Below are 72,089 nucleotides of genomic sequence, written 5' to 3'. Positions count from 1 at the left end.
GACTGTTGGAAAATGACCTTTATGCCAAGGCAGAGAAGTGTATGTTTTTCCAGCAGTCCGTCTCCTTCCTTGGATACCGCATTTCCACCTCAGGTGTGGAGATGGAGGAAGATCGTATTTCAGCCGTGCGTAATTGGCCGACTCCAACCACGGTTAAGGAGGTGCAGCGCTTCCTTGGCTTTGCCAACTACTATCGGAGGTTTATCCGGGGCTTTGGCAAGGTCGCAGCTCCCATTACCTCCCTGTTGAAGGGTGGGCCGTCCCGGCTCCGCTGGTCTGCTGAGGCTGACCTGGCCTTCAGCAAACTGCGGGGTCTGTTCACCTCAGCCCCAGTACTGGCCCACCCCGATTCATCACTACCGTTCATAGTGGAGGTGGATGCGTCCGAGGTTGGGATAGGAGCTGTCCTGTCCCAACGCTCGGGTACGCCACCCAAGCTCCGCCCCTGTGCCCCTGTGTCTTCTTCTCTAAGAAGAAGTGTTCCCTCTGCCCCCTTGTCCTTGTGGGTGATTGTTTATTGTGAAGGTTAGTGAAGCTCGGTGGAGCTCGTGTATTTTGTTCGACGGGAGTATTTTCCGGTGTGCCTTGTATTTTCCAGTGCACCGGTTTTGTGCCCTGGAGTGTGTTTGACGCAGTTCTGTATTTTGTGGATTAAAGCCTGTTATTCTGTGATTTACCCTCCTGCGCCTGACTCCTTCAACACCACCTCATCACACTTATTCTATTTCTTATTTTCTTTCTTACCTATTTTGTAACAGTTTAATTAGAATACATAATCTCTTTACTTGCTATGACTGTGGTACATTTAAGCAATAATGCATGAGGAGGTGTGGTATATGGCCAATATATTCCACGGCTAAGGGCTGTCCTTAAGCACGACGCAACGCGGAGTGTCTGGATACAGCCCTTAGCCAGGGTATATTGGCCATATACGACAAACCTCTGAGGTGCCTTATTGCTATTATAAACAGTTATCAATGTAATTAGAGCAGTAAAAATAAATGTTTTGTCATACCTGTGGTATACGGTCTGATATACCACGGCTGTCACCCAATCAGCATTCAGGGCTCGAACCACCCAGTTTATTATCTTGTTTACCTTTGTTTTAATACACTGACTGTAAGTTGCTCTGGTAAGAGCATCTGCTGAATGAAAAATGTAAATGTAAAATTTCCACTTGCAAAGCACACTGCTTGGTATTATTTTAATTACCTCCGCCCCCAAACAAGGCCACATTTGATCAAAATACAAATAGTTTGAGGGCGGAGCTCATTACTGGGAATGTTGTTGTAGTTAAGGATACATTGATCTTCAAAATATCCTCAATTTGTAACAACATAACTTTTGGATGAATCTTTGCCCATCTCTGGATAGTGCAAAGCGCGTAACTGTAATTTTCACAGTAACTTGCCACTAGCTTCCTGTAATTTACAAGAAAATGCAGAGCAATGACACAGTACAATACTGTAAAATTAGCGTACTATACTGTAAGAAAGGAAATGCTACTGTAATCATGTTGGTATTTTACTGTAATTGCATGGGATTAGTGCAAGCATATTGGCTGCTAGGTTTTTGTATATTACAGCATATTTATTAATATTTTATGTTTTATATCACTTGCACTTCTAGAGGCCTAAACAAAGGCTTCCAAACTGGCTGAGATTACAGGATGCTGCAGTAAATATACAGCAAAACAGTACTTTATTGTTAGATTGTATGGTAGTAATAATACAGCAATTGCTAACAGTGAATATGTAATTTTATATTACATCATACCAATGAATATTTGGTGTTTTATATCACTTGCACTTGTAGAGGCCTTAACAAAGGCTTCTAAACTGGCAGTGACTACAGGGTGAAACAGATCAAAAGGACATGGCTAAACACTCAACCATTAAAGGTTTGAGATTTCATACTGTCGTACAGGTCGATCCAGAGCATCCCAAACATGCTGAATGGGTGACATGTCTGGTGAGTATGCAGGCCATGGAAGAACTGGGACATTTTCAGCTTCCAGGAATTGTGTACAGATTATTGCGACATGGGGCTGTGCATTATCATGCTGACACTAGGTGATGGCGGCGGATGAATGGCCCAACAATGGGCCTCAGTATCTCGTCATGGTATCTCTGTGCATTCAAATTGCCATTGATAAAATGCAATTGTGTTGGTTGTCAGTAGCTTATGCCTGCCCATACCATAACCCCACCGCCACCATGTGGCACTCTGTTCACAATGTTGACATCAGCAAACCGCTCGCCCACACGACGCCATCTGCCTGGTAAAGTTGAAACCGTGATTGATCTGTGAAGTGCACACTTCTCCAGCACGCCGGTGGCCATCGAAGGTCAGCATTTGTCGGTTAAGACGCTGAACTGCAGTCAGGTCAAGACCATGGTGAGGACGACGAACACGCAGATGAACTTCCTTGAGATGGTACTTCCAAAACGACGTTGGAGGTGGCTTATGGTAGAGAAGTGAACATTCAATTCTCTGGCAACAGCTCTGGTGGACATTACTGCAGTCAGCATGCCAATTGCACACCCCTTCAAAACATGAGACATCTGTGGCATTGTGTTGTGTGACAAAACTGCACATTTTAGTGTGGTGCACCTGTGTAAAGATCATGCTGTTTAATCAGCTTCTTGATATGCCACACCTGTCAGGTGGATGGATTATTTTGGCAAAAGAGGAATGCTAACTAACAGGGATGTAAGCAAATTTGTACACAGCATTTCAGAGAACCGGGGGGTCTGTAGTGACGCCTCAGGCACAGAGATGCAGTGCCTTAGACCGCTGCACCACTCGGGAGCACATATCCAGACAGTGTGGATTCCTACAATATGCATTCAGAATTACTGCCAAAGTTTGAAAGATGAATAAATGAGACTATCTAATCTGGAACAACCATTTCAGTAACGGGTGCAAAACGTTCAACTAACAGATTGGATTAGTTTCGATTTTTAAAATTCAATATACATGCAAAAACACAGATGTTGAAACAAACAATTCTAAAAATCAAACTGCAGTAGATCAAGCTGGTAAATATGATAATGATGGGAGTGGTTTTGCAGACCAGCAAAATTCTAATTACTTGGGATTTGAACTCACAACCTCTCAGTTGCCAGCAACCTGAATTTCCTGCTACACCACTGGATTTGGGGTGTGATAAAGATTTTTGAAAGAAAGTTTTGGGTACCATGTAAACCCCTTTGATTTGTTGCTGTATGTACCGGAACCCTTTTGAGTTCCATTTAGAAACCTATCATGAAGAACCCTCTGGTTCCAGGCAGAACCAATGACAGGTTCTACAGTTATACTTATCGGATACTTCAGATGTGCTTATGGCACACACTGTTAAAAATTACCTATAATTTCACATTAAGTTATCGGCTACTGAGTTACAGCAAAATGTAGGTGTTATTGTTGTAAAATGACTTGTTGTTTACCTTACTATCACTGCACTTTGAAATGTAGGTCAAGGCAATGTGCTGGCGGGGCTCATTAGTATATATGGAGGCATGGTTTAATGTTTTAGACCATGTGCCAACCATAAGTGAAAGTGTTGTACCAGTTGAAGTGGTTGGTGGTTATGTCGTCAAAGGTTCAGCACATATTTTAATACAGTCAGTGTTACAATCGTTGTAGAAGTGTGTGACGTAAATGAGCTGCACTGGTAAGGGCTTACTGTGTATTTCACTGTAACTTAATGGAAGTTAGTTGCATGGAATTTGCTGTGACTTCTGCGTTACTGAATCGGCAACCAGCTGTCGTTAGTGATGTTGTGTTTGATACCGGAATTCCAAGGCATGCGTCGAAATCGCTAAGCAGCTAACTTCGAAGCAGTGTGCTTATGCATGTATCATTTTATCAGAAGTATGTCATCAATGATGGCCAAAGCTTTGTTTGATCACATGCTTTTTCAAACCGTGTATTGCAAAATGCGAGATCCCACTGATTTTGATGTGGTTCCGGTGCTTTCTTCAATTCAAAGCTGCTTTCAAACACTGACCTCTACCGGACACCGTCCTTACAAATATATTTAGGTTTTTGTACAAAATTTTTCTTCTGAATAGTATCTTAGCAGGTAGAGTAGAGAACTGTGGAGCGTTCAGGGGTATGAGGTCAAATCCTGTTGAAAACACACTATTTAAAAAATGGTTTAATGTGAAACCACAATTTCTGCTCTGTTGTTCAAATAATTTGTTTTATTTATAGATAATATACACATGTACCCTAAAAGGAACCAACCACTACCATGTGAGTTCCTATGTGTACCTCTGAAGGTTCCTTATGTGTACCTTTCACCCTTTTGTACCCCAGGGAACAACCATGTACCCTAACCTTACCCTAATTTTGAGTGTGGCTAAACAGTGCCTTCAGAAAGTATTCAGACTCCTTGACGTTTTCCACATTTTGTTACGTAACAGCCTTATTCTAACATTGATTACATTGTTTTTCCCCCTCATCAATCTACACACAATACCCCATAATGACAAATAAATTGTTGCAAAACTGAAATATCACATTTACATAATTATTCAGACCCTTTACTCAGTACTTTCTTGAAGCACCTTTGGCAGCGATTACAGCATCGAGTCTTCTTGGGTATGACGCTACAAGCTTGGCACACCTGTATTTGGGGAGTTTCTCCCATTCTTCTCTGCAGATCCTCTCAAGCTCTGTCAGGTTGGATGGGGAGCGTCGCTGCACAGCTGTTTTCAAGTATCTCCAGAGATGTTCGATCGGGTTCAAGTCCGGGCTCTGGCTGGGCCACTCAAGGACATTCAGACACCTGTTCCGAAGCCACTCATGAATTTACCACAGGTGGAATCCAATCAAGTTGTAGAAACATCTCAAGGATGATCAATGGAAACATGATTCATCTGAGCTCAATTTCGAATCTCGTAGCAAAGGGTCTGAATACTTATGTAATTAAGGTATTTCATTTTTTTATTTTTATACATTTACCAAAATTTCTAAAAACCTGTTTTCGCTTTGTCATTATGGGGTATTGTGTGTAGATTGCTGAGGATCAACAAATATTTAACAATTTTAGAATAAGGCTGTAACGTATCAAAATGTGGAAAAAGTCAAGGGGTCTAAATACTTTCCGAAGGCACTGTGTGTATTCTTGCTATTAAATCTATGGCCAGTCTCTATCATACCCACAGACCTGGTGGCATAGCAGGACATTCAGGTCATTAGTGACCAGAAGGTTGTGAGTTCAAATCCCAAGTGAGGTATAGTTTCAAGTCATCAGCAGCCTACCATCCTTTTACAGCAATAACACCTTCATTCAGTTGTAAAGCGTAAGTAACTTGTTGTTGTTTACCTTTCTTTTACTGCAACCAGTAGCCTGTAGTGTCCCATACAATAAATTATATTTTTAACAGTGTAGCATTTCATGCCATTAAAGGAAACATGGTGGAGAGGGAAAGAACAGGATGGTTATTCATAACATTCACAGCAGTACAGAACCCTTCCTGATATGCAAAAAAAGAAATGGTTACACATATCACCCTCACCCCTGACAAAGAACCCCTCAATAAACTTTTTAAAAGAGTGTATGCTGATAAATGCATTTTTTAAGAATACTGGTAAATATCTTAAATGAGACAAATGAGACCATTATACATGGGCCTTGAATTATTAAATCATATTTTAATAAAAGAAAGTGCATGTTTTCTCAAGAACAAAGGAGAGTTAAAAAATAAATAACGGAAGGCACAGAAAGTCACTGTGGGCCATGCAATATTCATGTGTCATTTACTCTGGGCCTTGCCTTGCGTCAATGAGAGAAATTACACTTTTTGTCTCCTGCCAATACTTTGAAATTTGGCACAAATGGTGTGCAAGCAACTCTGAGACACTGGTGAGCCTGGTGCGGTATTTTTTAAAAATAAAGTTAATTGTGGAGAAGCCTGATTCACAGCTGTATGTGGAGCTGTGGTAACTAAATAATGATGCTAATTATGCTGTGAGAACAAGGAATCCGCTGACGCTGTACTTTGATTATAAAGGTTTATTATATCAAAAGATTTCAGCGTCAATTTACAGACTTCTGCAGGCATCTGGAGGACAACGGCCCAAATCTAATATGTTGTTCCTCCCCTCCTTTGTCCCAACCAAGGTATTTATAATCTGTGACATGATATGGGTGGTTTCCCCTACAGACCAATCCCAGGACGCCATAAAACAGACTTCCTCTGTTTTAGGGTGCCCCTATAGAAATGCTCTCCAGATGCCTCCCTAAGCTGAGTCAACATCCTCTAAAACACCATCTGCAAACATTAGCAAAGTCATAAATTGCTTAGACACCACATATTTCCCCCCTTCGAGACTAATTAAGTCTCGAAAACAAAAAGAATAGGATTATGACAAATAACAATTTATCTTATTGAGTAACTTTAACAAGAAACCAAAAACAAATTTTTCTATGGCGTGTAAATAAATTTCTATGAAATATGAACAAATCTTTATGGAGTGTGAGAGCGAAAAACCTGTCTGGCAGCTTTCTTTCCAAATATCCATCAATCAATCAAGACAGTAAAATTCTCTCACGGCCCCTCTGCCCCAGGCAACCACCTAAGCACTCCAGATCAATTCATACATCTTTATCAATGCATTTTAAACTATGATGCAATTTGAATACACATGAAAGCCTCAGCAAAAAAAATACAATCAAAAATGTCCACATTCAGGCTGGTCGACCCATCGGACCCTCCTGTGGATTCTCTCTGTCCCTGCCTAGTCCCAATATCCCTAAGCATCCACGAAATAAACAAAAACATCTGAGATCCCCACATGTACCCAATAACAGCAAATATCATTCTTCAAAAATTAATACAGAAAAATATGACACAAATTATGTATTACACATGCAAATATGTCTATATATCATTGCAGACACTGGAATGTAGTCCACCACACTTCATCTCCTCAGCAGTGTCGACTTCCAATGAAACGTTGATGATGGAATCTGAACATTTCCACACCTTCCTTGTTCCACTTCCTCCAGTCCATTCATATTGTCCATTCATATTGTCCATGTTTGAGTATTTGAATCCCTTCTACATATTCCCCCATATGCTTCTGGAAGAAAAGAAAAGACCAAACAGTATATTTTGAAAAACAACCCATGCAAATTAACACATCAATAAAAATGATATATAAAATGAATCACATTCCATTTCCCCTCTTTGATTCATAACAAAATACTAAAATCACACAAATTTTTCAAAACGTGTAAAATGATCGGATATTCAAAATTGATATCTATCCATTAACACTCCTTTGAGTATTTACAGAAGGTTAAACCCTCTTATCGTTTCATTTGCAAAACCCTGCAAAGTATAGGTAATATTATCAATGTGATCTGCCAAAAATGTTACACCATACCATGGAAAAAGTCCAAGTCCCCACTTCTCTCCTAGACTTATCCTCCAATGGTAGGCTTCCAGACTATGAAATTTCGCCATGTCCCTTTTCACCCTATTTCCAAACCTAGAATCAGATTTATCTGTGTCCGGTGCTTCCCCTCTTTTAATGGTAAAAACCTCATATGGAAGATTCAACGTTGACATGTAACAACATCCTGTCCATCCATAGGGTAAGAATATATATGCTTTATCACCACAAACCCACCAAATATCTCTAAAATTCCCAATAGTCACATTACCAGGCAAAAGCTGATCTTTCACCATCGAAGTCCTGCTCTTCTTACTAACTGAAACATAAAAAGTTACATTATATTTCTCATTACTAACCTTATGTTCATGCTTACCCAAAGTCATCATATAATCATCACAATCTGATATTCCCATAAACATACCCTTTCCATCATATGTTTTATTTGAACAAAAACAGCTTTTAGCCCTCACTGGTTTCACCTCCAATGCTTCAGGAAGCACTGTTAACTGATTTTCCTTCCGATCTAACAAATTCACATAGGGTAATTCATTTAACCAAGAACACTTAAACCTAGGCCTAAACAAATGCTTCGACAATGACATTATTGTATCTGTTAATGATTGTTGCTGATAAAACAGCCATGATAAAGCATAAGATTGACACATACTTGATAGAGGTTGAGCCACCGTCTCTAAGATTGAACCCCATGTGCCTGGTGCTGGAATTCTCAACAGACATGGACCCTCAAGATTCCTCACTGATCTTACAGAATGAGTTAACTGCTGGAACCAAAGATTCCTACCTGCCCATCCATCTTTAATTTGCAAAACAGAAGAATCAAATCCATATGCCTTCCATTTAGTTCCTCTCTTCCCTAACGAGCGGTATTGATCAGATATATCTTATTGTCTTCCATCAAAATCAAAGAACTCATCCTGTACCTCCATGATAGTATTCTGCACTATCTCAGATGAATCTACATCATTCTCTACTACCATCTGCTCTCCTATTTCAACACTATCCTTACTACCATTGACAGCACTCTCCATCCGTATCATAAACTCATGAGTCACTCTTACTACATCCTTTAGTTTCAGAAAAGTTGTTGTTGGTGTCTGTGTCATATTTCCTAAATTTGTTATTGCCGTCGTAACATTAATCTCTTTCAAAGTTACTATTAAAATAGTTGCTTTAGTTGATGTATTAACACTCTTAATTATTTCCAGTGGGAAAGTGACAGATATCCTCTGTGGATTATTTACTGTTGGAGTGGCTACTGTAATATACTGCTCCTGAACTCCTTTGGTGACTGTGGAAGCTTCAACAGACTTTAAATCTTCCATCATAAGCGTCACCTTACGAGTTACATAGCCTTTTAACCAATAATTCTTAACCGGAACAAATTTTAATGCTTGCACTAAATAAGTACACATATATTCTCCCTGATCTTTCCATGTAACATTACGCAAAATAAGTGAGCAATCACTCATAACCCTCTTCCACTTCATATCGTTGTACAAAATGTACTTCCTTTGACTAGGGGGCACAGCTTCTACTTCTGGTCCTGATAACAACACTTCTTCTCCATAATTATCTCTCCACTTAACTCTAAATTTCCCTTCACCACTGTTCCCTCTCTTGTACACTGACATAGAAGCTGAGCTGACTTTCCTAGAGTTACTTCAACCCTAGTTTTCATAACGTTTTGGTCTGACTTTTCTCCTAACTGGTCTGGGCCTACTTTGTCTAACCGAATCACCAGCTTCTCCTGTAACAGAGTTGCCCTTGGTGATCTCCGCTGCTTCACATTCCACTGAAATATTCCCTGTTGTTTCTGGGACGTATTGAAAATCAATTTCCCCAAATCTCCTTTCCTTTCCATCCATTGCAGAGTCATCTCTGGCATCATCAGAAGTGTAAACATTATCATCAACGTTATCCACAACATTGACAATCTCTCTTTCTGGGTTTTCACTCTGAATATTGTCATGCATCTCTCCTTCTTCCTGTTCTCCCCTATCTCCATCCTGCTCTCTTGAGCCTTCAACATCCTGTCTCTCTGCGCGTGGCACCTCTTCTCCAGGCACTTTAACACAATGTGACAAATGATACCACGTTGGAGACCCTTTAACCTGGACAGCTGTTCCAGTACTACGAACAACTTCAAATGGTCCCTCACGGCGTTCGTTATACCACTTCCTTCTAAATACCTTCACGAACACCTTGTCCCCAGGTTGCACTGTACTCCTTTTTTGCTCATCAAGCTCCTCCTGCACCTCTTCTTTTCTTTGCCTGTCAGAAACATATGTGGACAACTTTTTATGAAAATTGGCCATATATGTAACGTACGCTCTCATTTCATCTTCCAAAAGAGCCAAGCTTGGACCCTTTCCGCTTGTTCGCAAACAAGGCGTAGGCATCCTTCTTCCTGTTACCAATTCATGGGGTGTCATACGTAGATCACGCAACTCACTTGAGCGACACACCATTAATGCTAAAGGAAGCGCCGCTATCCAGTTTAGACCCGTATGCTGACAAATTTTGACAATGCGATTTTTCAAGACACCGTTCATTTTTTTCACAAATCCCTTGACTTTGTGGGTGTTGAACTGCTCCAAGACGTTGCTTAATTCCCAATTTTTGCAACATCAATTTCACTGATTTATCCACAAATTCCTTCCCATTATCTGAGGCTATTCGATCGGGTAATCCCCACCTGTTTATGAATTCTTTACACAAAAACTTGGCAAACGACTGAGCATATTTTAGCTTGGTTGGACATATTATGCACCTCTTGGTGTAGGAATGTAACCAGGAAGAACAGTCACACCCCTGCGAACATTATTTTTCAGACAGATTGTGCACCTGCCTATGACATAGTCAACCTGTTCAAGCAAATATGGTGCCCAAAAACCATACTCCTTTATGATCTTTCTCCTAACCTCCCCCCTTGCAACATTAGCTAACCCATAGCTTCCTAAATCATCAGACCTAATAGGTCTAGAGGCGCTACTATCAACCCCTCATGGTTTCTCCAAAGACAACAAACATTCTTACTCTGAGGATTTTTTCTATTGTCTTCAAAACACCTGCTTTCGAAAGTCCTTCAATTTATGGTTCAATCCCTTGGATGCTTCATCTTTCAATGGATACTGATTCTTCCAAGGAGGTCTGCCTCCTCGTTGAAGTTCAACTTTCACCTCAATTGGGCTGATTTCACAAGTCCAATATCGGTACTGTGTTGAGACCACAAACATTCTGGAACTTGTTGCAACATCTTCTCTTTCATAGGGTCTGAATTCATCTTCACACTGCAAATAGATTCATGTCTCATCCGTAGAGCTTGTGGCTCTCCTTGTCCTTGAGCCGAAATCATTATTTTGAGAAATCGCTGATCTTCACTCATTCTTATTGGCAGACTAAATAGCCTTGGTTTCTCAAATGACTGCCTCGCCTAGTTCACCAACTACTTCTCAGATAGAGTTCAATGTGTCAAATCGGAGGGCCTGTTGTCTGGACCTATGGCAGTGTCTATGGGGGTGCCACAGGGTTAAATTCTTGGGCCGACTCTTTTCTCCGTGTATATCAATGATGTCGCTCTTGCTGCTGGTGACTCTCAGATCCACCTCTACGCAGACGACACCATTTTGGATACATCTGGCCCTTCATTGGACACTGTGTTAACAAACCTCCAAACGAGCTTCAATGCCATACAACACTCCTTCAGTAGCCTCCAACTGCTCTTAAACACTAGTAAAACTAAATGCATGCTCTTCAATCGAACGCTGCTGGCACCCGCCCACCCGACTAGAATCACTACTCTCGACGGGTCTGACCTAGAGTATGTGGACAACTACAAATACCTAGGTGTCTGGTTAGACTGTAAACTCTCCTTCCAGACTCACATTAAGAATCTCCAATCCAAAGTTAAATCTAGAATCGGCTTCCTATTCCGCAACAAAAAAAGCCTCCTTCACTCATGCTGCCAAACATGCCCTCGTAAAACTGACTATCCTACCAATCCTTGACTTCGGCGATGTCATTTACAAAATAGCCTCCAACACTCTACTCAGCAAATTGGATGTAGTCTATCACAGTGCCATCCGTTTTGTCTCCAAAGCCCCATACACTACCCACCACTGTGACCTGTACGCTCTTGTTGGCTGGTCCTCACTACATGTTCGTCGTCAAACCCACTGGCTCCAGGCCATCTATAAATCACTGCTAGGCAAATCCCCGCCTTATCTTAGCTCATTGGTCACCATAGCAGCACCCACCCGTAGTCTGCGCTCCAGCAGGTATATCTCACTGGTCATCCCCAAAGCCAACACCTCCTTTGGCCGCCATTCCTTCCAGTTCTCTGCTGCCAATGACTGGAACGAATTGCAAAAATCTCTGAAGCTGGAGACTCTTATCTCCCTCACTAACTTTAAGCATCAGTTGTCAGAGCACCTTACCGATCACTGCACCTGTACACAGCCCATCTGAAATTAGCCTACCCAACTACCTCATCCCTATATTGTTATTTATTTTGCTCTTTTGCACCCCAGTATCTCTATTTGCACATCATCTCTTGCACATCTAGCATTCCAGTGTTATTACTAATTGTAATTATTTTTGCACTATAGCCTATTTATTGCCTTACCTCCATAACTTGCTACATTTGCACACACTGTATATATATTTTCTGTTGTATTTTTTTTTGACTTTATGTTTTTTTTTTACCCCATATGTAACTCTGTGTTGTTGTTTTTATCGCACTACTTTGCTTTATCTTGGCCAGGTCGCAGTTGTAAATGAGAACTTGTTCTCAACTGGCTTACCTGGTTAAATAAAGGTGAAAAAAATAAAATAAAAAATAAATAAATAAACTCCTCCAAAACAGCTTTCTCTGCTTCTGTCATCATTTCTCCTATTTGCTTCTGCTCATAGCCTTCAGAAACCAACAAGGTCACATGTGGCACACTCGTCTGTGTTAATCTTCATAGCTGCTCCTTGTGGTCCTAAAATTATGCAACATGAGCTGAGTTGAACTTTCTTTGGTTGATGACTCAACCATTCCCCTGAGTTCGATTGGGCAGCATTCTTGAAATACTTGAGCGTACAATGAAATGGATATTCCGGAAGCCTCGTAATCTGGCATATTTGCCACAATACATTTCTCCCATATCTTAGCCTGCTTCAAAAAATCTTCACTGAGATTTCCAATCCAGAATACTGAAGACGAATCCATCTCTGTCATCATCAACAATTGGTAAACCTTTTCCTTTGGCACTTCTACCAGACAGCCGTCTAGTGTACATCTTAATGTACAGTTCAACTTACACAATGCATCTCTTCCCAACAATGCAATAGGTGTATGTTCTGATACCAGTATGGGTATTGTAATTTTCTGATTTTTATAGCAGAGCTCAATTGGTTCCGTAAGAGGAATCAGCTGTTTCACTCCCTCAAATTAGTTGATTGGACATAGGGAGATGTGTAGCATCTTCAGGCCGAACGCAGGTAAAAGCAGCTCCGCTATCCCCCATCACTTCCAATGGTCGGTTGTTTATTTTCACCTCAATTGTTGGATCTTTTTCCGGTCCTGATGCTACCAGCTGACACACCCCCTTTCGGATCTTCTGGGCACCCCTAGAATCCTTGCTCCGGGCCCCTATAGGGGTTCACCGGTCCTCCAGATGATCTTGACTGGCCCCTGTATCTTCCTCTGAAATTCCCTCTGATGTTTCCTCCTGGCCCATTACACTCACGGGCAAAGTGACCAACCTGTCCACAATTATAACACACTTCTGAAGATTGCTGGAAGTATGGCTTAAATCTTCCTCCTCTTCCTCTTTCTAAGCCTTTTTGTCCTCTTCCTCTCCAATTCTGTGTCTGTCCAGAGACTGGCTGTGGATATGAAACAACTGGTACCGCTATTGGTGGCTGGTAAAATTGCGGTTGGAACTGGTCCGGTTGAAGCTGTGGCAGTGATTGTTGATTTGGTGCACACTGATTCTGCATAACCAAAGCTTGTTTCTTCTCCTTCTTATTCTCCACCAGTTGTATTTGATTGAGTTTTCTGAGAGTTTCTTGGTCCTGTTCTTTCTGGTTGTGTTCCTTTTTCCTGTACAGATCCACTTGATGGGCTATATGATCTGTATAGACGCCTTTTGTCATGCTTCCAAGTCCAACCACCTCTGCCAGTTTGCTCCTTACCGGTGAGGGCAGTCCCATCTGCAGTTTAGCTCTCAAATTTGACTGCTCAATTTGACTCACATCTGGATCATTTCCGGTAATATTTCTCCACACTTGATGAACTCTTGACACATAGGCTCTCGGATTTTCTTGTTGTCCTAGTGGGTCAATCAGAATGTTGTCAGGATGCACATTTGTTGTAAACGTATCTTTCAGTGCTCTCCACAGCCGATTTCTACTTGCAGCCAACAATTCAGAGTCATTCACTGCAGTCCCCACATATCTATTAAGTCCAGCTCCCTGAAAAATGTCTTCCATATCTGGAATCCCAAGGAGATTAGCCAAAAGTCTCTTAATGTCTCCTATGGCAGACTGTGTTCCCACCGTAATTTCTTCCAATTTTGAAATTCAAGGATATGCTCCATCTTGAAGAGTAGGCAGCTTCTCAAGTATATCTGACATATCGGTATTTTGCAAAGGCTTATATTCTAGGTTTTGTCCTCGAATTATCACTGGCATCATCTTCTTACTTGTGCCCGCTTTCCTTGGCCTCAATGTATACTTCTTCTCCAATTCTTGGGATCCTTTTCTCAGCAGTTTTTTCTTCTGTATCTTCAGCTTCTTGAGTTGTTGTTCCAGTTCTCTTACTTCTTCTAAATTAGTCGCCTTATCCAGGTATGATACGCATCGGCCTATATCTCTTTCTATTTCTTCTGTGCTAGTCATTGTAGGATAAAATCCTCTTGAATATGAAACACCTCTAATCTCCAAATCTTTATCGCTGTCTTCATCTTCACTTTCATCAGAACTAGAATATCTTGTATTCTTCTTCTTCAAACATCCATCACCCCTTCTTTCCGCTCTGGCCAACCTCCATCTGATCACAGGGTCATATCCACCCATGATCTCTTCTGAATCACTCTGATCATCATCATCATCATCATCATCATCATCATCTTCAAGTTCCATCCCCCTGAACCTCACTCCACCCTTAGTTTCCAGACATCTCGTTTTCTTCTTACTTTTGGAGTTTGGATTCATCTTTATGGTCGTTTCTGCTTGTCCTCTCTCTATTATTCGTTCATCTTCATCTCTGATGCAATAATCACCCTCCTGAATGATCACTGGAAGCTGAGGATAGACATCCTTAAACTCTACTTCTTTCTCATAAGGTGGGGGTCTTTTTGCTGAATCCGTATGTGAGAAAGGTGTATTGACTTCTGCCATTAGTTTTTCTATCACCTTCACCTCTTTTACCATTTTCTCTATACCTCTGTTTCTTTTATCGTTGGTATCTTTCATCAGTTTTTGTCCTTCATTTTCAAACAGCTTAAGAACACCCAGCTCTCTTTGTCTCTTTTCTTTACGTTGTCCCCTTTTTTCCCCCTTCTTTTGATCTGCCTTATAAATTGATACAAGGACTTTTATTATGTTGATGACGTCAGGGTTAAGAGTCCCTTCCACTGGCCATGGTTGTTCAATGTCAGGCCAACGTTTATTCCATTTTCCAGATAACCTTGCAATACCATTAACTAGAGGATTACTATTTTGTACTACATCAACAGGAGTAATTACTTTCATAGTTTGGATGTCATTTTTCCCCATTGTAACAACTCTTCTATATTCCTTTATTGTGAATTATTTTATTATTTTAGACTATGTAGCTTTTTTTAATTAAACAATTAATTAATTAATTAATTAATTAATTAATTAATCTATATATATATAATGTTTTCTTTTTTTATCTATTTATTTTACCAATTTATTAATTAGTGGCAATCTTACCACATCTGATCAGGAAAAGTAAAGGAAAGTAGTAAACTTCAGAGCAATCCAAAAAAGAAAGACCTGTAATCCAGCAACACTACAGCACTCACAAACCAATTGCTTAATAAGCACCCAATGACCTTAATTTTACAGAATAATGTCAGTGCTCGATTTCCAACACAACTCTAATCAAACCCACTCATGCACAAAAACTCCAATATGCAATTACATCAATTGATCAGTCTGTTGCCAAGTCCCTGTCAAATTGTCACAACATGAAATATGCTAGGCACACAAAATATCCTGTATGGGAAGGTAAGTTTTGTAAACAGAACAGTACTGGCCTTAATTTGACTGGATCCGTTGCAGCACACCCTGTCGCATGATGTACTTGTCAGCACCTCCTCTCTCTCTCTGTCTCCTCCTTCTCGTCTCTCATATGACAGAAGAACAAAGGAACAGACAAGAATGTAGTATTTTATGCACTCACTGGGTTATTTCAACCATGCAATACTCCTCTGTTCACATTCGCGCTAAGAAATAAGCAAACAACTTAACTCAGGTATATTATAGATAGCTCAATAACATTTTATTTTATTTATTTTTAATCCGTCAACATATCTCTCATTTATCAATTCAATAGATCTCAATCAAATAGTTTCATTGTTAAGCAACAGCCGATTTAACAAACAGAATATTCCATTCGTGTGTAAGTCTCCCCCTCCCTCTCTGTCTGCTCTGAGTCTGCGTCTCCCAGCAGCTCAGTGCAGGCAGGGGAGTGGCATATTTGCTCTACGTAACTCTAAACTCATAAAATCCCACGCATGCGTAGTCCATTCACCAGTGCGGTTTCAGAGTGAGAAGAGCTCCCAAGCAGCTCTCTCCAAGCTAACCAACAGAAAGTAGACAGACCAGCTGTCCCTCCGTTATTTCCCCCAACAGACAAACTGTAACACTTAACAGAACTCACAAACCAACACAAAACATAGAACACAAATCCTACTCTGAAGGTTCTTAACTTCACTTATCCTAATCTGCAGATTTATAGTTATTTTCTTATCCATTACAAAACATCTCTATACACTCTTAAAAACTCCTCCCTGTAGGCTCATGATTTTCGAATAGTTAGTAAACGTTCTCTTTTTATAGAGACTCCTAAGATTTTTAACCTTAACGTCCTTACAGGTGGCTCATATATAGTTAACAATTATTAACGTTCTCACCAACGGAGACTCATAAGATTTTTAACCTTAACTTACATATTTCCTTATAAAAAACAAAAACCCCTGTTCTCAACCAAAACATATATATGTATATATCTCTAACATAAATCTTATCCTAACATGAGTCGACACACAGTTTAAACACAACAGAGACGTCTTTATTTTATTATTTTTTTCTCCCCCACATACACACACATACACAGTTTAAGAGGCTTATTTCCGTTCCTACGGACCTCTAAGGCAGCATTTTACCTCCATCGCGCCGTTTTTTCAATGTTCCTAAATTTCTGCTACCTCGAGTTTGCAGATATCCAATGAGCGGTTACATCAAACATATACCTCGTCAACTATAAGTCGAGCGGTAACTTGCAACCGAATGTATCTACCACAAACTCCAGTCCCCGGGACTGACCTAAAACCAACCTAATGAGCTTTCAGGATTTTCGGCCCATCCTAATGATCGCCTCGTTTGAGGGCTTGCCATAGATTCGCGATGTCCTAATTTGTATACATTTTCCTTGGCCTTATTCCTTCATTCTATTCTTTTTCAATTTTCCTCAAGCAAAATATCCCTGTGTCCAGTATTATCAATACTTATAGACACTCCCCCCTGTTTGCGTTGCTTTCAACGCAAACAAATTTAGAAATTTAGAATGGACTCTTATCCCACAGCAAATAACAGCAAAATGCACACGTCTTTCAAACGGTACATCTCCCCAGCGCACACACCCACATAAGCAAACGAACCGACCAGCGCACAAAATTGTGAGAAATCTCACCTTATGTGCCGGCATCTTGAGCGGGAGTCACTTCGTAGCTCATGAATGGAAAGCTGGAGAGACGCAACACGTCCCAAAGGTCCTCGTCGCCATTCTGTGGTAACTAAATAATGATGCTAATTATGCTGTGAGAACAAGGAATCCGCTGACGCTGTACTTTGATTATAAAGGTTTATTATATCAAAAGATTTCAGCGTCAATTTACAGACTTCTGAAGGCATCTGGATGACAAAGGCCCAAATCTAATATGTTGTTCCTCCCCTCCTTTGTCCCAACCAAGGTATTTGGAATCTGTGACATGATATGGGTGGTTTCCCCTACAGACCAATCCCAGGACGCCATAAAACAGACTTCCTCTGTTTTAGGGTGCCCCTATAGAAATGCTCTCCAGATGCCTCCCTAAGCTGAGTCAACATCCTCTAAAACACCATCTGCAAACATTAGCAAAGTCATAAATTGCTTAGACACCACAGAGCCAAACATGGTCAGGATGTGTAGTGCCAGTTTCTTGAGGACAGGGACATCAGCTGCTGGCACCATCTTTCCCCAGAAAGTGACAGGGTCTCAATCATCAGCCTGCTCCTTCAAAGCCACATTTTCTTGCAGCTCAATCAACTCCATTTGCAGTGATGCGACATCTATCCATCTGAAGATCTGTTTTTCTTCCTCTGACAACTTTGTCACATTTATGACCAAGAAGGTTCTGGATGAGCAGCAGCAGTTCTCTTCCAACAGTGAAGTCATCAAGATGGGCAGTATCAGTGTTATCTTTTGAATCATCCACAGCAAATGAAATGCATGGTGCATTTTGAGTGGCCTCATCAAGTTGTAAAGTAAAAAAATCAGCTAATATTTCAGTTCTCATTGTTGTGGAATCTAACAGCGGGATCAGTTTTATATTTTCCCTTCAAGCAAGGTGTCAGGAACTCCACACATGCATTCATTTACCATCTCAGCGTCAGAAAAAGTTGAGCGTTTTCCCAAAACCCAAGCTATCCGCAGTGAACACTCCATTGCACGTTATTTGGCTGTCAGGGAATTGACAAGGACTTTGGTGGATCTGGGATTTGACTTGGTTAATCTTGTTTTGCCTCCCCTCAAGGGGATACGTCTGATCCAAATTACTATGATTGGTGTCATAATGGCACTTAATATTGCCACTTTTCACAAGGACTACGGACTTGCTGCATATCAGGCACATTGGTTTTGAATGCATACTTTTCCGTCCACTCGTCTTTGAATCTATGGTTTTCAGCGTCAACTTGTCTTTTTTTTAACACGCCATATTAACAAAGACACTGGTAACTGAGCTCTTTCTTCTATCTATGATATTAACACTTGAACCGCGGTCAAATCTTTGTTTCTTTCTGCCTGCTTGTCCCGAGGTTCCGCAGAGGATATTTGCATTTATGTGATTGGGTAAAACGCGGCCTCGTGTATTTGCATATAACCACACGATTGGATTAGACGGTGAACTAGTAGAGGTGGGGTTTGCTTCGAGAGAGAGAGAGAGAGAGAAAGAGAGGTTGCTGAGTTAGAGAGGCTGCGGCGCCCAGTTGATTTTTGAAAGCTGTCTTTGATATAACTAAATGCGATGTTGTTCGGTCCGTATTGACCCTTCTCTATGTCCGGACCCGGACCGCGGTCCGCCAGTTGAATTTTGTTTATCTAGCTGGTCAAGCAGGTTGACAAAACCACACCCATCATTATCATATTTTCCAGCATGCTCTATTGCAGTTTGATATCAAATAAAATAAAATTTTATTTGCCACATGCATCGAATACAACAGGTGTAGACATTACCGTGAAATGCTTACTTACAGCCCTTAACCAAAAATCAATTTATTTCTTAATAAAAAAGTAAAATAAAACAACAACAACAAAGTGTTGAGAAAAAAAGAGCAGAAGTAAAATAAAATAACAGTAGGGAGGCTATATATACAGGGGGGTAACGGTGCAGAGTCAATGTGCGGGGGGCACCGGCTAGTTGAGGTAGTTGATGTAATATGTACATGTGGGTAGAGTTAAAGTGACTATGCATAAATAATTAACAGAGTAGCAGCAGCGTAAAAAGATGGGGTGGGGGTGCAAATAGTCCGGGTAGCCATGATTAGCTGTTCAGGAGTCTTATGGCTTGGGGGTAGAAGCTGTTGAGAAGCTTTTGGGACCTAGACTTGGCGCTCCGGTACCGCTTGCCGTGCGGTAGCAGAGAGAACTGTCTATGACTAGGGTGGCTGGAGTCTTTGACAATTTTGAGGGCCTTCCTCTGACCGCCTGATATCATAAAACATTTTGTTTCAATATCTGTGTTTTTGCATGTACATTGATTGATTAATTAATTAATTAATTTTATGCTACACAAAGATAAATAACATACTTTTTTCTAAACTAAACCAATCTGTTAGTTGGATTTATTGCACCGTTACTGAAATGGTTGTTCCCATTTAGTTGGTTTAGGTAGTCCCATTTAGTCATCCTTCTGATCCTGACAGGCATTCTGAATGTAGATTGTGGGTGAATAAAAGTCCCAATTGTTGGCTAGCCCCACTCAGGCTGGATTCTAATAGGAAGTAGACATCACTTTGCAAGCCAGCATAATGTAAAATGATGCAGGTTGTGCGGGTGACCAGTGTCCAAAACACAACAAAGGCTGGTCACCAGCAAAACGACAACAAAGGCTGACCACCAGAGAAAACACAACGAAGGCTGGTCACTAGCCTATGCTGGTCTATGCTGTTTTTTTCAGCAGGTTACAGTATAGTATATCTGTTTGTCAAAGTAAGTGGCTAATGTGGTGGTCGAAAACAAGCCTTTGCTGATAATGCCGTGATGATAAGAAGTCCGCCGACACTGTACTTTGTTTATAAAGGTTTATTATAACAAAGAGTTTCAGTGTCAGATTTACAGATACCTGCAGATATCTGAAGAACAGCAAGAGCCAATTCTGTAATTCGCTATTCTCCCTTCTTTCTTCAAGACATGGTATTTATATCATATATGACATAGTATGGCGTGATTTTAATACCCAATCCCTGGCCTTTTCCACACATCTTCCCATATCCTTTTTTCCAGGAACTTAGTGATGATTTCCAGATGTTTCAGCAAGCAGAGCCAAGTTTCCTCTATTCCAAGAAACCTCTGTAGCAATGCTTTTCCAAATACTTTAGCAAAGTAGAGTAAAGTTCATCTGTTACACCATTTGCAACATCAGCAAAATCCTAGACTCTAAGACACTACATATTTCCCCCCTTCGAGACTAATTAAGTCTCGAAAACAAAAAGAATAGGATTATGACAAATAACAATTTTTGTTCTTGAGTAACTTTAACAATAAACCAAAATTTATGGAGAGTAAACACATGTTTATATAGACACATTTTTGTATGTAGTGTAAATACATTGTTATGGAGTGTAAATAAATTGTTATGGAGTGTAAGAGCGAAAAACCTGTCTGGTAGCTTTCCTTCCAAATATCCATCAGTCAGTCAAGACAGGAAAATTCTCTCACGGCCCCTCTGCCCTAGGCGACCACCTAAGTACTCCAGATCAATTCATACATCTTTATCAATACATTTTAAGCTATGATGCAATTGAATACATATGAAAACCCCAGCAAACAAAATACAATCAAAATGTCCACATTCAGGCTGGTCGACCCATCGGACCCTCCTGTGGATTCTCTCTGTCCTTGCCTAGACCCCATATCCCTAAACTTCAACGAAATAAACAAAAACATCTGAGGTCCCCACATGTACCCAACAACAGAAAACATAATTCTTCAAAAATTAATACAGAAAGAATATAACACTGGAATGTAGTCCACTACACTTCATCTCCTCCACAGTGTCGACTTTCAATGCGACGTCGATGATGGAATCTGAACATTTCCACACCTTCCTTGTTCCACTTCCTCCAGTCCATTCATATTGTCCATGTTTGAGTATTTGAGTCCCTCTACATATTCCCCCATATGCTTCTGGAAGAAAAGAAAATACCAAACAGTATCTTTTGCAAAACAACACATGCAAATTAAAACATCAATATCAGCAATAATATAAGAATGTATATATAAGATTATATATAAAATGAATCACATTCCATTTCCCCCTTTTGATTCATAACAAAACACTAAATATCACAATAATATGTAAAGACATGAAAAATGATCGGATAATCAAAATGGATATCTATCCATCAATACTCCATCTAGCCCTACTTGTTTATCTCCATCCAGTTCAGTAACAGTTAACAACGGCATCTGAGTGTTGTCCCCAGGCATCACAACTCCAACCCATCTCAATATCATAGCCTTCGCAAAAGTCAATAACAGAGTACAAAAACAAAACATTACACACAGCGCTAAAAGAGCTGCTACTAAAATCTGAACTATCACTGCTCCCACTGGGCCTAACTGATCTTGCAACCAAGCCTTCGCTGACCATCCAGCTCCTTCAGATTGACCAAACGCATCCCTTATACTCTTCAATGCATCTATAACACTAGTGATATTATCGGAACTATCGGGGATCAAAGTATAACAATCATCTCCCGTCAGATTCATAGCCACACATAAGCCACCTTGTTTGGCTAAAATATAGTCAAGAGCCATGTCATGTTTCAACAACGTCAGTCTGTGACTTCTTTGAGTATTTGACAGAAGATCAAACCCTCGTATCGTTTCATTTGCAAAACCCTGCAAAGTATAGGTAATATTATCAATGTGATCTGCCAAAAATGTTACACCATACCATGGAAAAAGTCCAAGTCCCCACTTCTCTCCTAGACTTATCCTCCAATGGTAGGACTCCAAACTATTAAATTGTGCCATTTCCCTTTTCACCCTATTTCCAGACCTAGAATCAGATTTAGCAGTGTCCGATGCCTTTCCCTTTTGGATAGTATAAACCTCATATGGAAGTTTCAACGTCGACATGTAACAACATCCTGTCCATCCATAGGGTAAGAATAGATATGCTTTGTCACCACAAACCCACCAAATATCTCGAAAATTCCCAATAGTCACATTTCCAGGCAAAAGCTGATCTTTTACCATCAAAGTCCTTCTGTTCTTACTAAATGGAACATAAAAAGTTACTTTATATGTCTCACCACTAACCTTACGTTCATGCTTACCCAAAGTCATCATATAATCATCACAATCAGATATTCCCATAAACATACCTGGTCCATCATATGTTTTATTTGAACAAAAACAGCTTCTAGCCCTTATTGGTTTCACCTCCAATGCTTCAGGAATCGCTGTTAACTGATTCTCATTCTGATCTAACAAATTGACATAGGGTAATTCATTTAACCAAGAGCAATTAAACCTAGGCCTAAACAAATGCCTCGACAATGACATCATCATATCTGTAACTGATTGTTGCTGATACAACAACCATGATAAAGCATAAGATTGACACGCGGTTGATAGAGGTTGAGCCACTGTCTCTAAGATTGAACCCCATGTGCCTGGTGATGGAATTCTCAGCAGACATGGACCCTCAAGATTCCTCACTGATCTTACAGAATGAGTTAACTGCTGGAACCATAGATTACTACCTGCCCATCCATCATAATATTTGCAAAACAGAAGAATCAAATCCATATGCCTTCCATTTAGTTTCTCTCTTCCCTAACGAGCGGTATTGATCAGATATATGTTCTTGTCTTCCATCAAAATCAAAGAACTCATCCTGTACGTCCGGGATAGTATTCTCCACTATTTCAGATGAATGTACATGATTCACTGCTACCATCTGTTCTCCTATTTCAACACTATCCTTACTACCATTTACAACACTCTCCATCTGTATCACAGACTTCTGAGTCATGTTTACTACATCCTTTAGTTTCAGGAAAGTTGTTATTGGTGTCTGTGTCACATTTCCGGGGCGTGTTATCGCTGTTGTAACATTCCTTTCTTCCAAAGTTATTGTTAAAATAGTGGCTTTAGTTGATGTATTAACACTTTTAATTAGGTCCAGTGGCAAAGTTACAGATGTCCTCTGTGTATTATTCATTGTTGGAGTAGCTACTGTAGTATACTGCTCCTGAACTCCTTTGGTAACTGTGGAAACTTCAACAGACTTTAAAGTTTCTATCATAAGCGTCACCTTACGGGTTACATAGCCTTCTAACCAGTAATTCTTAACCGGAACAAATTTGAATGCTGGCTCTAAATAAGTACAAGTATATTCTCCCTGATCTTCCCATGTAATATTACGCAAAATAAGTGAGCAATCACTCATAACCCTCTTCCATTTCATATCGTTGTACAAAATATACTTCCTTTGGTTAGGTGGCACAGCTTCTACTTCTAGTCCTGATAACAACAATTCTTCTCCATAATTATCTCTCCACGTGGGAGGAATGTCACCACCCCCACTCCGTCTCTCACATCTACAAGGAAGATGAGCTGTACCACCCATCCTAGCCCTAATGACAATCTTTTTGTCTAAAATCGGTGTTGGAGCGAGTTTCTGAGGCGCCATTGTAATGAAATGTGATACATTTATAGCTTTAATAGCTGTCAATGTTGAAAGAGTTGAATTGCTTCTTACTGTTGTTGCATTAGGTTGAAGTGTTGATGTAATAGTTGTGGATTCATCTATTTTCCCTATACCTTGGAGCTCTTTACTTGTATTTCCATCTATCACCACTAGTGTCACTACATTAACTCTCAGTCCCGACTCTAATCCCTCACTTTCAAACTGTGGATTATAAAAAATACATTTATAATCACCTTGATCCTCCTGCTGGGAATTGTACACATAGAGAGTACAATCACCCTCAATCTTCATTCTTCTCTTATCATTCAGCAACGCATACTTTCTCAATGCAACTGCTCCTAACAGATCTAAACTCCTGCCATGGTTGTCTTCACACTGAACTCTAAATTTCCCTTCACCACTGTTCTCTCTCGTGCACTGGCATGGAAGCTGAGCTGACTTTCCTAGGGTTACTTCAACCCTAGTTTTCGTAACGTTTTGGTCTGACTTTTCTCCTAGCTGGTCTGGGCCTACTTTGTCTAACTGAATCATCAGCTTCTCCTGTAACAGAGTTGCCCTTGGTGATCTCCGTGGTTTCACATTCCACTGAAATATTCCCTGTTGTGTCTGGGACGTATTGAAAATCAATGTCCCCAAATCTCTTTTCCTTTCCATCCATTGCAGAGTCATCTCTGGCATCATCAGAAGTGTACACATTATCATCAATGTTGTCCACAACATGAACAATCTCTCCTTCTGGGTTTTGACTCTGGATATTGTCAGGCATCTCTCCTTCCACCTGTTCTTCCCTATCTTCATCCTGCTCTCTTGAGCCATCAACATCCTGTCTCTCTGTGCGTGGCACCACTTCTCCAGGCGCTTTAACACAATGTGACAAATGATACCACGTTGGAGATCCTTTAACCTGGACAGCTGTTCCAGTACTACGAACAACTTCAAATGGTCCCTCACGACGTTCGTTATACCACTTCCTTCTAAATACCTTCACGAACACCTTGTCCCCCGGTTGCACTGTACTCCTTTTTTGCTCATCAAGCTTCTCCTGCACCTCTTCTTTTCTTTGCCTGTCAGAAACCTATGTGGACAGCTTTTTATGAAAATTGGCCATATACGTTACGTACGCTCTCATTTCATCTTCCAAGAGAGCCAAGCTTGGACCCTTTCCGCTTGTTCGCAAACAAGGCGTAGGCATCCTTCTTCCTGTGACCAGTTCATGGGGTGTCATACGTAGATCACGCAACTCACTTGAGCGACACACCATTAATGCTAAAGGAAGCGCCGCTATCCAGTTTAGACCCGTATGCTGGCAAATTTTGACAATGTGATTTTTCAAGACACCGTTCATTTTTTCACAAATCCCTTGACTTTGTGGGTGATAAACTGCTCCAAGACGTTGCTTAATTCCCAATTTTTGCAACGTCAATTTCACTGATTTATCCACAAATTCTTTCCCATTGTCTGAGGATATTCGGTCGGGAAATCCCCACCTGCTTATGACTTCTTTGCACAAGAACTTAGCAACCGACTGAGCATCTTTTCGCTTGGTTGGACAGGCCTCCGGCCATCGTGAAAATCTATCTACAACCACCAACATGTATCTTTTCCCATCAACTGGTTTTATCATATCAACAAAGTCGATAACCAACTCACGCATAGGACCTCTCGGTGTAGGAATGTGGCCAGGAAGAACAGTCACACCCCTGCGAACATTGTTTTTCAGACAAATTGTGCACCTGCCTATGACATAGTCAACTTGTTCAAGCAAATATGGTGCCCAAAAACCATACTCCTTTGTGATCTTTCTCTTAACCTCCCCCCTTGCAACATGAGCTAACCCATGTGCTTCCTGAATCATCAGACCTAATAGGTCTGGAGGCGCTACTATCAACCCCTCATGGTTTCTCCACAGACCAGTAGCATCTTTGACGGCACCTCGGTCAAACCATAATTGTTTGTTGATCGTAGAAGCAGCTTCCTGCATCAAAATCACATCCTTAAGCGTAATTTTGTCTTCCAAGTCCACTGCATGAGTGACCAGAAAAACTTTGCCCAATTTGTCCGCTCCTGTGACGGCTTTTGCAGCTTCATCAGCAGCTTTGTTCCCTTGTGTAACTTTTGACACATCTGTCTTATGAGCTGCACACTTAGCTATCGCTATCTCTGTAGGCTTCATCATAGCGTGTAACAGTTTCATTATTTGCGCATGATGTTGTATCGGAGAACCATCCGTTTTCTTAAACCCTCGACCTTTCCACACTGCTCCGAACAGATGACATACACTATGTGCATATGCTGAATCAGTGTATATCGTCACTCGCTTTCCTTCTGCTAACAAACATGCTTCTGTTAGCCACACAAGTTCAGCAAGTTGTGCAGACACAGGCTGTGGTATTACTTCAGCCTTTTCGACGACAAATCCAGTTCCTTGGGCTTTGACTACTGCATAGCCAGCGCACAATTTGTCTCCCACACGATAACAAGACCCATCAGTCCAATACTCCAGGTCTGCTTCACGTAATGGAAAGGCTTGCAAATCTGATCGAAGCCTTGAGTATTTCTCTGCTTCCTGGACACAATCATGTGGCTCACCATCCTCTGAAGTTGGCAAATTCTCGGCTGGATTCACCGTATCACACCTTACTAGGGTGACATCTTCCTGCTCTAAGAGCCTGTGATAGTCTCTGAGCCTAGGCATAGTCAATGTATATTTCCCAAAGTTCAGAAGATTTCTGAGACTATGATGGGTAAGAATTGTTACTGGGTAACCCATTGTAACAGATGATGCTTTGTTATACATTGAATATACTCCCACCATTGCTCTGTAGCACAGTGGTAGTCCTAGTTCTACTTCTGAATAGGCAGTAGAGTAGTAGGAAATAGGCTGAGGATTCATCCCTGTGCCTGTCGGCTGACAAAGAACTGCACATGCATATTAACCTCCAGTAGAAGTAGACACATATAGCAAAAAATTCTTAGAGTAGTCTGGTAATGTGATTGCAGGTGCCTCCTGCAACCTCTGTTTGATCGTTTCAAATGCCACAAGGCCTTCCTGTGTCCAGGAAAGATTGCTATGGAGTTGACCATTTCCAGTATCCTTAACCATAGCTCTCAAAGGTCCTGTCAAACTAGCATAGCTCTCAACCCAAGCTGAAGAATATCCAGCAATACCAAGAAATGTCATCATCTCTCTGACAGTTCTAGGCTTCGGAGCCTTACGAATAGCTTCCAATTGACTATCCGAAATGCTTCGGTTTCCGTGCGTTATTTTCTGGCCCAAATAGACAACCTTCTCCTGGCAATATTGCAACTTTTTCTGTGAAACCTTATGTCCCTTTTCTGCCAATACCTGTAGCAATTTAATTGAGTCTCTATGACATGTTTCCTTATCCTGTGAGCAGATAATTATATCATCTACATACTGAATGACAGTGCTTTGCAATATCTGATCTATCTCTACCAAATCTTCCTTCAATACTTTATTGAAAATGTGAGGGCTGTGCCGAAAACCCTGTGGCAAACGATGTACTCATAGAACTGTCCCTTATATGTGAACCCAAATAAACCCTGACTCTCTACACTAAGTGGAACACTAAAAAATGAACCACATAAGTCTAACACCGTAAAATGTGTCGCATCAGGAGGAATTTGGGCTAACAAAGTATGCGGGTCTGGCACTTCCGCTGGAAAGTCAGTTACTACCTCATTCACTGCTCTCAAATCATGAACCACACGATAAGTTCCATCTGGTTTTTTCACAGGTAACAAAGGTGTGTTACTCTGAGGATTTTTTGTTGTCCTTAAAACACCTGCTTTCGAAAGTCCTTCAATTTGTGGTTCGATCCCTTGGATTGCTTCATCTTTCAATGGATACTGATTCTTCCAAGGAGGTCTGGCTCCTGGTCGAAGTTCAACTTTCACCGGTTGGGCTGATTTCACAAGTCCAATATCGGTACTGTGTTGAGACCACAAAAATTCTGGAACTTGTTGCAACATCTCCTCTTTCATAGGGTCTGAATCCATCTTCACACTGCAAATAGATTCGTGTGTTATCCGTAAAGCTTGTGGCTCTCCTTGTCCTTGAGCCGAAATCATGATTTTGAGAAATCGATGATCTTCAGTCCTCCAAATCGCCAAACTCTCTTTCATCGGTATGAAAACAGCTTTCTCTGCTTCTGTCATCATTTCTCCTATTTGCTTCTGCTCATAGCCTTCAGAAACCAACAAGGTCACATGTGGCACACTCTTCTCAATCTCAAATTCTTTATCCAGATAATCGTCTGTGTTTATCTTCATAGCTGCTCCTTGTGGTCCTAAAATTATGCAACATGAGCTAAGTTGAACTTTCTTTGGTTGATGACTCAGCCATTCCTCTGAGTCCGATTGGGCAGCATTCTTGAAATACTTGAGCGTACAATGAAGTGGATATTCCGGAAGCCTCGCATCTGGCATGTTTGTCACAATGAATTTCTCCCATATCTTAGCCTGCTTCAAAAAATCTTCACTGAGATTTCCAATCCAGAATACTGAAGAAGAATCCATCTCTGTCGTCATCGACAATTGGTAAACATTTTCCTTTGGCACCTCTACCAGACAGCCGTCTGGTGTACATTTTATTGTACAGTTCAATTTACACAATGCATCTCTTCCCAACAATGCAATAGGTGTATGTTCTGATACTAGTATGGGTATTGTAATTTTCTGATTTTCATAGCAGAGCTCAATTGGTTCCGTAAGAGGAATCAGCTGTTTCACTCCCTCAAATCCGATTGTCCTAATTAGTTGATTGGACATAGGGAGATGTGTAGCATCTTCAGGCCGAACACAGGTAAAAGCAGCTCCGCTATCCGCCATCACTTCCAATGGTCGTTTGTTTACTTTCACCTTAATTGTTGGATCTTTTTCCGGTCCTGATGCTACCAGCTGACACCCCCCTTTCGGATCTTCTGGGCACCTCTAGAATCCTTGCTCCGGGCCCCTATAAGGGTTCACCGGTCCTCCAGATGATCTTGACTGGCCCCTGTATCTTCCTCTGAAATTCCCTCTGATGTTTCCTTCTGGCCCATTACACTCACGGGCAAAATGACCAACCTGTCCACAATTATAACACACTTCTGAAGATTGCTGGAAGTGTGGCTTAAATCTTCCTCCTCTTCCTCTTCCTAAACCTTCTCGTCCTCTTCCTCTCCAATTCTGTCTCTGTCCAGAAACTGGCTGTGGATATGAAACAACTGGTACCGCTATTGGTGTCTGGTACAATTGTGGTTGGAACTGGTTCGGTTGAAACTGTGGCAGTGATTGTTGATTTGATTTACCCTGATTCTGCATAACCAGAGCTTGTTTCTTCTCCTTCTTATTCTCCACCAGTTGTATTTGATTTAGTTTTCTGAGAGTTTCTTGGTCCTGTTCTTTCTGGTTGTGTTCCTTTTTCCGGTACAGATCCACTTGATGGGCTATATGATCTGTATAGACACCTTTTGTCATGCTCCCAAGTCCAACCACTTCTGCCAGTTTGCTCCTTACCGGTAAGGGCAGTCCCATCTGTAGTTTAGCTCTCAAGATTGACTGCTCAATTTGACTCACATCTGGATCATTTCCGGTAATATTTCTCCACACTTGATGAACTCTTGACACGTAGGCTCTCGGATTTTCTTGTTGTCCTAGTGGGTCAATCAGAATGTTGTCAGGATGCACATTTGTTGGAAACGTATCTCTCAGTGCTCTCCACAGCCGATTTCTACTTGCAGCCAACAATTCAGGGTCGTTCACTGCAGTCCCCACATATCTATGAAGACCAGCTCTCTGAAAAATGTCTTCCATGCCTGGAATCCCAAGGAGATTAGCCAAAAGTATCTTAATGTCTCCTATGGCAGACTGTGTTCCCACCGTAATTTCTTCCAACTTTGAAATCCAAGGATATGCTCCATCTTGAAGAGTAGGCAGCTTCTCAAGTATATCTGACATATCGGTATTCTGCAAAGGCTTATATTCTAGGTTTTGTCCTCGAATGATCACCGGCATAATTTTCTTACTAGTGCCATCTTTCCTTGGCCTCAATGTATATTTCTTCTCAGATTCTTGGGATTCTTTTATCAGCAGCTTCTTTTCCTTTGTCTTCAGCTTCTTGAGTTGTTCTTCCAGTTCTTTTACTTCTTCTAAATTATTGGCCTTATACAGGTATGATACGCATCGGTCTATATCTCTTTCTATTTCTTCTGTGCTAGTCATTGTAGGATAAAATCCTCTTGAATATGAAGCACCTTTAATCTCCAAATCTTCATCGTTGTCTCCATCTTCATTTTCATCAGCACTCGAATCACTTGTATTCTTCTTCTTCCAACTTCCATCACCCCTTCTTTCCGCTCTGGCCAACCTCTGTCTGATGACAGGGTCATATCCACCCATGATCTCTTCTGAATCACTCTGATCATCATCATCATCATCATCGTCATCATCAAGTTCCATCCTCCTTGACCTCACTCTACCTTTAGTCTCCAGACATCTCGTTTTCTTCCTGCTTTTGGAGTTTGGATTCATCTTTATGGTCGTTTCTGCTTGTCCTCTCTCTATTATTCGTTCATCTTCATCTCTGATGCAATAATCACCCTCCTGAATGATCACTGGAAGCTGAGGATAAACGTCCTTAAGCTTGGCTTCTTTCTCATAAGGTGGGGGTGTTTTTGCTGAATCCATATATGAGAAAGGTGTATTGACTTCTGCCATTAGTTTTTCTGTCACCTTCACCTCTTTTGCCATTTTCTCTGTACCTCTGTCTCTCTTATCTTTTGTATCTTTTATCAGTTTTTGTCCTTCATTTTCAAACAGCTTAAGAACACCCAGCTCTCTTTGTCTTTTTTCTTTGCGTAGTTTTCCTTTCTTCCCCTTCTTTTGATCTGCCTTATACGTGGATACAAGCACTTGCATTATCTTGATGACGTCTGGGTTAAGAGTCCCTTCCACTGGCCATGGTTGTTCAATGTTAGGCCAACGTTTATTCCATTTTTCAGATAATTTTGCTATACCATTAACTAGAGGATTACTATTCTGTACTACATCAAGAGGAGTAATTGCTTTTGTAGTTTTTATGTCCTTTTTCCCCATTGTAATGACTATGTTATGTGTTCCCCTCAATTATTATATATATATATATATATTTTTTAATTAAAAAATAATTAATCAATTAATCCAATCAATCAATTAACCAATTAAATCAATCAATCAATCAACTAATTATTTCAATCAATCAATCAACCAACTAATCCAATCAATCAATCAAGTAACTAAATCAATCAAACAATCAATTAAATCAACCAATCAATCAACTAATTACTTCAATCAATCAATCAATCAAATCAATCAATCAATCAATCAACTAATTATTTCAATCAATCAATCAACTAATCCAATCAATCAACTAACCAATCAAATCAATCAATCAATCAATCAATTAAATCAATCAATCAATCAACTAACTACTTCAATCAATCAATAAATCAATCCAACCAACCAACTAATTCAATCAATCAACCAACTAATCAAATCAATCAACTAATCAATTAAATCAATCAATCAACTAATTAATCAATATATCAATTTATTTTGTGAATTTTATTTTACCAAATTATTGATTAGTGGCAGTCTTACCACATCCGATGAGGAAGAGTAAAGGAAAGTAGTCAACTTCAGAGCAATTCAAAAATAAAAGACCTGTACCAGCAACACTAGGGCACTCACAACCCAATTGCTTAATAAGCACCTAATTACCTTAATTTTACAGAATAATGTCAATGCTGGATTTCCAACACAACTCTAATCAAAGCAAGTCATTCACAAAAACTCTAATGTGCAATTATCAATTACATCAATTCATCAGTATGTTGCCAAGTTCCTGCGAAATGGTCACAACATGAAATATTCTATGTAGACACAATGTATCAATTATATCCTGTAAGGGAAAGTAGGTTTTGTGGATAAGAACAGCACTGGCCTTGATTGGACTGGGTTGTTGTCAGCTGATGTCAGCACCTCCTCTCTCTCTCTCTCTGTCTCCTCCTTCTCGTCTCTCATATGACAGAAAGACAAAAGAACAAACAAGAATTTAGTTTTTTTTTTTTTCCACATTCACGCTAAGAAATAAGCAAACAGCTTAACTCAGGAATATTATAAATAGCTCAATAACATTTTATTTTATTTATTTATTTTATTATTATTATTTTTAATCCGTCAATATATCTCTCATTCACCAACTCAACCGATTATCAACCAAACAGTTTTACAGTCAAGCAACAGTTAATTCAACAGAACATTTCACTTGTGTGCAAGATTCCCCCTCCCTTTTCTTTTTGTCTGCTCTGAGACTGCCTCTCCCAGCAGTTCAGTGCAGGGGAGTGGCACATCTGTTGTACGTAACTCTAAACTCATAAAATCCTACGCGTGCGCAGTTCAGTCACCCATGCGATTTCAGAGTGAAAGGAACTACAGAGTAGACAGACCCGCTGTCGCTCCGTTCTCTCCTCCCATAGACAAACAATAATACTTTACAGAACTCACAAACGAACACGGAACACAAAGAACATAGAACACAAATCCCACTTCCAAGTTTGTTATCTTCACTTATCCTAATCTGCAGATTTATAGTTATGTTGTTATCAATTACAAAACATCTCTATACACTCTTAAAAAGTCCTCCCTGTAGGCTCATGATTAGTAAGTAAACGTTCTCTTTTTCTAGAGACTCATAAGATTTTTAAACTTATTGTCCTTCCAGGGGGCTCATAGTTTATATAGTTTAAGAATTATAAACGTTCTCACAAACAGAGACTCATAAGATGTTTAACCTTAACTTCGTTGTAGGGGCTTAACTTTTTTTCTAGGGGCTTAACTTCTTATGAAAACATCCCTGTTCTCAACCAAAACATATATATATATATGTATAAATCTCTAACATAGATCTTATTTTAACATGAGTCGACACACAGCTGGAACTCATCAGGCACGCAGCCACTCTCTCTCTGTTTCACACAAACACACCCACACCCACACCCGCAGGCTCCGTTTTCTCAAACACACAGGATCCGTTTATACAAAGCATGCTTATCGCCGTTCCTATTTTCTTTTATATTCCTTTTGCTAAATTTCTGCTACCTTCAGGTTGTAGACATTCAAAAGAGAGGATTACTTCAGACAAATACTTCGTCAAATAGATTCTGATCGGTAAACATACAATTGAACATATTTCCTTCCAACCTGCAGTTCCCAGAACTGACTTGAGAGTTAATCTAATAACTATCAAGATTTATGGCCCATCATATTGATCGCCTTGTGTTTCAAGGGCTTCCTTAAATTAACGGCGTCCTAAAAGTATACTGTCTTTTATTCCTTCATGCCTTATTTCTTCATAATTTTCCTGGACACTCCTTTTCCTTTTATTAAAGCTAAATATATGTGTGCCCTATTGGTGTGCCCTATAGACACTCCCCACTTTTTGCGTTGTTCTCAACGCAAACTAATTTTGAAAATTTAGAACGGAATTCCTATCACACAGCAAAAAAAACAAAAAAACGCACACACAGATTCTTTGACGGTACATCCCCCCTGCGCACACACTCTGGACTCACAAAACGGCCAGCGCCCAATATTAGTGAATAAGCTCACCTTATCTGCCGGCTTCTTGAGCGGGAGTCGCTTTGTAGCCCAGGAATGGAATGCAGAGAAAAGATGTATCACGACCCAAAAAAATAAAACAACCTCGTCGCCATTATGTGGTGGTCGAAAACAAGCCTTTGCTGATAATGCCGTGATGATAAGAAGTCCGCCGACACTGTACTTTGTTTATAAAGGTTTATTATAACAAAGAGTTTCAGCGTCAGATTTACAGATACCTGCAGATATCTGAAGAACAGCAAGAGCCAATTCTGTAATTCGCTATTCTCCCTTCTTTCTTCAAGACATGGTATTTATATCATATATGACATAGTATGGCGTGATTTTAATACCCAATCCCTGGCCTTTTCCACACATCTTCCCATATCCTTTTTTCCAGGAACTTAGTGATGATTTCCAGATGTTTCAGCAAGCAGAGCCAAGTTTCCTCTATTCCAAGAAACCTCTGTAGCAATGCTTTTCCAAATACTTTAGCAAAGTAGAGTAAAGTTCATATGTTACACCATTTGCAACATCAGCAAAATCCTAGACTCTAAGACACTACACTAACTCCTTCATGTGCGTGGTGTGTCCAAGCAGCAGACTAATGAAGATCAGTAGTCTATATGAAAATCATTCCTACATGTCTCGTCCTGGCCCTAAAGCTGATCTTGGTACAGGTCATCTGAGTAGAGATATGTATTCATTACATTACATATTTACAGTTCCTCTTGTTGTCCTGCTGCTGATGCACTCTTGTTTGTATTTGATTAAATTGATATGAGGTGACTGAAAGACAGGATGTGTCTCTTTTTCATGTGAATTCCTGTGCTTATGTTTCCATGTAGAGATTCAGCTGGGGGTGTTCAGCTCATCAGTTCTCCCCATTGATCAATCTCTCTATTAAAACAAGCTTAGCTTTATCCATTTTCACTATCAGAGAAAATATGAAAAGTTATCGAATAGAGATGAAGCAAGGTTTATTCAAACAACAATCACAATTACAAAAGATGATAATGGTCAACCCTTAAGTGAAAAGCACATTGAAGATGAGCAGTTCCATTCTAGCCTTACGTGTAATATAGAACAAATTTGACCTCTAGACAAGTTCAGCAAGCTCATATATTTTACCCTACATCCAAGAACAAAAGAAAGCACACATCTTAACTCTCCAATTCTAAGACTGATCTATAATAACATGTAATAATATTTAAAGGTTATCAGAATGAGAAATTAATGGTTATAAACTGAGGAACTGACTTCTGTGAACTGACAGCTGGTTTGGCCCCATTGTACTGTTGTTGCACAGCAGTCTTTCTGTTGCACTATTTCCTAGTAGTTTACTGGGCTCTTCTGGTTAATGATGAGACTGGAGAAAGGTGTGGCTGCTGATCTGGACCATTGACCATTCTCTGGCGCATCCTTTAGAACTCTGAGCCAGGGCTTTTGCCAGTTGTACCTGTGTTGACTTTGGGCAGAGTTTTATTGTCTTTAGAGTTGCTAACTGCTCCCATTTTGAGTTTGGGCGTGGTCGTCTTGTCTTGCTTGAGTGTCATGCGCTCCATATCAGGGATACTGCCAACCCTACCTGATTTGAGTTTGGGAGTGGATCTGACCCGCTCCTTGAACACAATCGCTTTGCGTTCCTCACAGGCTTTCCTATAGTTAAAGTAGTGACCTAAGCCATTGCTGACACTCTCTATGACACCCTGTGCTATGGCTCTGAAGTTACAAGACTGCCCTTCCTTCTCCTCGCGCTTGGCCTCCTCCTTCTCTCTCAGGCTCTGTATCTCCTCCTTCTTGGCTGCCTCTTTCTCTGTGAAGCCCTTAGCCATCAGCTTTTCCTGCTCATGGAGCTTGCTATCTATCGCTCTCTGGTGGGTTGGAGGGAGAGGTTTTTTTGGGGCGGGGGGGGGGGGGGGGGGGCGTCTTGGATGGTTGAGGGGCAGCTGTCGGGGGATCTTGGAGGGTTGTTGGCCTGGCGGTTGGGAGCTTGGGCCGGTGGCCGATAGGTCGCTGGTTCGGGTCCCCATTTTGACTTGGTGGGAGATCTGTCGACGTGCCCTTGGGCAGGGCGTTGACCCTGGTTGATTTCGTGGGTCACTGTGGATGGGAGTCTGTTAGATGACTGAATGTAATGTAAATGTTGAGTGGCTTCACTGCAGGTAGATTGTATGTTTTAATATTCAATAAAATAAATAACAAAAATAACAAAAAGAGGAGCGTCAGGCCACGAAGGCATAAATGGGGTTTTCCAGATGCGAGTCAGTAACAGACTACTACTACTTACATAAACACTAACAGATTCAAAGTGGATTCAAAACAATGTATTTATTTATAAACTCATATGCATTTTATATACAACTTCAGAGATTGGTTATGTTTTCAAATGAAATAATATCCATATGAATTATATTTTGCTTCAATAGACAACGTTCTCAAAGAATATAAGACATAAATAGTATACTGATCAAAAATATATACGCAACATGTAAAGTGTTGGTCCCATATTTCATGAGCTGAATTAAAAGATCCCAGAAATTTTCCACACGCACAAAAAGCTTATTTCTCTCAAATTGTGTGCACAAATTTGTTTACTTCCCTGTTAGTGAGCATTTCTTCTTTGCCAAGATAGTCCATCCACCTGACAGGTGTGGCATATCAAGAAGCTGATTAAACAGCCTGATCATTACAGAGATGCACCTTGTGCAGGGGACAATAAAAGGCCACTCTAAAATGTGCAGTTTTGTCACACAACACAATGCCACAGATGTCTCAAGTTTTGAGGGAGCGTGCAATTGGCATGCTGACTGCAGGAATGTCCACCAGAGCTGTTGCCAGATACAGTGGGGAGAACAAGTATTTGATACACTGCCGATTTTGCAGGTTTTCCTACTTACAAAGTATGTAGAGGTCTGTAATTTTTATCATAGGTAAACTTCAACTGTGAGAGACGGAATCTAAAACAAAAATCCAGAAAATCACATTGTATGATTTTTAAGTAATTAATTTGCATTTTATTGCATGACATAAGTATTTGATACATCAGAAAAGCAGAACTTAATATTTGGTACATAAACCTTTGTTTGCAATTACAGAGATCATACGTTTCCTGTAGGTCTTGACCAGGTTTGCACACACTGCAGCAGGGATTTTGGCCCACTCCTCCATACAGACCTTCTCCAGATCCTTCAGGTTTCGGGGCTGTCAATGGGCAATACGGACTTTCAGCTCCCTCCAAAGATTTTCTATTGGGTTCAGATCTGGAGACTGGCTAGGCCACTCCAGGACCTTGAGATGCTTCTTACGGAGCCACTCCTTAATTGCCCTGGCTGTGTGTTTCAGGTCGTTGTCATGCTGGAAGACCAGCCACGACCCATCTTCAATGCTCTTACTGAGGGAAGGAGGTTGTTGGCCAAGATCTCGCGATACATGGCCCCATCCATCCTCCCCTCAATACGGTTCAGTCGTCCTGTCCCCTTTACAGAAAAGCATCCCCAAAGAATGATGTTTCTAACTCCATGCTTCAAGGTTGGGATTGTGTTCTTGGGGTTGTACTCATCCTTCTTCTTCCTTCAAACACGGCGAGTGGAGTTTACACCAAAAAGCTATATTTTTGTCTCATCAGATCACATGACCTTCTCCCATTCCTCCTCTGGATCATCCAGGTGGTCATTGGCAAACTTCAGAAGGCCTGGACATGCGCTGGCTTGAGCAGGGGGACCTTGCGTGCGCTGCAGGATTTTAATCCATGACGGCGTAATGTGTTACTAATGGTTTTCTTTGAGACTGTGGTCCCAGCTCTCTTCAGGTCATTGACCAGGTCCTGCCGTGTAGTTCTGGGCTGATCCCTCACCTTCCTCATGATCATTGATGCCCCACGAGGTGAGATCTTGCATGGAGCCCCAGACCGAGGGTGATTGACCGTCATCTTGAACTTCTTCCATTTTCTAATAATTGCGCCAACAGTTGTTGCCTTCTCACCAAGCTGCTTGCCTATTGTCCTGTAGCACATCCCAGCCTTGTGCAGGTCTACAATTTTATCCCGGGTGTCCTTACACAGCTCTCTGGTCTTGGCCATTGTGGAGAGGTTGGAGTCTGTTTGATTGAGTGTGTGGACAGGTGTCTTTTATACAGGTAATGAGTTCAAACAGGTGCAGTTAATACAGGTAATGAGTGGAGAACAGGAGGGCTTCTTAAAGAAAAACTAACAGGTCTGTGAGAGCTGGAATTCTTACTGGTTGGTAGGTGATCAAATACTTATGTCATGCAATAAAATGCAAATTAATTACTTAAAAATCATACAATGTGATTTTCTGGATTTTTGTTTTAAATTCTGTCTCTCACAGTTGAAGTTTACCTATGATAAAAATTACAGACCTCTACATGCTTTGTAAGTAGGAAAACCTGTAAAATCGGCAGTGTATCAAATACTTGTTCTCCCCAATGTAACTAAATGTTAATTTCTCTACCATAAGCCGCCTCAAACGTCGTTTTAGAGAATTTGGCAGTACGTCTAATTGGCCTCAACACTGCAGACCATGTGTAACCACACCAGCCCAGGACCTCCACATCTGGCTTCTTCACCTGTGGGATCGTCTAAGACCAGCCACCCGGACAGCTGATGAAACTGTGGGTTTGCACAACAGAATAATTTCTTCACAAACTGTCTCAGGGAAGCTCATCTGCGTGCTCGTCGTCCTCAACAGGGTCTTGACCTGACTCCAGTTTGGCGTCGTAACCTACTTCAGTGAGCAAATGTTCACCTTCGATGGCCACTGGCACGCTGGAGAAGTGTGCTCTTCATGGATGAATCCCAGTTTCAACTGTACAGGGAGACAGCATGTATGGTGTCGTGTCGGCGAGCAGTTTGCTGATGTCAACGTTGTGAACAGAGTGCCCCATGGTGGCGGTGGGGTTATGGTATGGGCCGGCATAAGCTACTGACAATTTGAATGCACAGAGATACTGTTACGAGATCCTGAGGACCATTTTCGTGCCATTAATCCGCCGCCATCACCTCATGTTTCAGCATGATAATGCACAACCCCATGTCGCAAGGATCTGTACACATTTCTTGGAAGCTGAAAATGTCCCTGTTCTTCCATGGCCTGCGTACTCACCAGACATGTCACCCATTGAGCATGTTTGGGATGCTCTGGATCAACGTGTACGACAGCTTGTTCCAGTTCCCGCCAATATACAGCAACTTCGCACAGCCATTGAAGAGGAGTGGGACAACATTCCACAGGCCACACTCAACGGCCTGATCAACTCTATGCAAAGGAGATGTGTAAGGCTGCATCAGGCAAATGGTGGTCCCACTCACCAGACATGTCACCCATTGAGCATGTTTGGGATGCTCTGGATCGACGTGTACGACAGCTTGTTCCAGTTCCCGCCAATATACAGCAACTTCGCACAGCCATTGAAGAGGAGTGGGACAACATTCCACAGGCCACACTCAACGGCCTGATCAACTCTATGCAAAGGAGATGTGTAAGGCTGCATCAGGCAAATGGTGGTCACACAAGATACTGACTGGTTTTCTGATCCATGCCCCTACCTTTTTTTTAAGGTATCTGTGACCAACAGATGCATATCTGTATTCCCAGTCATGGTAAATCCATCTCCGCCTGTTTCTCTTCAGCAGCCTTCTTCTCCTGCTCCAGCACAGCTGATCTCTCCTTCTCCTCTGCAAGGTCCAAAGGAAGAGTTGAGGTAGGAAAATACTCTAGCTTCTAGACTACTCATGTTCTCTCTCATATGGAGGCAACAGACAGCCCCTGATCTTTTCCAAGTTCTGGAGTAGGCCATAAGTTTTAGGTTAAACTTTAGCCCGCATACGTACTCTTTCAAACATCCCAGATCTATGTTGACTTAGTGCATGTGCAAGATTATCACCAATTTATTGTGAGAAGTCACTCCAACCAAAAACCTGAATTCAACCAGAAAATAACATCCCATGCTATATTTTGGACTTACTGTGGATCTTTTTCTCATTTTCGGTCAGTTTGTTGTCAGCTTGCAGAATGGAACTCTTCTCTAGACTCTTCTCCCTCAGGAATTGCTCCAGAATATCCCCAGCCTGCAGAAAACACCCCCAAAGGCTACATGTTTTATCATTGTTTGATGTTTCTGGTATGATGTTGTAGAATGCCTAAAAATACATGATGGAAGCTACTGTAAATCATAACATAACAGTAACATTAGAGGTTGATAGAAAGAACAGCAAGTCATCTACGACATTGAAACTGAGTGGATCGGCCTGAAAGATGAGAACAGCTCCAGTGTTCAATATGGATTTTTTGATGTATGTTTCAGCCCTAGCAAGGATTCAGTTCGAAGCTCTTACCCCAACTTTTTTGGGCTCGGCCCGGTACTGTGCCACCATGTTGTCATGGTGATTGCAGTAAAGCTCATATCCTCCAGGTGTGGCGTAAATCCCCTCCTTAATCTTCTGGGCCATCGGAGTAGACCGTTTCTCCAGAAGGGCCGCACACTTCTTCTCTGAGGCATCCTCGTTCTGGATGAGAAGGTCAGCGTAGTGCTTTGCAATGGCCAACTGTAAGAGTTGAGACTTTTTTAGGGAAGCACTTGTAAAAAGTGGTCCTTGACAGAGTTAAGAACTAAGTCAGTGTTTGTCCCAGGCACAGATCTCAAATGATGACGCTTACCGCTAACGCTTTCAAGAAATCCCAATTTTTGTCTTTGAAAGATCGGTTCATGAACGCCTGTATGGCCTGGTGGTCTGAGCGGAGGTGATGAGTTGAAATCTGACCCATGTCCACTGGGAATAAGGCCTTTATCACCTCCATGCCCCTCTGGTACACCGCCAGGCCCTCATCCACAGCAGCCTGGTTCTCAATTTGAGCCATGGCCAGCACCGCATTCTCCAGACAGGGCACAGAGCCTTTGGCTATGGTCTCCACATAGGTGTTAACCAAGTGGCCAAGCACTGCAATCAGTTAGAGGCGGGAAGAAAAATATAAGTGTATACATTTGGTGGGACAATAACATAGGCTACATTCAATGCATCTGTGCAGAATCTGCAGATATTTGACTTACTTCTTCCGGTAACTTTGTGGCCCCCTTTCACAGTTTTTGTACAGCTCTCCTGGGAAATGAAACGGCAGAAAGTATCTGCAACCGTTCGGAAGCTTCCACAGAGGTCAGCCTCATCCATGGAATCCAGGTGGGGCATGTTGGCAGGAGTTGTAGGGGTGGGGAATACAAAGCACTTGCGCGAGGGGAAGTAGTTCCGGATGCACTCTCGTGGGAGGTTGTACATCAGGTTCTTTCTACCCCCACCTGAATGATAGTCAGCATTCACCATTATAGCAGACATTACAACATTTTTAGGGCTGGTTTCCCAGATACAGATTAGGACTTGTACTGGGCTGGACAAAAAAGTGTGTTCAATGGAGAATCTCGTCTGGGAGGCCTAATCTGTGGCTGGGAGGCAGGCCCTTAAAGTTCACCATCCAAACACACAATCATTAACAGACAAGCATATCAAGAGATATGCTTCAATTAACATAATGTAGAATACTTTATGACCAATAAACAAACCGGATAAAATAATGTCATTAACTTTATTAGTCTGTTTGATTATGAGTGTAATCCGACAATACATTTTCATAGGAATTATTTAATAATAGGTCATTTAGACACAGTCAGAGCCAATATCAATCATCTTGTTTTTCAACCCCTATGTTCTTTGTGAGATAATGTTTATTCCAACTGTATAACTGTTCATGGTGCACTATTCTATGGAGAGACATTGTGCACAGTTGATCATTGGGGTGGTGGCTAGTGCTAATGTCACCTTTTCTGAGTTCCAGGGAATGCTCCAGATACCCATCTTCAGTGACGTTTCTGCCATCGATCTCGAGTAGTAGAGTGAAATCTCTGATTGCCCACACAAAATTAGGAAAGAACTGCGCAAACTGGGCGTCCCCTCCTTCCTCCTCATTGTGAGAGGATGAAGCTGCACTGGAAGAATTCACCTTGATCCGCTCTGTCAGCTCACTCACATATCTATAGGGCCGGTTGAGGATTGACTGATGAAAGCTACAAAAGGTCTAAACAAAACAATGTGTGTCAGCATTGCCTGCTACAGTTGTACAAGGACTTGCTGTACAACAGTTATAGCAAAGAAGTTTCCGTTTCTTTTTGAATGGACTGTGTCCACATGCACTGAGTGACCCCTAAGGGAATGGATCCAACAAAGTACAGTGTGTTCCAACATTCTGCAAACACGTAATTAACGCTGTCAGTAACACAATGTATTGCTCTGGGTCTATAAGGACATATTGCTCAGCGTCAAATAAATATACAAACATACAGCACTTTCACTTTCAATATGAGAGGGACTTCCAAATTTCTGCCCTGCTAGAGCTGCTCAGGTGAACTGTAAGTGTTGTTATTATGAAGTGGAAACGTCTAGGAGCAACAACACAGTGTGGTTAAGGTTAGGTTTAAAATCACATTTTAAGAAGTGAAATTATAAAAAATAGGCGAGGATTAGGACTTTGTGGCTGTGGTAACTAGTGGCACCCATTTGGCTGCAGATACAGAAAGTGAAAGTTGCCACTAATATTATTTTTCTTCACTTATTTTCACCAGTCAAAGGGATGGAACTTTTTAATGAATCAACAAAATGTTAAATTGTGTGAATGGCGTTATTGAGGCAATTATCGGGCTATTGTTCTAGGTAGGAATAGTGCTGCGTTCAAGTGCTAGTTGGAACTAGGAAACTCGGAAATGTTCGACTTGCTAACGTGTTGGTTATACATATTCCGCGTTCAACCCGTTAGTAAGTCGAACATTTCTGAGTTCCTAGTACCTACCAGCACTTGAACGCGCCATACGTGTTGGTTATACATATTCCGCGTTCAACCCGTTAGTAAGTCGAACATTTCTGAGTTCCTAGTACCTACCAGCACTTGAATGCGGCATAGGTCAGATCACGGATCACTGCAGCAGAGCAGGGACTGTTTGTAATAAACGTCGTGCTTTCCCGGAAGCTCAATTTTAAACATAAGAGAAACACTTTCAGTTTCAATATAATCGCGGATCTGTTTTGCCTTCCAACGCAGACCACAGACTGAACAACAACTGCACTGTACAGCGTTGCGGAGGTAAGCCTAAACTCTCTTGCACGGCTGAATTTGAGCTTTTTTACTATATGATACATACGTATTGATGTGCATGTTGTACTGTAGGCTGGTGAAAGAATATTTTTTCCAACAAAACATTTGCCTTTAAGTAATTGATTGGATAACCACGCGTCTGCGTGCAAGCACATTCAGAGCTATTCATGGGGTAGCCTCTACGAATCCGACAGTGGAAGACTCCTCTCTCGTCACTCTCATGTATGCTCACTTTTTGTGAACAGTTCCATCACAAGTCAGACTGTTGAATTAACTTCATTTGAACGTACTTTACCTGTTGTCTGCTGGTTTTGTCCTTATGTAGGAGGTAATCTGAGAGAATATCCACAGGGACGTTTTATTAGCCTGATTTCAGTACGCTGGTCTGTAGGCCTATATGGTTGATATCTGTTTTTATTTTCAATACTGATGCAATTCGCACATGACAAAAACGTGTACAATATGGCCGAGCCTAACCGAACCACAGCTGATTAAGAGGAAACATGCTTCGGTCGTCTATTCTCCTGAGTGGCGCAGTGGTCTAAGGCACTGCATCACAGTGCTAACTGTGCCACTCCACTAGAGATCCTGGTTCGAATCCAGGCTCTGTCGCAGCCGGCCTCGACCGGGAGACTCATGGGCGGCGCACAATTGCCCAGCGTCGTCCAGGGTAGGGGAGGGAATGGCCGGTAGGGATGTAGCTCAGTTGATAGAGCATGGCGTTTGCAACGCCAGGGTTGTGGGTTCGATTCCCACGGGGGTATAAAAACTAAATAAAAAATAAATATGTATTCACTAAACTGTAAGTCACTCTGGATAAGAGCGTCTGCTAAATGATTAAAATGTAAATGTCTACCTTCGGTTACATTCGGCTACTGTTGAGTTGGTGTGCTTCATCTACAAGTGAGGCGCAGGTGGGGCACCTGTTTTCAGCCCCACCTGTTTAGGAAACAAACACAAATATATGTATATACACTACCAGTCAAACGTTTTGGACACACCTAGTCATTCAAGGGTTTTTCTTTATTTTTACTATTTTCTACATTGTAGAATAAAAGTGAAGACATCACAACTATGAAATACCACATATGGAATCATGTAGTAACCCAAAAAGTGTTAAACAAATCAAAATATATTTTCTATTTGAGATTTTTCAAATAGCCACCCTTTGCCTTGATGACAGCTTTGCACACTCTTGGCATTCTCTCAACCAACTTCATGAGGTAGTCACCTGGAATGCATTTCAATTAACAGGTGGGCCTTCTTAAAAGTTAATTTCTGGAATTTCTTTCCTTCTTAATGAGTTTGAGCCAATCAGTTGTGTTGTGGCAAGTTATACAGAAGAAAGCCGTATTTGGTAAAAGACCAAGTCCATATTATGGCAAGAACAGCTCAAATAAGCAAAGAGAAACGACAGTCCATCATTACTTTAAGACATGAAGGTCAAAACGGAAAATGTCAAGAACTTTGAAAGTTTCTTCAAGTGCAATCGCAAAAACCATCAAGCGCTATGATGAAACTGGCTCTCATGAGGACCGCCACAGGAATGGAAGACCCAGAGTTACCTCTGCTGCAGAGGATAAGTTCATTAGAGTTACCAGCCTCAGAAATTGCAGCCCAAATAAAAGCTTCACAGAGTTCAAGTCACAGACACATCTCAACATCAACTGTTCAGAGGGGATTGTGTAAATCAGGCCTAAATCCCCCGACCTCAACCCAATTGAGATGGTTTGGGATGAGTCGGATAGCAGAATGAAGGAAAAGCAGCCAACAAGTGCTCAGCATATGTGGGAACTCCTTCAAGACTGTTGGAAAAGCATTCCAGGTGAAGCTGGTTGAGAGAATGCCAAGAGTGTGCAAAGCTGTCATCAAGGCAAAAGGGTGGTTATTTGAAGAATCTCAAATATATTTTGATTTGTTTAACACTTTTTTGGTTACTACATATGTGTTATTTCATAGTTTTGATGTCTTCACTATTATTCTACAATGAAGAAAATAGTAAAAATAAAGAAAAACCCTTGAATTAGTAGGTGTGTCCAAACTTTTGACTGGTACTGTATACAGTTGAACTCGGAAGTTTACATACACCTTAGACAAATACATTTTAAACTCAGTTTTTCACAATTCCTGACATTTAATCATAGTAAATATTCCTATTGTCTTAGGTCACTTAGGATCACCACTTTATTTTAAGAATGTGAAATGTCAGAATAATAGTAGAGAGAATGATTTATTTAAGCTTTTATTTCTTTCATCACATTCCCAGTGGGTCAGAAGTTTACATACACTCAATTAGTATTTGGTAGCATTGCCTTTAAATTGTTTAACTTGGGTCAATCGTTTCGGGTAGCCTTCCACAAGCTTCCCACAATAAGTTGGGTGAAGTTTGGCCCATTCCTCCTGACAGAGCTGGTGTAACTGAGTCAGGTTTGTTGGCCTCCTTGCTCGCACACGCTTTTTCAGGTCTTCCCACATATTTTCTATAGGATTGAGGTCAGGGCTTTGTGATGGCCACTCCAATACCTTGACTTTGTTGTCCTTAAGCCATTTTGCCACAACTTTGGAAGTATGCTTGGGGTCATTGTCCATTTGGAAAACCCATTTGCGACTAAGCTTTAACTTCCTGACTGATGTCTTGAGATGTTGCTTCAATATATCCACATCATTTTCCTTCCTCACCGTGCTTCACGGTTGGGATGGTGTTCTTCGGCTTGCAAGCCTGCCCCTTTTTCCTCCAAACATAACGATGGTCATTATGGCCAAACAGTTCTATTTTTGTTTCATCAGACCAGAGGACATTTCTCCAAAAAGTACAATCTTTGTCCCCATGTGCAGTTGCAAACCGTAGTCTGGCTTTTTTATGGCGGTTTTGGAGCAGTGGCTTCTTCCTTGCTCAGCGGACTTTCAGGTTATGTCGATATAGAACTTGTTTTACTGTGGATATAGATAATTTTGTACCTGTTTCCTCCATCATCTTCACAAGGTCCTTTGCTGTTGTTCTGGGATTGATTTGCACCAAAGTACATTAATCTCTAGGAGACAGAACGTGTCTCCTTCCTGAGCGGTATGACGGCTGCATGGTCCCATGGTGTTTATACTTGCGTACTATTGTTCATACAGATGACGTGGTACCTTCAGGCGTTTGGAAATTGCTCCCAAGGATGAACCCGACTTGTGGAGGTCTACCATTTTTTTTCTGAGGTCGGCTGATTTCTTTTGATTTTCCCATGATATCAAGCAAAGAGGCACTGAGTTTGAAGGTAGGCCTTGAAATACATCCACAGGTACACCTCCAATTGACTCAAATTATGTCAATTAGTCTATCAGAAGCTTCTAAAGCCATGACATCATTTTCTGGAGTTTTCCAAGCCGTTAAAGGCACAGTTAACTGAGTGTATGTAAACTTCTGACCCACTGGAATTTTGATACAGTGAATTATAAGTGAAATAATCTGTCTGTAAACAATTGTTGGAAAAATTACTTGTGTCATGCACAAAGTAGATGTCCTAACCGACTTGCCAAAACTATAGTTTGTTAACGAGAAACTTGTAGAGTGGTTGAAAAACAAATTTTATTGACTCCAACCTAAGTATATGTAAACTTCCGACTTCAACTGTATATATATATATATATATATATATATATGCCTGTTTTGCATGTTATTTTGGCATTATGACGTGTCACATATCAGTTTGCAAATAATGTTTAAAAAAATTATAGAGTTATTTAATACAGCACATGCAAACATGGTCTCTTTTTTGCTTTCTTGAGTAAGGCAGCTCCAAAATGCAGGTGTTTCAACCTAGCTCAGTGCTTTCTGTGGTGGTGGGCCAGCTAGCGGAAAATTCAGATGGTAGGGGTTGGTAATGTTCTCTAGTTGTGCCGTGATTGGCTCAGTGTTCTGTCACGCATGGGGACACTATGTCATCACAAAATCTACTGGGAGAGCTCGAAAATTCAAGCTAATGTGGTCTACAGCTTATCACGGGGTACTCTACTTCAGGCGAGCAATACCTCGAGACTATCTTAATATTAGACATCGCGCACCAGCTGTTATTGACAAATAGACACACACCTCCACCCTTCGTATTACCGGACGTAGCTGTTCTGTCCTGCCGATGCAAAGAAAACCCAGCCAACTGTAAATTATCTGTGTTGTCGTTCAGCCACGACTCGGTGAAACATACGATATTATCGTTTTTAATGTCCCGTTGGTAGGATCGTCTCGAATGGAGCTCATCCAGTTTATTCTCCAGTGATTGCGCGTTGGCTAATAGAATAGATGGTAGAGGCGGGTTACCCACTTGCCAACGAATTCTCACAAGGCAACCTAATCTCCGCCCCATGTACACTACCATTCAAAAGTTTGGGGTCACTTAGAAATGTCCTTGTTTTCCATGAAAAAATTCATGAAATTAGTTTGAATAGGAAATATAGCAAAATGCATTAGGTTAGAAATAAAGATTTTTAATATAAATAATAATTGTGTCCTTCAAACTTAGCATTCGTCAAAGAATCCTACATTTGCAGCAATAACAGCCTTGCAGACCTTTGGCATTCTTGTTGTCAATTTGTTGAGGTAATCTGAAGAGATTTCACCCCATGCTTCCTGAAGCACCTCCCACAAGTTGGATTGGCTTGATGGGCACTTCTTACGTACCATATGGTCAAGTTGCTCCCACAACAGCTCAATAGGGTTGAGATCCGGTGACTGTGCTGTGCTGACTGCAAGCTTTGCAAAGCAATCCCTAGCCTGCTATCCAGTGGAGAGGGTGTGTGGTCCAAGTCTGGGTTTAAGGGTCTCTTTTCCAAATTTAAAAGGATAAACATTCACTCGCAACACACCATGGGCCAAAAAAGGTTGAATACATTGGCCATGCTGTTAATCCAGCATGACTTCTGCCGCGTTCAAAACCTCTGGAAACTCGAAACTGGAAATCTCAGACTTCAGTGAGTTCAAGACAACTGGGAACTCAGAAATAGACTGGGAAAATAAGTTTCTAACAGTGATCTAACTCGGAATCCAAGTCGGGAACTCGGGCCTCTTTCTAGAGCTACGACCAGAAGATCACTAACGTCATGATTTAACCTTGTTTTTTAAAATGAGGCTGAATGAACTGTTTCGCTGCCAGACTAGGCTCCGCTGATAGCCAGGTGTAGCAGCGGTAAGGATTCACTCCATGGTGCTGAAAAGAAAGCTTTATGTAGGCCCTAACAGTTTGTGGGCACCGGTTGGCACTTTGCTGGCATGCATCTAAAAAAAATCTTTGAGTTTGCCCCACCAAGATTTACATGCTAAAATCGCAACTGCATAGCCGGCACTGCTATCATCCTCTTTTACCACTTCACCAAATATTTTCCAAACATTATCTTTCTGTCCCTCCCATCTCTTTATTTTCAAGTCTCCTTTCGCAGCTTTTGTCTTATTGAATTAAACTTTGAACATGTCCTTTTTGCCTTCTTGTATTGACGTTAACTTTTTCTGCCCGTTCCAAAAAGCATTATTTGGCGATTGGCTGTGTAGGCTATTTGGCACACGTACAGTTAAACCCTAAAGTTTAGGCTTATGCACTAATACCAGATAGCCTAAAATAATGAAAGAAAAACTTAAATGTAGCCTAATATAAATTGCACAATAATTAAACATTTATGGATTTTTTAAAGGTATTGTCTCTTTATTCAACCCGGCCGCAACACACCCGCCCTTAAGCCACACAATATTTAGTGACCCTAAACCCGTCCGCCCCGCAATGCGTGAAGAGATTGAAAATACAAGTGACACAACCAACTGGCGCCTCAGTCGGGTAAACCTAAGTGTATGGATACCCTATCTCCACCTCCTACCGCCAAAAGGACCAACGGCATGTACAACCGGTAAAATACTATTGCGCCTTTTTTAGGGCGACTTCGGTCGGAATGATTATCCATGGATTAACCATGGTAACAGTCTGATGTTTAGACAATTCATGGATCAACATTGTATCCGTTTCTTGTAAACTAGAAAATGTGATATAACGTTAGGCTAGTCTCGTGTGGAAAGAAACCGAGAAACAATTTAAAATATGTATATTTTTAAGATTAATTTAATTATTTTGTGTCACTGTCAACCCAATCTGTTATGATAAGCCTTGATTCACGTCATATCACCAGCCCCTGTGGCACTTAAATCACTTTACATTTAATTGCAATAACAAAGTTGAGGGACTTATGATACACACACAGTGCCCTACTTAACCAAAAGTTCTTATGTGTTTCTTTGCCAGTGTTTCTATAGGACATCATCATGGCAGGCCAGATAGGATCCATGAAGGAACCAGTATGTCTGATTGAGAACGACAGTGATGGGAAGCTGCGTGTGGTCCGCAGTGCACTGGACATCCTGGACCAGATTGACCAGCATGTGGTAGTGGTGGCGGTGGTCGGGCTGTACCGCACCGGCAAGTCCTACCTCATGAACAAGTTGGCTGGGGAGAGGAAAGGTGAGCACATCCACTAAAGCATTTTTTAATCTATGGTCCGACCAAAGTTCCCCCCAAAATATAAACACAACATGTAAAGTGTTGGTCCCATGTTTCATGAGCCTAAATAAAATATACCAGAAATGGTCCATACGCACAAAAAGCTTATTTCTCTGAAATGCACAAATTTGCTTACATCCCTGTTAGTTAGCATTCCTCTTTTGCCAAGATAATCCATCCACCTGACAGGTGTGGCATATCAAGAAGCTGATTCAACCATATGATCATTACACAGGTGCACCTTGTGCTGGGGACAATAAAAGGCCACACTAAAATGTGCAGTTTTGTCACACTACACAATGCCACTGGCGTGCTGGAGAAGTGTGCACTTCACAGATGAATCACGGTTTCAACTTTATCAGGCAGATGGTGTCGTGTGTGCGAGCGGTTTGATGATGTCAACGTTGTGAACAGAGTGCCACATGGTGGCGGTGGGGTTATGGTATGGGCAGGCATAAGCTACTGACAACCAACACAATTGCATTTTATCAATGGCAATTTGAATGCACAGAGATACCATGACGAGATACTGAGGCCCATTGTTGCGCCATTCATCCGCCGCCATCACCTAGTGTCAGCATGATAATGCACAGCCCCATGTCGCAATAATCTGTACACAATTCCTGGAAGCTGAAAATGTCCCAGTTCTTCTGCATACTCACCAGACATGTCACTCATTGAGCATTTTTGGGATGCTCCGGATCGACGTGTACGACGGCGTGTTCCAGTTCCCTCCCGAGTGGCGCAGCGGTCTAAGGCACTGCATCTCAGTCGTCCGGGTTTGGCCGGTTTAGGCCGTCATTGTAAATAAGAATTTGTTCTTAACTGACTTGCCTAGTTAAATAAAGGTGAAATCAAATAAAATATATCCAGCAACTTCGCAGAGCCATTGAAGAGGAGTGGGACAACATTCCACAGGCCACAATCAACAGCCTGATCAACTCTATGCGAAGGAGATGTGTTGCGCTGCATGAGGCAAATGATGGTCACACCAGATACTGACTAGTTTTCTGATCCACGCCCCTACTTTTTTTTTGTTTTAAGGTATCTGTGTCCAACAGATGCATATCTGTATTCCCAGTCATGTGAAATCCATAGATTAGGGTGTAATTTATTTATTTAAATTGTCTGATTTCCTTATTTGAACTGGAACTCAGTTAGTTTCTCTTTCAGTTTTACACCATAAAGTACAACCAAACAGCAGAGCAAACATCAAAAAAACATTTTGTTCCGACCCCATTTGTTCAAGGTGGGTTCTGTAGATAAATGGTGGCGTATTGCACTGGCTGCTAGTTTCACTTTCAGTCTGTCAGTATGATATACAGTATAACTAGACAAAAATGTTAATCTGAAAACCAGCTGCCTTGAGTAAACAATTTACATCCAGCTGCCTCTTTACAGATTCCTTATTTTAATGTCCTAAGAACAGTTTTTATCCTCTGTCCTCAAGGTTTTGCCCTTGGAGCCACCATCCAGTCCAAAACTAAGGGCATCTGGATGTGGTGTGTGCCTCATCCTGAAAAAGGAGACCACACCCTGGTGCTGCTGGATACAGAGGGGCTGGGGGATGTGGAGAAGGTGGGAGGTCAAAGTTCACTCTCTGTCAAAAACCTTTTATGGCTCAGATTGTTTAGATGACAGATAGCATTGCTATGGGTAAAGTCCCATGTTATCTCAGTGGACTGTGTCTAGTACTGATGGCTGATGTCTTCGGCAGGTAGCTTAGTGGTTAAGAGCGTTGCGTTGCGTTGTGCCAGTAACCGAAAGGTCGCTGGTTTTAATCCCCGAGCCGACTAGGTGAAAAATGTGTCGATGTGCCCTTGAGCAAGGCACTTAACCCTAATTGCTCTGGATAAGAGCGTCTGCTAAATGACTAAAAATGTAAACTGTATATAATGTCTGACTTATAAATTAATGATATATACCCATTGATTCTGAAGAACATAACTTATATATGATGCCCCATGAGCTTAGTTCAACTGTCGTACCCCATCAGAACCCAACATATAAGCTTGTTTTACTTCAATGTTTGTAAATGTAAATAAACATCATTTTAAAAAATACTATTATGATATCATGGATGGTGAGTTATTGCATCCATAGCTCAGTCTATTAAGTTGAGTGGTTACATTTCTCCAAAACTGAGGCAGGTTGTAAGCTTTGTTAATGTTTCAATTAAGAATTCTAGCTTTGACCTTTATTTAGGTAGGGAGCCCATAAAACGGCATATGGAGTAGACATTTCGTTACTGACTTTATTCCAATCCACTCTAGTATGAACAGAGTACCAATGTGTTCCTTCTGTTGTGTCTGCAGGGTGATGAGAAGAATGACAACTGGATCTTTTCCCTGGCTGTCCTGCTCAGCAGTACTCTGGTGTACAACAGCCTGGGAACCATCGACAACAACGCCCTGGAGAAACTACAGTATCCTTCAGCAGGCCTATAAAGAAATATAGATTGATGTAGTCTAATTTGGTTCGAGGAACTCTATCGTACTCTTTGAACCAGACACCAGTTTACTGTGTAGTGTTGTATGTCTAGGTTCATTTCCTCCTCAACATCCGAGCGCTAATTGCTCAGCACTATACTGTATGTTAGTATATCTGGTTTCATTTAGTCCTCAACACCACCCTTTACAGCTATGTGACAGAACTGACAGAGCACATCAAGGTGAAGTCCAACCAGCGAGACGGGGAGGAATCTTCAGAGTACCTGCGTTACTTTCCTTCCTTTGTGTGGACAGTCAGAGATTTCACCCTGACCCTGGAGGTTGATGGAATACCCATCACAGCCAATGAGTACCTGGAGAACGCTCTTAAACTGAAAACAGGTGAAGGGAACACCAGCTAGCGCAGCTAACTTAATCTCTTAATCTAAACCATGGTTAGATTGAATTTACCAAGGTTGACAATGCCTTTATAAAAGACACGTTTGATATAAATAAATATTAAATGCATTTCTTCCACAAAAAATGTGATGGTTAATCATATTTTATTTGTTGATTGATGTACTTTTCCTTTAATTTACAAAGGTCATAGTAAGAAAGATCAGACATACAACCTGCCTCGTAGCTGCCTGCGGAACTATTTCTCTCCTCGCTGGTGCTTTGTGTTTGAGAGGCCAGCCAGCAGAGACAAAATGAGACGTATGGAGGAGCTGACCGATGCTGACCTGGAGCCCTCCTTTGTGGAGCAAGCCAAGGAGTTCTGTGACCATGTCTTCAAGGAGGCCAAGACCAAGACCCTGAAACAGGGCCTGAAAGTTACTGGCAGACGTGAGTATTAAAACACTGATATTGAGGATGGAAAGCACTTATGAAAGTAGGTAATGATTTTTAATAATCAAATCCAATTTTTTATTTGTCACACGCGGCAAATACAACAGGTGTAGACCTTACAGTGAAATTCTTACAAGCCCTTAACCAACAATGCAGTTTTAAGAAAAATAAGTGTTAAGTAAAAAATAAGAGCAGCAGTAAAATAAAATAACAGTAGGGAGGCTATACATTTACATTTACATTTTAGTCATTTAGCAGATGCTCTTATCCAGAGCGACTTACAGTTAATTAGTGCCTACATTATGTTTTTCATACTGGCCCCCCGTGGGAATCTAACCCACAACCCTGGTGTTGCAAACGCCATGCTCTACCAACTGAGCTACATCAGGGGGTACCGGTACAGTCAATGTGCGGGGGCACAGGTTAGTTGAGGTAATTGAGGTAATATGTACATGTGGGTAGAGTTAAATTGACTATGCATAGATATTAAACAGAGAGTAGCAGCAGCGTGAAAGGGGGTGGGGTGGGGGGACAATGCAAATAGTCCGGGTAGCCGTGATTAGCTGTTCAGGAGTCTTATGGCTTGGAGGTAGAAGCTGTTAAGAAGCCTTTTGGACCTAGACTTGGCGCTCCGGTACCGCTTGCCGTGCGGTAGCAGAGAGAACAGTCTATGACTAGGGTGTCTGGAGTCTTTGACAAATTTTAGGGCTGGTATAGAGGTCCTGGATGGCAGGAAGCTTGACCCCAGTGATGTACTGGGCTGTACGCACTACCCTCTGTAGTGCCTTGCGGTCGGAGGCCGAGCAGTTGCCGTACCAAGCAGTGATGCAACCAGTCAGGATGCTCTCAATGGTGCAGCTGTAGAACTTTTTGAGGATCTGAGGACCCATGCCAAATCTTTTCAGTCTCCTGAGGGGGAATAGGCTTTTTCGTGCCCTCTTCACGGCTGTCTTGGTGTGTTTGGACCATGATAGTTTGTTGGTGATGTGGACACGAAGCAACTTGAAGCTCTCAACCTGTTCCACAACCTCTCCCTCAACGTGCTCAGTCCTCTTTTTTTTCTTCCTGTAGTCCACAATCATCTCCTTTGTCTTGATCATGTTGAGGGAGAGGTTGTTATATTGGCACCACACAGCCAGGATAACAACTACACTAATAGAACTACACTACTGCTGCTAGTATAACCATTTCCTCTATTTTTACTACTACTACTACTACTACTACTACTACTACAACCACCATGACCAGTACAACTAACAACACCATTAGTACTTAAATTACTACTAATTCTAATACTTACATTACATCTATACAAGGACCACTACAGCACTACCACCATTAGTACCACAACTACCAGATATGCTGATTCCCTGCCCCCTCCTGCAGTGCTGGGGAACCTGGCAGAGACTTATGTGTCTGCCATCCGGAGTGGGCAGATCCCCTGCCTGGACAACGCTGTGTTGGCGCTGGCCCAGATTGAGAACTCCAGTGCCATCGAGAGGGCCAGGGCCCACTACCAGAAAGGCATGGCTGACTGGGTGGCCTACCCCACAGAGACCCAAGAGGAGCTGTCTGAAGTGCATGCTGTCATGGAGAAGGAGGCTGTGGCCATATTCATCAACAGCTCCTTTAAAGACGAGGACCAGAAGTACCAGTTGGAGCTCATGGTATGGGAGTGTAGATTCTATATTCAATGAGTCAATTCAATTCAATGAGTCAAGTCAATTCAGTGATGCATGTATTTAACAAGAGGAGGATAATTTGTCATTTGGGTGAGCTATCCCTTCATGCTACACTTACATGTACATTTTAGTCATTCAGCAGACGCACTTATCCAGAGCGACTTACAGAAACAATTAGGGTTAAGTGCCTTGCTCAAGGGCACATCGACAGATTTCTCACCGTTTATTACCTCAACTGAACCAAGACATTCTGGTTTGTTCTGGTACATTCTGAACCAGCCTTATCCTTTCTGTAGAAAGTGCTTCAGGAGGAGTACGAGAAGATCTGTGAGAGGAACTACAAGGAGTCCCAGAAGGCATGCAAGTCCAAAATTGAATGCATCTTTGCCCCTCTGGAGGAGCAAATAAGGGATGGCTCCTACATGACCTCTGGAGGATACAAAAAGTACTGCAATGATCTGAAACTGGCCACCAGCGAATACAGATCTGAGGGAGGCAGGGGAGTGAAGGTATGTTGGGGAGGTGATGCTTCAGCTATTTTAGGACAGTATGCAATTATCATGTTTTGTGGATGCTGTTCAAAGGAGGTATGAATGCACTGATGTGATGTTGAAAGTTAAACATTATGTGTGGTGGTTCCAGGCTGAAGAGGTACTGAAGGAGTACTTGGAAAGGAAGGCCAGCATTGGTCAGGCCATCCTGTCAGCAGACCAGTCCCTCAGTGAAGCTGAGCAGAGAGCAGAAGGTGATATACAGTCACCATGAAAATGCACACCATGACCTGGCAACAACATTCTAATGACCACCAAATGGAGGCTTACCTCTCGCTCTCTTTGATATTTCTCTCTCTCTCTCACACACACATACTCTGTCTATCTTTCTCTGCAGCGGAGAAAGCGAAAAGGGAAGCATCTGAACGGGAGAATCGCGCCATGGAAGAGCAGCTGGAAGTCCAGGAGAAGTTGAGAGTGGACCAGCAGAGGACATATGAGGAGAATGTGAACCAGCTGATGGAGAGGATGAAGAGAGACAGTAGAAATGCCATAGCAGAGCATGATAGAGTTCTGCAGGCCAGACTCAGGGTAGGAATAAAAAAAACACAAACATTGAAAAGTACACTTTAAAACTACAGTAACTGTAGGGGTAAGATTAAATGTGTATATTTGTTTTGTTTTAGTGACACTGTCTGTGATGTGTAAAAACAAACCTTGTAATTTCAGGAGCAGAACGACCTTCTCCAGCAAGGGTTTGATGACCGAGCACACCAAATGCAAAGAGAGATAGATGCCCTTAAGGGTGCGAAGGCAGAAGAGGAACAGAAAACCCCCTCATTTATGAGCACAGCTCTGGATACTGTTGGGACTGCAGCTACCTTGTTCCTTCCAGGAATAATTCCCAAAGTAGGAGGAATGGCTGTGAAATGGTTGTCAAAGTGGTTCTGATGTTGGTGCTCGAGGAGGATGATGAGCTGTTATTCTTATAGACATGTGGATTGACTGAATTGGTATTTATTGATAGTTGATTCATTGATTTAGGTTAAGCACTCAGTCAAGGTTTTTCATTTTCATAAATAATTTGCATGCCTAATCATGACGAAGTAAAGCTTTTAGAAAGCACGCTTAAAAATGGTTTTGCACAGGCTCAGTTTCGCATATCATTGGTGTTGTGTGATGATGTTTTCATCTGATTGTCAAACAAATCACTTCAAAATGTAGGCTACCTGCGCATTTCACTCCACCATGATAATGTATTTCGCTGATACTCCGTACTGGACCATATAGTCTACTGGCTACTTTCACTCCTAATTTAGATGAGTTTCTGCTTATAATCTTTGACATTTGGTAGGCCATATTATAATTTCTGAGATTTGGTAGGCCATTTGTTTGTGAACTATAGTTAGATACATGCAGCTTCTGGTCTGTCATACCTTTTTGCCCCAGAAGACCAAATAAAGTAGTGCTCACCAGAATAATGTCTTAATCGATAGAATGAATGCATTATGAATGTATTTAACACCGGTATAGTTGTCTGTTTTGTTTAGGGACCGGGGAGAAAACGCAATAACTCCAAAACAGTGGAAAGATTGGTCCTGTGCAAAATGTCCAAATGTCATCAGTTTGAGAAAATGATAAAACATGTTTCCGATAAGACTTTACTTCGTCTTCGATTGCATATTTAATGTATTTGAAATGCTGTCTTGTTGCGTAAGTGTCATAACAGCGCATTCACATTTTCTCAAGAGATGCTGAAAGAAATATTTCTCCACATCCTATTCCCAAGACAAAATGTACATTTGTATTATTATACTGCAAGAAATTGATAATTCTGCATGAGTTAATATTATATTACGCTACATGAGCGGTTATAGGCCTGCAGTCAGTGTCCATATTTCAGTTACTATTTCATTTATCCCAAATGAATTTAAATGAGAAATATTATTTTTATTCATGGGCACAGGGATACTCGGGAGCTGGATATCAAAGGTGCATGTAAACAGCTTATCCCGAATAAGACCATAAGCGAGATATGAGCTAGTATCCGGAATACTGTGCCTATGTAAACATGTGCGGTGCCTATATTATCTATTGAGTGCCTTTGTTATTGCACCAGACGTGCTAGGTTTTAGTACGTTGGGATGTTTGTAATTACCCTTGGCTTTATTTTTGTACCTGTGAGGGAACATTTTGTTGTCTGAAGAGATAGCATTGAATTGTACACAGCATCTCCTCTCACTCAATCTTGGTTCGTGCAGGTGACTGTGACCTCCTCCTCAGACCAATTGACAGTATGCCCAGAACATTGTTCTGGGATCCAAAAGGAGTATCTCAGTTTCAAGGTCTCAGCTTGGAGAGAAGACTTCTCGTCAGTCACATGCAGGAACCAACGTTGATAATGAATAATGTAAATCATGCTTATATGACTTGTGTGGCAGTATATAAGGACTGAGAGGGAATGCCCTTTTCAGAGTTTTTATCAAGCTTGATTTTAGTTTGAACCTCTCCAACCGTGATAATAAAAATGGATTAATTGAGTATGAGTCCTTAGTGGTGAATTTCCACGACAATTTACCCATTTAAAAACACTCTTCTGTTCACAGTTTGACTTAATTGACATCATTATTGAACTGAATAAATGAACTGAAGAAAGTACTTTGTTCATTTAAAATCAGCTAACCCCCATAAAATGAGTCCACACACAAAAATAGTTGACATGTATCTTTATGTACCTCCAAAATATTCTGCGGTTCAAAATGGTTGTAATCACACTATAGCCAGTTGTACCTTTTGAACATGGGCCCTTGTTAAACCCTGATGAAGACCTTTGTTGAAATGCGGTAAACTGTATACACTGCTGAATCTGAGTAAAACATGATTTCTTCGTCCAACAACCTAAACCAGGTGCCTAGAGCACATTCTAAAATGGAAGGTCCAATGTCAAATAACATTTCTGAGGTAAACTCTTGCTCAACATTACGCTGTGGTCTGAGTGCCAGTATGTGCTCTATTGGTACTGACATGTACAGTGCCTTCAGAAAGGATTCATACCCTTTGACTTTTTCCACATTTTGTTACGTTACAGCCTTATTCTGAAATTGATTAAATATTTTTTTTCCCTCATCAATCTACACACAATACCCCATAATGACAAAGCAAAAACTGGTTGTTAGACATTTTTGCTAATTTATTAAAAATAAACTGATATAAAATTTACATAAGTATTCAGGCCCTTTTACTCAGTACTTTGTTGAAGCACCTTTGGCAGCGATTACATCATCAATGATCTCTCTGTACTTTGCTCCATTCATCTTTGCCTCGATACTGACTAGTCTCCCAGTCCCTGCCGCTGAAAACATCTCATGGATGGTCAATGGAAACAGGATGCACCTGAGCTCAATTTCGAGTCTCATAGCAGAGTCTGAATACCTATGTAAATAAGGTATTTCAGTTTTTAATTTTAAGTTTAACCTGTTTTCGCTTTGTCATTATGGGGTATTTTGTGTAGATTGCTGAATATTTGTATTTATTTAATCAATTTTAGAATAAGGCTGTAACGTAACAAAATATGGAAAAAGTCAAGGGTTCTGAATACTTTCCGAAGTCTCTGTATGTAGTATGCAACATACAAGCTAACGGAATATCCTTTCTAGCAGAATATGAGAGGAAATAGTATCTTGTTAAAAGTAACGGAGCATCAGATGACCCCAAACATTACCCTTTGGAATGTACTGTGTGGATACACTTTGATCTTTGCAATAGCAATCAATCAATCATAAAGCACATTCCAAATTATGTATGTATTTACATCATTTATTTTTAAAATATTACTTCTATGTCTGCTTTATACAGTGCATATCCTTAATGAGGCGTATTTGTCAACTGAAACATTGGCTGGATGGTCTGTGCTTAACCTTTTGAACCCTGTAGGAAAGGTCAAGCTGTGCCAGCTGCTCCAGTGTCGTCTGCAACTTCTCCTCATTGGGCGGAGAAGACCTGGATGAAGCCAGAGGCAGGTGTGCCACACCACCGTGTCTGCCCCCATGGCCTTCGTATGCAGCTTGTTCTTAATCTTAGCATGGAAGTCAGGCATGGACAACTGCATGGCTACATGGAACACACAAACACACACACTGTCAACAAAGATGTAGGGCAGCGGTGTCAAACTAATTTAGCCCCAGGGGCCGCAATTGGTCGTCAACGAGGTCTGGAGGGCCACACTGTGGTATATGGCCAATATATTCCACGGCTAAGGGCTGTTCTTAAGCACGACGCAATGCGGAGTGTCTGGATACAGCCCTTAGCCGTGGTATATTGGCCATATACGACAAACCTCTGAGGTGCCTTATTGCTATTATAAACTGGTTACCAACGTAATTAGAGCAGTAAAAATACATGTTTTGTCATACCTGTGGTATACGGTCTGATATACCACTGCTGTCAGCCAATCAGCATTCAGGGTTCGAACCACCCAGTTTATAATCTTGTTTACCTTTGTTTTTAATACAATGACTGTAAGTTGCTCTGGATAAGAGCATCTGCTAAATGACAAATGTAAATGTGAAAATGACCACTTGCAAAGCACACTGCTTGGTTGTATTTTAATTACCTCCACCCCCAAACAAGGCCACATTTTATCAAAATACAAATAGTTTGAGGGCGGAGCTCATTACAATAATAACCAGCAGTGTGCTTTGCAAATGTTCATTTTTAACATTTACATTTTGGTCATTTAGCAGATGCTCTTGTCCAGAGTGACTTAAAGTCAGTGCGTGCATTCATTTCAAGTTGATAAAACATCACAATCAATATTAATCAATCACAATCACATCCAATCGTATCACAGTCATAGTAAGTAAAATGTTTCTGTAACTATTACTGGGAATGTTGTTGTAGTTAAGGATACATTGTTCTTCAAAATATCCTCAATTTGTAACAACATAACTTTTGGATGCATCTTTTCCCATCTCTGGCTAGTGCAAAGTGCGTTACTGTAATTTTCATGGTAACTTGCCACTAGCTTCCTGTAATTTACAAGAAAATGTGGAGCAATGACACAGTACAATACTGTAAAATTAGCATACTATACTGTAAGAAAGGAAATGCTACTGTAATCATGTTGGTATTTTACTGTAATTGCATGGGATTAGTGCAAGCATGTTGGTTGATAGCGTTTTGTATATTACAGCATATTTATTAATATTTTGTGTTTTATATCACTTCTAAAGGCCTAAACAAAGGCTTCCAAACTGGCTGTGATTACAGGATGCTGCAGTAAATATACAGCAAAACCGTACTTTATTGTTAGATTGTATGGTAGTAATAATACAGCAATTGCTAACAGTGAATATGTAATTTTATATTCCAGCATACCAATGAATATTTGGTGTTTTATATCACTTGCACTTGTGGAGGCCTTAACAAAGTCTTCTAAACTGGCAGTGACTACAGGGTGAAACATATCAAAAGGTCATGGCTAAACACTCAACCATTAAAGGTTTGAGATTTGCTGCCACTGATATGTCCTCTATATACACTGAACAAAAATGTAGACGCAACATACAATAATTTCAAAGATTTTACTGAATAACAGTTCATTTAAGGAAATCAGTCAATTGAAATAAGTCCACTAGGCCCTAATCTATGGATTTCACATGACTGGGAAAACAGATATGCATCTGTTGGTCACAGATACCTTAAAAAAAGATAGGGAGCGTTGATTAGAAAACCAGTCAGTATCTGGTGTGACCACAATTTGCCTCATGCAGCGCGACACATCTCCTTCGCATAGAGTTGATCAGGCTGTTGATTGTGGTGTTGATGATTGTTTGCACAGTGCTGATTCTTGTTATTAAAACAGACTTTAGATAAGAGAATGACACAGACAACGACTTCCAAATATATGTAAAAACCTTTATGTCACGACTTCCTCCGAAACTGCCTCCTCTCCTGGTTCGGGCAGGCTTCGGCGTTCGTTGTCACTGGCCTTCTAGCCACTGCCGCTCCTCATCTCATCATTCCATTTGTTTTGTCTTGTTTATTACACACACCTGGTTCATATCCCCTCATCAGTACCTGTATAAGAGTTCCCTCTGCCCCCATGTCTTTGTGTGTGATTGTTTATTGTGAGGAGAGTGAAGCTCGGTTGAGCTCCTTGTATTTTGTATTGCCGGGTTATTTTCCCCGTGTGCCTTGTTGGTTCCAGTGCGCCTGTTTTGCCCACTGGACTGTTTTGACGCATTACTGAGTAACTCTGTATTCCGGAATAAATTATGTTATTCTGTGATTTAACCTCCTGCGCCTGACTCCTTCAAATCACCCATCACAGAATCACACACCGCCATGGAGTCAGCAGGAGAGGAGCACATGCCTGGAGTTGTGGCACGGGTCCGGGAGCATTTGACGATACTAGCCAGCTTGGGAGAAGCGATGGATCGGGTTAACACCTGGAGAAGAGGGGACCCGATCTTTCGGGACCAGCTGGGCGACCGGATCTAGCCACCCACACCCCAGAGGGATCCATATATCCCGACCACAGGATTTCGACGGGACAGCCGCTCTCTGCCAGGGATTCCTCCTCCAACTGGGGCTATACTATTCAAGCATCAGCCTGGCCCCATCGGAGCGGGAGAAGGTGTCCGCCCTCGTGTCCTGCCTCTCGGGGAAAGCCCTGGAGTGGGCCAACGTGGTCTGGAATGAAGGAGGAGCCGCGTTGGACAACTACGGGGAGTTCGCTCGCCTCTTTCGGGCGAGCGGCTTGTCCACCTGATGCAGGGGACGAGGACCGCGCAGGACTTCACCCTGGAGTTCCGGACTCTAGCAGCTGAGTCCGGGTGGAACGAGCGGGCCCTCATCAACCTCTTCCGGTGCCATCTACGGGAGGACGTCTGAAGGGAGCTAGCCTGCCGGGACACCATGTTGTCCTTCACTCAACTGGTGGACATGGCCATCCGGTTGGACAACCTGCTTGCGGCCAGAGGACGTCCTGGAGGGGGCCTGCCCGTTCCAACCCCCCCCCCCAACCCGGATCACGAGCTGATGGAGCTGGGTGGGGCGGCGATCTGGGAGAGCGGAGGATGACAGCGCCAGTGTCACTCTGGTGGCACGAGAGGACATTTCACTGCACGATGTCGTCAGCATTCTTTTGGGTCTGGAGGCGGCAGGCAGGGCACTCTCGCATCACCCCAGGTATCGAACACCCACACTCGTTCAGAGCCCTTTGCTGCGCACTATACCCTACCCATCCACTTTCCTGATTACATTGTAGTTCCTCAGTGTAAGGCGATGGTCAATTCAGGCGCAGCTGGGAACTTTATGGACAGGTCTAGGCATTACATTGGTTCCCCTATCCATTCCACTCCCCATCAGAGCACTTGACAGTCGACCATTAGAGTCTGGGTTCATTAGGGAGGTTACAGCACCAGTCACTAAGGTTACACACGAGACTCATCGAGAGCAAGTCACTTTTTTTTATTATTGAGTCTCCTGATTTCCCTGTTGTTTTAGGTCTTCCCTGGTTAGCACTCCACAATCCCACCTTTTCATGGCCGCAGAGGGTTCTCACGGGGTGGTCGCAAGAGTGTCAGTGTAGGTGTCTAGGTGTTTCCGTTGGTGCAACCACGGTGGAAAGTCCAGACAGTACCTCCACCGTGCGCATTCCCCCCGAATACCTCGATTTGGCGCACGCGTTTTCTAAAACGCAAGCGACCAAATTAACACCTCATCGGGCGGGGGATTGCGTGATAAACCTCCGGGTAGACGCCGTGCCTTACAGGAGTCATGTGTATCCCCTGTCACAGGCTGAAACGGAGGCTATGGAGACATATGTCTCAAATCCCTGCGCCAGGGGTTTATACGTCCCTCCACTTCGCCCGCCTCCTCAAGTTTATTTTTTGTGAAGAAGAAAGATGGAGATCTGCGCCCTTGCATTGATTACCGATCACTGATCAAGGGGACGATACGATTTAGTTATCCTCTACCCCTCATTCCATCTGTGATTGAGTCAATGCATGGGGTGCGCTTCTTCACAAAATTAGATCTCCGGAGTGCGTACAACCTGGTGCGTGTCCGAGATGGGGACGAGTGGAAGACAGCATTCAGCACAACCACGGGGCATTACGAATACCTGGTGATGCCTTACGGTTTGATGAATGCTCCCTTCGTCTTCCAGATCTTTGTGAACGAGGTGTTTCGGGATATGCTTGGTCGCGGTGTAGTGGTCTATATCGATGACATTCTTGTGTATTCCGCTACGCGCGCCGAGCATGTGTCCCTGGTTCGCAAGGTGCTTGCCCGACTGTTGGAATTATGCCAAGCCAGAAAAGTGTCTGTTTTTCCAACGTCCGTCTCCTTCTTCCATTACCACCTCAGGTGTGGAGATGGAGGGAGATCGCATTTCAGCCGTGCGTAATTGGCCGACTCCAACCACGGTAAAGGAGGTGCAGCGCTTTATTGGCTTTGCCAATTACTATCGGAGGTTTATCCGGGGCTTTAGCAAGGTCGCGGCTCCCATCACATCTCTGTTGAAGGCTGGGCTGCCCCGGCTCCGCTGGTCTGCTGAGGCTGACATGGCCTTCAGTAACCTGAGGGGTCTGTTCACCTCAGCCCGGTACTGGCCCAACCCGATCCATCACTACCATTCGTAGTGGAGGTGGATGCGTCCGAGGTAGGGATAGGCGCGATCCTATCTCAACGGTCGGGCACGCCACCCAAGCTCCGCCCCTGTGCCTTCGTCTCCAAGAAGCTCAGCCCGGCGGAGCAGAACAACAACGTTGGTGGTCGGGAGCTGTTGGCTGTTGTCCGAGCCCTGACCGTTTTGGCACTGGCTCGAGGGGGCGAAACACCCTTTCCTCGTCTGGACGGACCACCGTAACCTGGAGTACAACCAGGCAGCGAGGAGGCGGAACCCTCGCCAGGCCAGGTGGGCCCTATTCTTCACCCGGTTTGATTTTAAACTATCATACATCCCGGGTACGAAGAACGTGAAGGCAGACGCGCTGTCACTGCTGTACGACACAGAGGAGAGGCCCAGAGGTGTCGGGTGGGGGGGCCTTCAGTACCTCGTGGAGTGGGAGGGGTACGATCCAGAGGAGCTGCCTCCTCTCCTGGTTCGGGCAGGCTTCGGCGTTCCTCGTCACCGGCCTTCTAGCCACTGCCGCTCCTCATCTCATCATTACATTTATTTTGTCTTGTTTACTACACACACCTGGTTCATATCCCCTCATCAGTACCTGTATAAATGTTCCCTCTGCCCCCTTGTCTTTGTGTGTGATTGTTTATGGTGAGGAGAGTGAAGCTCGGTTGAGCTTGTATTGGTTCCAGTGCGCCTGTTTTGCGCACTGGACTGTTTTGACGCATTACTGCGTAACTCTGTATTCCAGAATAAATTCTGTGATTTACCCTCCTGCGCCTGACTCCTTCAAATTACCCATCACACTTTAGTAATGCAATTGCAGACAGAAGTTAATACAGAGACAACAGCAAAATGTAGCTCTTCAAAAGTTCTGCAGTGTCTAAAACACTTTCTGCTTTTTATACTAGCACTCCCTTCCGATAGCGTGATGTTTACCCCTGACCCTGAACTTGCCCTAGCAACAACAAAGTATTCTTCACAATCCTGCCTTCCCACAAACTCAGTATCAGGGGGTGAGGTGTCAGACAATAAAACGAGACATGTCTAAAGACAATGTGGCAATTGTTGTTGCAGGTTTCTGAGAACTTTCTGCTGTCAAGGCCTCCATAGTTTTTAATAATGTAAGCAAATGAACATAATAGATAATATATTCCCCATCAGTGGCCTGTGGAATGTTTTTTTTCACTCCTCTTCAATGGCTTTGCAAAGTTGCTGGAGATTAGCGGGAACTGGAACATGCTGTCGTACAGGTCGATCCAGAGTATCCCAAACATTCTCAATGGGTGACATGTCTGGTGAGTATGCAGGCCATGGAAGAACTGGGACTTTTTCAGCTTCCAAGAAATGTGTACAGATCCTTGCGACATGGGGTCGTGCTTTATAATGCTGAAACATGAGGTGATGGCGGCGGATGAATGGCAAGACAAAGGGCCTCAGGATTTCGTCACGGTATCTCTGTGCATTCAAATTGCCATTGATAAAATGCAATTGTGTTCATTGTCCGTAGCTTATGCCTGCCCATACCACGACCCCACCATGTGGCACTCAGTTCACAATGTTGACATCAGCAAATCGCTCGCCCACACAACGACATACACACTGTCTGCAATCTGCCCGGTACAATTGTAACCAGGATTCATCCGTGAAAAGCGCACTTTTCAAGCGTACCAGTGGCCATCAAAGGTTAGCATTTGCACAATACCAAGAGTGTGCAAAGCTGTCATCAAGGCAAAGGCGTGGCTACTTTGAAGAATCTCAAATATAAAATATATTTTGATTTGTTTAACACTTTTTTGGTTACTATATGATTACATATGTGTTATTTCATAGTTTTGATGTCGTCACTGTTATTCTACAATGTAGAAAAATTTTACAAATAAAGAAAAACCCTGTACTGTATATACAGTTGAAGTCGGAAGTTTACATACACTTAGGTTGGAGTCATTAAAACTCGTTTTTCAACCACTCCACAAATTTCTTGTTAACAAACTATAGTTTTGGCAAGTCGATTAGGACATCTACTTTGTGCATGACACAAGTAATTTTTCCAACAATTGTTTACAGACAGATTATTTCACTTATAATTCACTGTATCACAATTCCAGTGGGTCAGAAGTTTACATACACTCAGTTAACTGTGCCTTTAAACAGCTTGGAAAATTCCAGAAAATGATGTAATGGCGTTAGAAGCTTCTGATAGGCTAATTGACATCATTTGAGTCAATTGGAGGTGTACCTGTGGATGAATTTCAAGGCCTACCTTCAAACTCAGTGCCTCTTTGCTTGACATCATGGGAAAATCAAAAGAAATCAGTCAAGACCTCAGAAATAAATTGTAGACCTCCACAAGTCTGGTTCATCCTTGGGAGCAATTTCCAAACGCCTGAAGGTACCACGTTCATCTGTACAAACAATAGTACACAAGTATAAACACCATGCGACCACGCAGCCGTCATACCGCTCAGGAAGGAGACGTGTTCTGTCTCCTAGAGATTAACGTACTTTGGTGCGAAAAGTGCAAATCAATCCCAGAACAACAGCAAAGGACCTTGTGAAGATGCTGGAGGAAACAGGTACAAAAGTATCTATATCCACAGTAAAACAAGTCCTATATCGACATAACCTGAAAGGCCGCTGAGCAAGGAAGAAGCCACTGCTCCAAAACCGCCATAAAAAAGCCAGACTACGGTTTGCAACTGCACATGGGGACAAAGATTGTACTTTTTGGAGAAATGTCCTCTGGTCTGATGAAACAAAAATATAACTGTTTGGCCATAATGACCATCGTTATGTTTGGAGGAAAAAGGTGGTCGTTTGCAAGCCGAAGAACACCATCCCAACCGTGAAGCACGGGGGTGGCAGCATCATGCTGTGGGGGTGCTTTGCTGCAGGAGGGACTTGTGCACTTCACAAAATAGATGGCATCATGAGGAAGGAAAATTATGTGGATATATTGAAGCAACATCTCAAGACATCAATCAGGAAGTTAAAGCTTGGTCGCAAATGGGTCTTCCAAATGGACAATGACCCCAAGCATACTTCCAAAGTTGTGGCAAAATGGCTTAAGGACAACAAAGTCAAGGTATTGGTGTGGCCATCACAAAGCCCTTTCCTCAATCCTATAGAAAAGATGTGGGCAGAACTGAAAAAGCATGTGCGAGCAAGGAGGCCTACTAACCTGACTCAGTTACACCAGCTCTGTCAGGAGGAATGGGCCAAAATTCACCCAACTTATTGTGGGAAGCTTGTGGAAGGCTACCTGAAACGTTAGACCCAAGTTAAACAATTTAAAGGCAATGCTACCAAATACTAATTGAGTGTATGTAAACTTCTGACCCACTGGGAATGTGATGAAATAAATAAAAGCTGAAATAAATCATTCTCTCTACTATTATTCTGATATTTCACATTCTTAAAATAAAGTGGTGCTCCTAACTGACCTAAGACAGGACATTTTTACTACTAGGATTAAATGTCAGGAATTGTGAAAAACTGAGTTTACATTTATTTGGCTAAGTTGTATGTAAACTTCCGACTTCAACTATATATTTTACACCTCTTTTCTCCCCAATTGCGATCTTGTCTCATCGCTGCAACTCCCTAACGGGCTCGGGAGAGGCGAAGGTCGAGTCATGCGTCCTCCAAAACATGACCCGCCAAACTGCGCTCCTTAACACCCGCCCACTTAACCAGGAAGCCAGCTGCACCAATGTGTCAGAGGATACGCTGTTCAACTGACGAGCAAAGTCAGCCTGCAGGCACACCACAAGGAGTTGCTAGAGCGCGATGAGCCAAGTAAAGCCCCGCCAGCCAAATCCTCCCCTAACCCGGACGACGCTGGACCAATTGTGCGCCGCCCTATGGGACTCTTGGTCACGGCCGGTTATGACACAGCCTGGGATCGAACCCGGGTCTGTAGTGACGCCTCAAGCACTGCGATGCAGTGCCTTAGATCACTGCGCTGGTGCGGGGGCTTAGATCGCTGCGCCACTCGGGAGGCCTCTAAAAGAGATTTTCAATGGGACTAGGATTAATCTGTGGCTGAGAAACCGGCCCATAAGGTTATGCTTCATTCAGGAAAGTGTAAATAAAAACCGAGGCGAACATAATCTGTTTTTTAATAGTGTGACACTACAGTTGAGAGAATGCCACTTCCTTTTCCTACCATTAGTGTACTGTACAGTGTTGTAGACATTACACAGGTCAGTGGATTTCCATTGAGCACACACATTCGGACCCCTTAATAGTGGGTCCAAAGGCAAGGGTTATTATGGGTAGGTTATCCATGTGGGGGAGAGAGAGAGATATTTCTGTTATTGTGAATGTGTCTTCCTGTGGCTGCTTACATATTGATCAGAAACTGTAAATTCAGTTTTACATCCAAATGAACATCAAATACAAAAGTATTTATTCTAGGACCTGAAGGAATAGCTACTGTAGAAATTGCCCTTTCATAACACTTTCAGCAACCTGTTTGAATGACTCATCCCACTGCTATTGTCCCACTGCTAATATAAGGTGACTCAATAAATAAGATAAATGTTGGTGGGGCAACAATTCAATTGAATGCACTGCATTTTTCCCAAGGGAACTTCAGGTGTGCCATTTGTTATACAGAAACACACAATACGTGAGAAAGAATCCATGGCCTAAGCCATGGGGAGGAGAGGGAGAGAGAGAGAGAGTACCTCACCGAAGGAGAGCAGGAACTGTTTGTTGAGTTGTTGACCAATTGCATGGATGTGAACAATGCAGAATTCCTGAGAAAGACAAGCTTTTATCCCAACCCCTATGGAAGAGATTGGAGCAGGGGGATGCCACATTGGGCACCCGTGGAGCAGTTGTTTTGGGGGGTTAAGTGCCCTGCTCAAGGGTACATCAGCAGGCAATGGCATTGATACCAGCAACCCTCCGGTTGCCAGCTCACTTCTCACCAGATTTATTATCTCAGACACAGGATTTGAACTTGCAACCTTCCGTTTACTGGCTCGCTTCTCAAACCGCTATGCTACCTGCCTCCCTAAAATGAAATAAAACTCTTGATGACAGTTGTTAAGAGTCTTTTCGGGGGCCGGACTGCAGTTTCTGTTTTGAGAGGCACTTTTGTGGGCTATTTCCCTCTTTGTGTCAATAACTAGAGCCAGTCAAACAGAATAATAAATTACATCTGAAATGTAGATGTGAGATGAACCTGTAAAGACTGAGTCAAACATTTACACTAAACTATTACAGAGGGCTATGCGTTGACCATGTGCACCTCTAAAATAAGGTGAGGTGAGGATGTGGTGTTCGGCTCGGTAAACACCTATAATAGTATTGGGTCATCTGTGTGTGTTGCCAGAGCGATTCGATCTAGGGCTCCAATGGTAAAGCAGAATGAGTGCTGTCATGACAATGGTACAGCATCATAGGAGACTTAATCCAGATAAACAAGACAACAATATGTCACCCTTCTCATTTGAACACACAACAAAATATGTCTCAAAGGCATGGTTCACCTGGGGGGAATTCCGACCCGAGTTAAGCGCATAAATGGAACGTAATTCCCCTTTCATGCATTTTTCTCTCTATGCATATTCTGACCTTGAACTTAAAGGGATACTTCGGGATTTTAAGCTGGTCTATGCTTGTCTATGCTGGTCAGTGCTGGTTGGATGCTGGTCAAGCTGGTCTGACCAGCATGGCCTAGCTGGTTCTGCTGACCGACCAACATGTTCTAGCAGGTTGTGCTGGCAGACGAGCATGGTCTAGCTGGTCAAGCTGCTCTGACCAGCATGGTCTAGCTGGTTATGCTGACAGACAAGCCATCATTGTGTTTTCGCTGGTGACCAGCCTTTGTTGTGTTTTCGCTGGTGACTAGCCTTCATTGTGTTTTTGCTGACAGACCAGCCTTCATTGTGTTTGTGCTGACACACCAACCTTCATTGTATTTTTGCTGGTGAGTCTAGGGCTGTGGTGGTCATGAAATTTCGTCAGATGGTGATTGTCAAGCAAATAACTGCCGGTCTCACGGTAATTGACCGTTAATTAACATAAACACGTTTAGCATCTTTGGCTTCCATTCATGGCCTACATGCCACTGATGCAGACCTTTGGAACATCTACATTAAAAAAAGTATAATAAATCCATGTAATATACCCTACACCATCACAATAAATCCAATATTTCTTTTAGACAGGTCTAAAGAAACATGATATGAAGAAAATGTAGTCTATTTCAGAAGAACAGAATAGCATACTCTGAGTTGTCCTTATGTTAGGGCCTGATCTGGCTATGCCATATAGTTGTGGGCTACACTAGTTCATTTAGCAGACAAGATTTGCTTAGAATTCCGTGGCATTATTTTATAGTATGAAGAATACAATTGAATATAGCTGAATAAAATAGAAAGGATATTTTCTCCAAACGATTTGAGGGAGTGTGCACATGTGGCTATTCTGTGTTGAGCAGTTAACAAAGAAACAGATACTCCTAAATGCTTAATTTAGAGTTATTTATTTAACTTTAGTTGTGATACAAACGTTGGGCTGAATGTTTAGATTTTTTATACATTCTACGGCTGCATGACGCGACTAATGATGATTTGAAAAAAAAGGCATGAGCTCTGCTTTGTTTCTTGTGCAGGCTGTACACACTTCATCAGTCTCTCATTAACAATTTCACAAGCACTTGATAATGCCTCGAATTTCCCGGTGGCATCCCCTTTGTGTGGCCGTAATGCCCAATTAAAATCCATGCCTTTTGCGGCCAGTAGCCATTGTGCCCTTGGGCTGAATATAATAATTATAATTCCCTTCTCCCAGCTGCATGCTCCAAAGCACCTTTCACTCAAACGGCTTTCCATCAAGTGATCAGGTCTTTCTCACAGGCTACAAGTGAAGACAGACACATCGGGGATGCAACTGCATGCCTCCTTATCCAATTCCTAGGCGCATATTGAAGATATTGGAAGAACTATCCACATGTACTTTTCGTCAGCCAACAAGATGAGTAGGCCTAACGAACAGCAAAAGCACTAGCCTATGTCAATCTACTATCCCCCATAGTACAAAAGTTGACCTATTCTGTGCGAGAAATAAATATGTGACTCGATTCAGGAAACTAGGCGTATGTCGCAAATCACTACTTCACAGGAGCAGCATTTGAACGTAAACATGTATTTTTTTATCAAAATTCGTTTTTTGGCATTTTACATTTTACATTTTAGTCATTTAGCAGACGCTCTTATCCAGAGCGACTTACAGGAGCAATTAGGGTTAAGTGCCTTGCTCAAGGGCACAGACATTTTTCACCTAGTCGGCTCGGGGATTAGAACCAGCGACCTTTCGGTTACTGACACAACGCTCTTAACCACTAAGCTACCTGCCGCCCCCGGCGGGTAGCTTAATTTAGCTTAATTTTCTTAATTTTCCAGAAATGCCTTCTGGAAAATTTGAACTTTCATGTGCCTTAATAACAAACTTGTATTCCATCCATAAATATGAAATAAAATTGTTATATTACGAGTTGGTTTAGCCACGGAAAAAGACAGGAACCTTCCCGCTAGCCATGATTGGCTGAGAAAATTGATGGGCTGGACATACTGGGAGATGAGGTTGGATTGGTCTGCCATATAGCATGCTTCTGTCTATAACGTGAGCTGTTCAGTATGTGTTGACAGTCCTTTCTACCGCGCCGTTTTGAAAGATATAACATTAGCCATCGAGAACTACAAACGTTTTCCAAACAAGATGTAGCTACAAAGAAAACTGAGTTAAATGGTTCCAGTCTGCTGTGAAGCATTCATCCATGTATACAGGTAAGAATCTAGCTACATTTTCAAATATAAGTTTCTAATTTTGTCAAAAATACGTTTTTATTGCAAGTTAAAGCATACTGTTAGTTAACTAGCACACGTTAGCTTGCTAGCTCGCTAGTTAACGTTACGTGTATGATCTGTGTAGTAATATTATTCAAATCAGAAATCTATTTGCGTCGCTAATTATAGCCTAATGTTAGCTAGCTAACATTGAACCTAGTTTGTTAGCCTTAGCTACCTGCAGATTCATATTACAGCTATGACAATGTTTGTATTGGTAGTAGTATGAGTTTGGATTATGCCGGTTCATTGTTTAGCTAGCTAGCTACCTAGCTAGCTACATGTCTAAACAAAAGACTCCACTTCGGCTGGATTATTACATGACCCATCAAATTAGCCAGGTGTGTCTGGGGGTGATTACGGCCATCTATTGTATTTCATGAACATGTGTACATGTCTAGACAATAGTGGCCCATCCACTTAGCTAGATGTGGCTGGAGGGTGGTTATAGCATTTCCTTCACATGACCCATCAATTTAGACAAGTGTGTTGGGTAAGTATTTTTATCTGGACACTTTCTGTTTTTAATATTGCTACTATGCAAGTAACCACTTCACTATACCGTTTACACCTTCTGTATCCTGTGCATGTGACAAATAAACTTAGATTTTATTTGATATAGCGTGTGTTTACCACATGGCCTCACATGTGAATCCTTAAAGAGATGGGTGGGGCTAAGAGGGTGTGAACAATGCTGAATGGATGTACACAAAGAAGAAGAGGTGTACCAAAACATTCAAGGGCCATTTTCTCAAAAGTGGGGTTACAAGTTTATCAACTTTCAAAGCAGAATTACTTTCCCATTGTTCCTCAATGGCAGTGTATGACATACCATTTTCTAGCTCTTTTATCCAATGTAAAAAACACAATTTCAAATTTTGCTACATAAGACCGAATCGAGGCGGTTGGTCACATATTCCAAACATAGTCTGGGACAGTTGTGGGATGGGGTAGATCCC

The 72,089-nt window shown here is 41.9% G+C and overlaps 2 protein-coding genes across 2 annotated transcripts; one reads left to right on the top strand and one right to left on the bottom strand.

The window, feature by feature from the left end:
• Positions 1-34,865: 34,865 nt before the first annotated feature.
• Positions 34,866-43,025, bottom strand: LOC311128838 (guanylate-binding protein 1-like; the record flags this gene model as incomplete). Its single annotated transcript, XM_084161062.1, has 8 exons — positions 34,866-35,386; positions 39,149-39,207; positions 39,498-39,600; positions 39,868-40,077; positions 40,190-40,470; positions 40,581-40,823; positions 41,341-41,596; positions 42,963-43,025. Coding segments are annotated over 8 exons (1,665 nt in total), but the record flags the coding sequence as incomplete, so codon positions are not given.
• LOC311129766 (guanylate-binding protein 2-like) lies at positions 42,484-57,176 on the top strand. The gene is made up of 11 exons (XM_084162200.1): positions 42,484-42,655; positions 48,931-49,146; positions 50,636-50,763; positions 51,501-51,610; positions 51,826-52,016; positions 52,218-52,460; positions 53,850-54,130; positions 54,442-54,654; positions 54,788-54,890; positions 55,034-55,227; positions 55,366-57,176. The coding sequence occupies exons 2-11, from the start codon at positions 48,951-48,953 to the stop codon at positions 55,585-55,587; spliced, it is 1,881 nt and encodes a 626-aa protein (XP_084018326.1). The 5' UTR covers positions 42,484-42,655; positions 48,931-48,950; the 3' UTR covers positions 55,588-57,176.
• Positions 57,177-72,089: the final 14,913 nt, after the last annotated feature.

The sequence above is a fragment of the Coregonus lavaretus genome (assembly GCF_964263955.1).
Source record: "Coregonus lavaretus genome assembly, chromosome: 5".
NCBI lineage: Eukaryota > Metazoa > Chordata > Actinopteri > Salmoniformes > Salmonidae > Coregonus > Coregonus lavaretus.
The sequence above is the reverse complement of the archived record's forward strand: the minus strand, read 5'-3'. Positions and strand labels throughout refer to the sequence as shown.

What these genes read in the sequence shown, in the direction of transcription:
- LOC311129766 (XM_084162200.1), top strand. Translation starts at nt 48,951, where the DNA reads ATGGCAGGCCAGATAGGATCCATGAAGGAACCAGTATGTCTGATTGAG. An exon ending in GTTGGCTGGGGAGAGGAAAG is followed by an intron (nt 49,147 to 50,635) that starts GTGAGCACATCC and finishes TCTGTCCTCAAG; the next exon opens with GTTTTGCCCTTGGAGCCACC. An exon ending in AGCTGAGCAGAGAGCAGAAG is followed by an intron (nt 54,891 to 55,033) that starts GTGATATACAGT and finishes CTTTCTCTGCAG; the next exon opens with CGGAGAAAGCGAAAAGGGAA.